This window comes from Arachis ipaensis, chromosome B1 (genome assembly GCF_059453495.1).
Source record: "Arachis ipaensis isolate K30076 ecotype BB chromosome B1, ASM5945349v1, whole genome shotgun sequence".
Classification (NCBI taxonomy): Eukaryota; Viridiplantae; Streptophyta; class Magnoliopsida; order Fabales; family Fabaceae; genus Arachis; species Arachis ipaensis.
In genome coordinates, this window is record NC_142436.1 from 64,027,242 (window position 1) to 64,099,330 (window position 72,089).

Sequence of the window (72,089 nt, forward strand, 5' to 3'; positions counted from 1 at the left end):
ACACTAGGGTTGAGAATCTTACCACACCCAAGGTCCAAGGAGACAAGATTAACCTTCTCCTCCAAGAGAGTTGGGTCCTATAACATCAAAGAACCCAAAATCTCAACATTTTTGCTCATGAAACTCGAAATCAAGGGCTGGAATTTCGAACAGTAAAACGTGGCTTACCTCAAGATTAATTGTATGGGTTTTGTAGAGCTCTCCGCGGTGAACGCGTGGCCACAAATGGAGCGGCAATCGGAGCTCTAGATCAAAGGTTATGGTGGTTTGAAGATCAAGTGAGAGAAAGAACTTGAGAGAGTGTTCTTCCCTCCATAGCCTCCATTTTCAGCGTGTTTAGTGTGTTGTGAGGAGAGAGAGTGCTGAAAACTAGGGTTTTGGTTTAGTTTAGTTGGGCCAAGGGCCCACTTTGGGTCCGGTTGGACCGGTTTGGCCCGTTTGGTCCAATCTTGGTCCGATTTCTATAAAATTGGTACCGAAATTCTCGTCTCAATCTCCTCTATCACATTTAGCCATAAAAATAACATTTTTGGCTTTCTAGAATAAATTCTCATTTATGGGTTAATTAGTCGTTAATTAACTGGGTCTTATATTCTACCCACCTAATTGGGAATTTTGCCCACAAAATTCAAATGCAATTACCTGAGAATAAGCGCGGATAATCCATTCGCATCTCCGACTCAAGTTCCCAAGTGTGTTCCTCAACACCGCCTCGACTCCAAGCCACTTTGACTAATGAAACCTCTTTTCCACGCAGTCGTTTGATACTAGTATCATCAATTCTGACTGGAGCCACTGGAAGTGTCAAATCTTCCCTTAACTGAACCGATTCGGGTTCTAACACATGGCTAGCATCAGGGGTGTACTTCCGAAGCTGCGACACGTGAAACACGTCGTGCAGGTTCGAAAGATGAGGTGGTAGAGCCACGCAATACGCCACCGGCCCAATCCTCTCCAGGATCTGAAATGGACCAATGTATCGAGGATTCAACTTCTTTGCTTTAATCGCTCTACCTATTCCTGTGGTCGGAGTAACCTTAAGGAAAACATGATCTCCTTCCTCAAATTCCAAGGGCTTCCGCCTCTGATCGGCGTAACTCCTTTGGCGACTCTGCGCCGTAAGCATCCTATCTCGGATTTTCTTAACTTGTTCAGTAGTCTCAGCTATCATTTCCGGCCCCAACAAGCCTTTCTCTCCAGTTTCATACCAACATAGTGGAGATTGATATTTCCTCCCATACAATGCCTCATACGGAGCCATTCCGATGCTCATATGGTAACTATTATTGTATGCAAACTCCACTAACGGCATATACCAATTCCAACTTGCCGGTTGATCCAAAACACAAGCTCTCAACATATCCTCTAGTGTTTGGATCGTCCTCTCAGATTGACCATCTGTTTGAGGATGGTAAGCTGTACTCAAGCTTAATCGGGTTCTAAAAGCTTTCTGAAATGCACCCCAGAATCTCGAAGTGAAACGAGGATCTCTATCAGAGATTATAGTAGCAGGTACACCATGGAGTCTCACAATCTCCTTTATGTATAACCGAGCTAGCTCCTCAAGGGTGTAAGTCATCCGAATGGGCAAAAAGTGAGCTGACTTTGTCAGTCGGTCCACAATCACCCAGATAGCATCAAAACCAGTCCTAGTCCTTGGCAATCCCGACACAAAGTCCATTGCAATACTTTCCCACTTCCATTGCGGAATCTCTAAAGGTTGCAACATCCCGGAAGGTCTTTGATGTTCAATCTTTACCTTTTGACAAGTTAAGCACTTTGAAACATATTCCGCCACATCATTCTTCATACCCGGCCACCAAAACATCGCCTTTAAATCATGGTACATCTTAGTACTTCCCGGGTGAATGGAGAATCCGCTTTTGTGTGCCTCCTTTAAGATATCTTGCCTCAAAGTACCAACATCCGGCACAATGATCCTACCCTTGAATCTCCATAACCCATCTTTTTCTTCCGACACTCTCCACTGTTTTCCTTGCTCGATAGCCGGTAACACCTTCCATAACACTTCATCATTTTCATGAGCCTTTAGGAGTTCGGACTTAAAGTCACTTGAGATTTCTAATCGGCTCAAACACAAGGTTCCAGATACTTCTCGAGCACCAATTTTTAGACTCTCGAATCCCTTGAGCAACTTCTCCTCTTGAAGCATCATCCAAGACGAATATAACGACTTCCGACTTAACGCATCCGCCACTACATTTGCCTTTCCCGGATGGTAATTCAACTCAAAGTCGTAGTCTTTCAATAATTCCATTCACCTCCTTTGCCTCATATTAAGCTCTTTCTGATCAAAGAGATATTTCAAGCTCTTATGATCAGAGAAGACTTGGAACTTAACCCCATAGAGATAATGCCTCCACACCTTCAAGGCAAACACAACCACAGCGAGTTCCAAATCGTGCGTAGGGTAACTAACTTCATGAGGTCTTAACTGTCGTGAGGCATACGCCACCACATTATGATGCTGCATCAGCACGCATCCTAGACCCTTTAGTGAGGCATCACAGTACACCTCAAAAGGTTCGTTCGGCTTAGGTAACACTAACACAGGTGCAGTGGTCAACTTTTTCTTCAATACCTGAAAGCTCTCCTCGCACTCAGGAGTCCAAACAAACAGAGTGTCTTTGCGGGTTAACTTTGTCAATGGCAAGGCTAATTGCGAAAAGCCTTTGATGAACCTTCGGTAATAGCCAGCTAAACCCAGAAAACTCCTTATCTCAGTTACTGTGGTTGGTTTTCTCCAATCCATCACAGCTTCCACCTTAGTTGGATCTACGGCTATTCCCTGCTTACTCACCACGTGACCCAAAAACTTTACCTCACTCTTCCAAAACTCACACTTAGACAGTTTCGCATAGAGTTTCTTCTCCTTTAAAATCTGCAACACGGTCCGCAAGTGTTCCGCATGCTCTTCTTCAGTCTTGGAGTAAATCAGTATGTCGTCAATGAAGACAACAACGAATTTATCCAGAAACGGACGGAATACTCTATTCATGTAATCCATAAACACTGCAGGAGCATTCGTCAACCCAAAAGACATCATAGTATACTCGTAATGACCATAACGAGTCCTGAAAGCGGTCTTAGGGATATCCTCACCCCTCACCCTTATTTGGTGATAACCGGATCGCAAATCGATCTTAGAGAAAACCCCAGCTCCTTGTAACTGATCCATGAGATCATCAATCCTTGGCAATGGGTACTTATTCTTTATGGTGACCTTGTTCAGCTGCCTGTAATCCACACAGAGCCGCATACTTCCATCTTTCTTCTTTACCAGTAACACTGGAGCACCCCACGGGGAAACACTTGGTCGGATAAAGTTCTTACCCAACAATTCCTCTAACTTAGACTTTAGCTCGGCCATCTCTAACGGTGACATCCTATAAGGAGCACTTAAGATTGGTCCCGCCCCAGGCACCAACTCAATAGCAAACTCGACCTCTCGGTTAGGTGGAAATTCCTCAATATCATCGGGAAACACTTCCGAAAACTCACACACTACCGGAATCTGATCCAACTTTTGATCATCACCCGAAACACCAGCGGTTAACAACAGGATACCCTGACATTCGATTCTAGAACAGTTCACCATCATCGAATTCAAGTAATAATTATTCACCACGACCGGCCCTTCTGTATCTTCTGGCATAAAGTACACCGACTTTGTAGAACAATCAAGCAGGACATGGTTCTCAGATAACCAGTCCAATCCCAAGATAAGATCAAGACCGATCATCGGTAAGCAGATTAAATTATGGACAAAATCACGCTACTTGAACCTAAACGAAACTTTCGGGCATCCTAGCCTAGTTACCATGGCCTCATGGGTAGCATTATACACTTTTAAGTCATAACCTAAGGTTACGATCTTCAATCCTAACTCATGGGCTTTCTCAAATGCAATAAATGAATGTGATGCTCCCGAATCAAATAAAGCATTTAAAGTTTGACCAGCCATTTCACAGTTACCTCGAATGAGTGTCTCAGATCCCTCTGCACCCACAGCTGAGGTGGTGAACACCCGACTAGTCTGTTGTGCTTTCCCAGCACCTTGCTTTTGCTTCTCCGGACAACTTGTGGCTTTATGCCCCGCTTTTCCACAATTGTAGCACAAACCCCATCCGGCCTTGCATGGTACTCCCGGATGGTGACTCCCACACCTAGTACAAGCTTGATCATTCTGAGGCTGCTTCCCAAACCTTTTCCCTTGGGAGTAGTTGTTGTTGGGCCTCCTAAAAGAACCTCCCCTCTTGAAAGACGGACCTCTAGGTGCAAAGCTCTTCCCTCGGTTCTGTGGAAATGATCCTTTGTGACTTCCTTTCTCAGCGGCTGCCCTCTTCACACACTCTTCAGCAACCCTACACTTGTTCACCAATTCAGAGAAAGTCCTAATCTCCATTGGCCCCACCGAACCGAAAATATCACTCCAGAGTCCTCTTTCGTACTTAACACACTTCCACTCCTCATATTCCACTGGAGTCCCTTGACACATACGAGAGAATCTGAACAGCTCCTCAAACTTGTCAGTATACTCAGATACGGACATAGTACCCTGCTTCAGCTGCAACAATTCAAGCTCCTTGGCCGTCCTAGCAGAAGTCGGAAAGTACTTCTTATAGAACTCCTCTTGGAAGACATCCTAGGTGATATAATCATCACCCTGCTGCAGAAGGCGTCGGATTCCTTGCCACCAATGCGACGCTTCCCCAGTGAGCAAATAGGTAGCGAACTCTACACGCTGCCTTTCAGGCACCACCTGCGCTTGCAGTGCTCGTTCCATGGCCTGAAACCATGTATCGGCTTCAGTCGGGCTAGTAGTTCCCTTGAACTTCGGTGGATTAACCTTCAAAAAGTTTGCCAGTGTCATCGGGCCCTGAACTCTACCTCCATCATTACCATGGTTGTTCATCTGTTGGCCAAGAGCCTCAGCAGTGGCTTGCATAGCAGCAGCCATGTTCTCCAACACATTCATAAAGTTCACCGGGTCATTAGGGTTAGTCTCCGGTGCACGAGCATTCGTATGTCCTCTCCCACGGCCTCTACCGCGTCCACGAGGCGCCATCTAGTTCCTATACACACCAAACAATCGATATTAAGTTGATCAGTCTCAATATCGGAAGTTTAGTGCTTCAAAGTCCCAAATGCATGCTCATGAACGTTTATGCCAATTATATCAAGCAGATATACTAACAGCACATAACACACATACAGAGAATGCACAGAAGCATAGTCAGTCCATTCCTCAGGCTCTACAGGAACGAACTGCTCTGATACCATAATGTAACACCCTACCATACAGAGTCTTATGCTTAAGTCATAATTCAGAGATGGCAAGGTATTACGACCTCTAAAACAAAAATTTAGTACGTATAGTAGTATGAATAATTAATTATAGCTAGGAGCCTTTATAGAAATAGGGGTAAACAAAAACTGTAACTCGAACGCGCAACACTCCGATCGATAACGTAACGAGCAAAGGATAAGCTAACACAAGATCATATATATAAGGAGTGTCAAAAACGGGAATATCAAGACTCAAAATCTGGCTGCGAAGATAACCGGTCCGACCATAATAATATATACATATAATAAAATAAGGAAACCCCAAAGGAAACCCAAAGGGACACAAATACATACTACCTATTCTCCAAAATCCCCTCTAGAAGGAGTCATCACAGTTTGTATTATTTAATGGAGATAAAAGTATCTAAACAAGATATATAAACCAAACAGAGTCCCAAGAACAAAGGATCTTCGCTAATCCAGAAGTCTCCAGCATGCCTCAACGAGAAGCCTCGCGTCCTGCATCTGAAAACCACAAAATTCGCATGGGTGAGAACCAAAGGTCCCCAGTACGGTAACAGCTTCCACATATATAATACATAATAATAGAGGAAAGCCGAAGGCAATCCTAGAACTTCCTCCAGGTAATATCAAAGCTTATAAACAAGCTAAACCGTAAGTGGCAACTGACTAAAGATCCTTCATTCTAACTAATACTTCCCTTTCCAATTCCTTCAGACCTCCCAACCACCAGCAGGAGTATAATATAGCAAACACAGTTATATCAGACAAGAGATTTACAAATAGGAACAGATAAGGCATTTAGGTAATTAGCAAGTAATATGCAGTCAATAGGCAATCTCAAACAATTCATGTAGTATGCTTATGATGTATGCCTGTCCCTAGTGGCTGATGATATCATCTGTCGGTTATAGAGCCAACCCGACAAGTCCTGGTAGCTAACCATTGGACTGTCCCTCTGTCGTGCATCCCCGACTCAAGTTATACTCATCATAAACTTGATCATAATCATGATCCATATCCATCACCCTCACTGGTGAATATTTATCCATCACCATCACTGGTGAATATTTATGGGGGCGAGCTCATCCGGGCCTTTCACAGTGCCCGGCTACACTTACGACATTGGGTTAACAGAGCTTCGAGTCTCAACCTGGAGCACATGGTGGCTAGCCATTGCTACTACCCAGGGAAACCCTCATCTCCAATGGTGGAAGTGCAAACATACACAATTCAATCAACAACATATATGCATTTATACTTGGCCATAAACATGGCTCCGCCGTAACACGGCAATAATCTAGCCATCCGGCTCACGGTTAAATCCATAACCAGCCAATTCATTAACAATTATGGCCCTTCGGCCCATGGCATAACAAGCACTTCCACCGCCATTCTCCGCATCTCACATAATCATCTTTGATCCTCAATGATCATTCATTTTTCCCCTTGCTTCACTCGCAAGTTACCACAGTCACTAGCCCTTTTTCTCATGCTAGGCATATCATAATGATTTAAGACATAAGTGGTGAGATCGGAGGCTTAGAAGTATGAAATTTGGCTTTTAAAACTCAAAAATCAACTTTGGGATGAAAACAGGGCCACGCATACGCGCACTCCACGCGCACGCGCGGATGGCCTTATAACTCATCTACGCGTAAGCGTCATACGCGCGGGTTGAAAATTAGCCAAACAACGCGCACGCGTCAGCCACGCGTACGCGTGGGTACTCTTGTGCCCCAGGCACAAAACTGGCACAACTCTCTGGAAAATGGCTGGGCATTGGGTGCAGCACATTCGGCGCGCCCGCGCACATCACGCGCACGCGTGGATGGCGCTTCCTGGAAGAACGGCGCGTACGCGCCAAGTGCGCCTACGCGCGGGGGGTCATTCTGCTAAAAATTTTCTAAGTTAAAAACTGCAGAATTCACAAATTCAACCCCCAATCTTCCGACGGTCATAACTCTCTCATTTTAAATCATTTTTCACCCGTTCTTCAAACGGCATGGACATCCCGGATCCAATTTCATTTCTAAACAGATTTGGCACAAATCAGAGATCCGTAGTCCAAGTTATGTCCCGTCAAAGTATGCCCAAAAACCATGTTTTCATTCAAAACCACAAAGTGCCATTTTCAAAACAAGCCACTTTCAACTCTTTTCAAAATCAATCAAAACATGCCAATTTCAACCCTTCTCTTTGAAATCATTCAAAATGTACCAAAATCAACAACAAGCCATCCTCAACTCACACATTGACATTTTACCAAAATTTCCAAAACTACCTCCAACCATTTTAACACTTCTTAATCAATGGCTAAAGGACAAACACAATCTCATGTCATACATCCTTCTCATCCCAATTTCTAATAATATTAATTTCCAAATCAACCATCATTATACATGATCAACATCATACTCACCATCAACATGGTACCACCCATCAATTCAACCTCAATCACCCATCAAGCATATATCACAACATGCATTTCTCATACATCACACAATCAAGGCATCAATATTCATAATCACATATATGAACACATCATATATCTCAACTATTCAACAACACCAACAATTCAATGCCTATTTTAGGGCCTCTAGCCTAAGTATTTCCTACCACATTACATATTAGATACGGGAAACCGAAACCATACCTTAGCCGATTTCCCAAGCTCAACCGGAGCACTTCCAAACCACTTGTCCTCAAGCTTTCAAGGTCTCAACACCTCCAAGAACAGATTTTGTCACACAAAACCCTCTTCCAAGCTTTCCAAAATCACCAATCAAGCTCCAATATTCACATATACACAACCTAAGCCACAATCATCATACCCATACACAACATCTCAATGCCCAAACCTCATAGAACAACAAATTACACTAGGGTTGAGAATCTTACCACACCCAAGGTCCAAGGAGACAAGATTAACCTTCTCCTCCAAGAGAGTTGGGTCCTATAACATCAAAGAACCCAAAATCTCAACATTTTTGCTCATGAAACTCGAAATCAAGGGCTGGAATTTCGAACAGTAAAACGTGGCTTATCTCAAGATTAATTTTATGGGTTTTGTAGAGCTCTCCGCGGTGAACGCGTGGCCACAAACGGAGCGGCAATCGGAGCTCTAGATCAAAAGTTATGGTGGTTTGAAGATCAAGTGAGAGAAAGAACTTGAGAGAGTGTTCTTCCCTCCATAGCCTCCATTTTCAGCGTGTTTAGTGTGTTGTGAGGAGAGAGAGTTCTGAAAACTAGGGTTTTGGTTTAGTTTAGTTGGGCCAAGGGCCCACTTTGGGTCCGGTTGGACCGGTTTGGCCCGTTTGGTCCAATCTTGGTCCTATTTCTATAAAATTGGTACCGAAATTCTCGTCTCAATCTCCTCTATCACATTTAGCCATAAAAATAACATTTTTGGCTTTCTAGAATAAATTCTCATTTATGGGTTAATTAGCCGTTAATTAACTGGGTCTTACAGTACCGGCTTAAATCTGTCCAGTACTATGTAAGAGCAGTAAAAACAGTAGAAAAACTTAGGAAAATAATTAAAGTTGAAAACTGGACACTAATTTTAAAGGTTTGGCCCGACGGGCCAAAAATACTAATGGGTTGGACCGGGTCCGAGTTGGGCCCAAGCCCGACTTATATATAAGCCTAAATAAAGGCCATTCAGCCTCATTCTTCATTAAACAGCACACACACTAGCAGCTGAAGTGAGGAGAAGAAGAGAAAAAAGTCACTACTCACATCCACATTCAATCGATCATATCTCGAGCTACGGTGCTCCGATTCGCGTGCCGTCAGTGGTTACGCGAAGCTCACGCCGAGCCTGTGCTTCCTACCTAAGCATTGTGGTAAGTTTCTCGAGTTTCCCTGCCCAGTTTTCGTGCCTTTGAGAAATTCGAGTTTTAGGGTTTGGTTTTGAGTGAAATCTTGTGTTTTGGGTGTTTAGGTACACTCTAGCACTTGATTGCTTGTGATTTTGGCTTCCAAAACTATTGGATAAGGTGAGTTACTCTTGAATCCTTGTGAAATTTCAGTTTTTATGAGCCCTAGGTTGATTTGTGATGGTTTATGCATATATAGCTTGATTATTGTGAGTTTGGGAGCTATTGGAACTTGTTGGTGCTTTTTGGAGTGGAATTGAAAGCTTGGATTATGGTTGAGAGCTTGATTATACTAAATTGGAGTTTTGGTTCATATAGGGAATTGATGAGCGGATATTTAATATGCTTTTTGGGGGTAATTTCATGTAGTTTTTAGCATGTTTTAGTTAGTTTTTAGTATATTTTTATTAGTTTCTAGGCAAAATTCATATTTCTAGACTTTACTATGAGTTTGTATATTTTTCTATGATTTCAGGTATTTTCTGACTGAAATTGAGGGAGCTGAGCAAAAATCTGATTCAGGCTGAAAAAGGACTGCAGATGCTGTTGGATTCTGACCTCCCTGCACTCGAAATGAATTTTCTGGAGCTACAGGAGTCCAAATGGTGTGCTCTTAATTGCGTTAGAAAGTAGACATTCAGGGCTTTCCATCAATATATAACAGTCCATACTTTTCTCAAGGATAAATGATGTAAACTGGGGTTCAACACCAGTTCCAAGTTGCATTCTGGCGTTAAACGCCAGAAACAGGTTACAAGTTTGAGTTAAATGCTAGAAACAGGTTACAACCTGGCGTTTAACTCTGGAAACAGCCTAGGCACGTGTAAAGCTCAAGTCTCAGCCCCAGCACACACCAAGTAGGCCTCAGAAGTGGATTTCTGCACTATCTATCTTAGTTTACTCATTTTCTGTAAACCTAGGTTACTAGTTTAGTATTTAAACAACTTTTAGAGAATTATTTTGGACCTCATGACATTTTCAGATATGAACTTTGTACTCTTTGACGGCATGAGTCTCTAAACTCCATTGTTGGGGGTGAGGAGCTCTGCTGTGTCTCGATGAATTAATGCAATTATTTCTGTTTTCTATTCAAACACGCTTGTTTCTATATAAGATGTTCATTCACACTTCAATATGATGAATGTGATGATCCGTGACACTCATCACCATTTTCAATCTATGAACACGTGCCTGACAACCACTCCTGTTCTACTTTCGATTGAATGAGTATCTCTTGGATTCCTTAATCAGAATCTTCGTGGTATAAGCTAGAATCCATTGGCAGCATTCTTGAGAATCCGGAAAGTCTAAACCTTGTCTGTGATATTCCGAGTAGGATTCAGGGATTGAATGACTGTGACGAGCTTCAAACTCACAAGGGTTGGGCGTAGTGACAGACGCAAAAGGATCAATAGATCCTATTCTAGCATGAGTGAGAACCGACAGATGATTAGCCGTGTGGTGACAGCGCACCTGGACCATTTTCACTGAGAGGACGAATGATAGCCGTTGACAACGGTGATCCACCAACACACAGCTTGCCATAGGAGGAACCTTGCGTGCGTGAAGAAGAAGACAGGGGGAAAGCAGAGATTCAGAAGACAAAGCATCTCCAAAACTCCAACATATTCTCCATTACTGCATAACAAGTATTTAATTCATGCTCTTTTATTTTTCGCAATCCAAACTGATAATTATAATTGATATCCTGACTAAAAATTACAAGATAACCATAGATTGCTTCAAGCCAACAATCTCCGTGGGATTCGACCCTTACTCACGTAAGGTATTACTTGGACGACCCAGTGCACTTGCTGGTTAGTGGTACGAGTTGTGAAAAGTGTGATTTATAATACGTGCACCAAGTTTTTGGCGCCGTTGCCGGGGATTGTTCGAGTATTGGACAACTGACGGTTTATTTTGTTGCTTAGATTAGGAAAAATTTTTCTTTTTGGTTTAGAGTCTTCTATTATTGTTTTTGGTTGAATTCTTTTTAAATCCTTATTTTCTCTTTTTAATTGTTTTCGAAAATTTTTATAAGCTAAAAATTGAGTTTTTCTGTTTGAGTTTAGTTTCATATTTTAAGTTTGGTGTCAATTGCATGTTTTTATTTTCTTTTAAATTTTCGAATTTGTGTTGATTGTTCTTTCTTAATCTTCAAGTTATTCTTGTTTATTTTCCTTGTTTGATCTTTAGTTTTTCTTGTTCTGTGTCTTTTCTTGTTTTTCTTGTGCTTTTTCAAAATATCAGTTTTCAAAAAAATCTTTATTTATTAAATACCTTATTAAAACACGTTAAATTTATAGCTCAATTGGCTAGAGCGTTGTGCTTATGTTCTTGGTAATTGGCTATCTTCTTTTTAAAATTTTTCAAAAATAATTTTGCTTTGAATAAATCTTGTGCCAAACTTTAAGTTTGGTGTTTTCTTGTTGATTTTTCTTTAGTTTTCGAAACTTTTATTTTGGTTTTCAAAAAATTTTAAGTTTGGTGTTCTATCTTCATGTTCTTGTTGTTCTTGTTGTTCTTGTGAGTCTTCAAGGTGTTCTTGAGTCTTCCTTGTGTTTTGATCTTAAAATTTTTAAGTTTGGTGTTCCTTGGTGTTTTCCCTCCAAAATTTTCGAAAATAAGGTGCATTAGATCTAAAAATTTTAAGTTGTGTGTCTTTTGTGTGTTTTTCTCTTTCATCATAAAATTGAAAAATAAAAAAAATATATTTTCTAACTATTTTTAAGCAAATATTTTGAAATTTTTCATAAAAATTCAGATTTCAATTTCAAAATTTTATCTTATCATATCTTAGTTGTCAAGTTTTTAAAAAAAGTCATATCTTTTTCAGATCATATCCTTTTTAATTTTTTTTAAAAATCATATCTTTTTCAAAACCTCCTAACCATTTTTTCTCTCTCTTCATTTTTCTAAAATCCTCACCCATTTTTCATTTCATTTTATTTTATTTTTTTCTAATTTCTGTTTTCTAAAAAAATAAAAATAAAAATATATTCTACTTGCAATTCACATCATCTCCCTTTCTCCGTTATGGATATAAGCGGAAATGAACAGTCCAGAAGGACTCTGGGGTCATATGCTAATCTCACTACTGCTGCATATGGGAGTAGTATCTGTATACCCTCCATCAAAGCAGGCAGTTTTGAGCTAAATCCTCAGCTCATTGTCATGGTGCAGCAAAACTGCCAGTATTTCAGTCTTCCACAGGAAGAACCTACTGAGTTTCTGGCACAATTCTTGCAAGTTGCTGACACAGTACGTGACAAGGAGGTAGATCAGGATGTATACAGGCTGTTACTGTTTTCGTTTGCCGTAAAAGATCAAGCCAAAAGGTGGTTAAATAACCAACCCACAGCAAGCATAAGGACATGGAAACAGTTATCAGACAAATTCCCGAATCAATATTTCCCTCCAAAAAGGATGACATAGCTAAGGCTGGATATCCAAGGCTTTAAACAAGAGGATGATGAATCCCTTTATAATGCCTGGAAAAGGTACAGAGGGATGCTAAGGAAATGTCCCTTTGAAATGTTTTCAGAGTGGGTGCAGTTAGACATCTTCTACTATGGGCTTACAGAAGGAGCTCAGATGTCCCTAGACCACTCAGCTGGTGGATCTATACACATGAGGAAAACTATTGAAGAGGCTCAAGAGCTTATTCATATAGTTGCCAGAAACCAGCATCTGTACATAAGTAATGGGTCCTCCATAAAAGAAGAAGCCAAAGCAGTGTCTACTGAACTTGGTCCTCCAGAACAAGTTGCTAAACTCAATCAACAATTGTGCTTTCTAACAAAACAGCTAGCAGAATTCAAGGAGATGCTACAAGACACTAAAAATGATAATAAAAATATAGAGGCACAATTGAATCAGACAAAACAGCAATTATCAAAGCAGATAACAGAAGAGTGCCAGGCAGTTCAATTAAGAAGTGGGAAAACATTAAATACCTCGCTTCAGAACAGCAGAAAGCCAAGGAAAGAACAACTGATAGAGGATGAGCAAAATATCATCCAAAATCCCTCTGAGGACAGTAAGAGCCCAGAGAGGAATGATTCTGGCGCTCAAACGCTAGAAAAGGATGGAGAGCTGGCATTAAACGCCCAACCCATGCTCAGTTCTGGCGTTCAAACGCCACAAACAAGCAAGGAGTTGGCGTTAAACGCCCAAAGAAAGCTCAGTTCTGGCGTTCAAATGCCAAGAACAGGTAAGGAGTTGGCATCCAACGCCAATCCAGCTTCCACCCCTGGCATTCAAACGCCGGTGAGGGATCAGACACACACAAGTGCTGATAACAATCCCTCTAAAAAGGCTTCCCCAACCACCTCTGTAGGGAATAAACCTGCAGCAACCAAGGTTGAGGAATACAAAGCCAAGATGCCTTATCCTCAAAAACTCTGCCAAGAGGAGCAGGATAAGCAATTTGCTCGCTTTGCAGACTATCTCAGGACTCTTGAGATAAAGATTCCGTTTACAGAGGCACTTGAGCAAATACCTTCTTATGCCAAGTTCATGAAAGAGATCTTGAGTCATAAGAAGGATTGGAGAGAAACTGAAAGAGTTCTCCTCACTGAAGAATGCAGTGCAGTCATTCTGAAAAGCCTCCCAGAAAAGCTTAAAGATCCCGGGAGCTTCATGATACCATGCACATTAGAGGGTAATTGCACCAAGACAGCTTTATGTGATCTTGGGGCAAGTATCAACCTAATACCAGAATCTACTATCAGAAAGCTTGGTTTGACTGAAGAAGTCAAACCAACCCGAATATGTCTCCAACTTGCTGATGGCTCCATTAAATACCCATCAGGCGTGATTGAAGACATGATTGTCAGGGTTGGGCCATTCGCCTTCCCCACTGACTTTGTAGTGCTGGAAATGGAGGAGCACAAGAGTGCTACTCTCATTCTAGGAAGACCTTTCCTAGCAACTGGACGAACTCTCATTGATGTCCAAAAGGGGGAAGTAACCCTGAGAGTCAATGAGGATGAGTTTAAGTTGAATGTTGTCAAAGCCATGCAGCATCCAGACACACCAAAAGACTGCATAAAAGTTGATCTTATTGACTCTTTAGTAGAGGAGATCAACATGGCTGCGAGTCTCGAATCAGAGCTGGAAGACATCTTTAAAGATGTTCAGCCTGATCTGGAGGATTCAGAGGAATTGAAAGAGCCTCTGGAAATTCCTCAAACCATCCCTGAAATATGCATTTCTGGGAGAAGGTGACACTTTTCCAGTGATCATAAGCTCTGCTTTGAATTCACAGGAAGAGGAATCACTACTTCAAGTGCTAAGGACACACAAGACAGCCCTTGGGTGGTCCATAAGTGACCTTAAGGGCATAAGCCTAGCTAGATGCATGCACAAGATCCTATTGGAGGATGATGCTAAGCCAGTGGTTCAACCACAGAGGCGGTTAAATCCAGCCATGAAGGAAGTGGTGCAGAAAGAGGTCACCAAGCTACTGGAGGCTGGGATTATTTATCCTATTCTGATAGCCCCTGGGTGAGCCCTGTTCAAGTTGTCCCCAAAAAGGGAGGCATGACAGTGGTTCATAATGAAAAAAATGAACTGGTTCCTACAAGAACAGTTACAGGGTGGCGCATGTGTATTGACTACAGAAGGCTCAATACAGCCACCAAAAAGGATCATTTTCCTTTACCATTCATAGACCAAATGCTAGAGAGACTAGCAGGTCATGAGTTTTACTGCTTTTTGGATGGCTATTCAGGTTACAACCAAATTGCAGTAGATCCCCAAGATCAAGAGAAAACTGCATTTACATGTCCATCTGGAGTATTTTCCTACAGAAGGATGCCATTTGGGCTGTGTAATGCACCTGCAACCTTTCAGAGATGCATGCTCTCTTTTTCTTTGATATGGTGGAAAAATTTCTAGAAGTCTTCATGGATGACTTCTCAGTATATGGAGACTCATTCAGCTCCTGTCTTGATCACCTAACACTAGTTCTGAAAAGATGCCAAGAGACTAACCTGGTTTTAAACTGGGAAAAATGTCACTTTATGGTGACTGAAGGGATTGTCCTTGGGCATAAAATTTCAAACAAGGGAATAGAGGTGGATCGAGCTAAAGTAGAAGTAATTGAAAAATTACCACCACCTGCCAATGTTAAGGCAATCAGAAGCTTTCTGGGGCATGCAGGATTCTATAGGAGGTTTATAAAAGATTTTTCAAAAATTGCAAAACCTCTGAGCAATCTGCTAGCTGCTGACACGCCATTTGTGTTTGACACAGAGTGTCTGCAGGCGTTTGAAACTCTGAAAGCTAAGCTGGTCACAGCACCAGTTATTTCTGCACGAGACTGGACATTACCATTCGAATTCATGTGTGATGCCAGTGATCATGCCATTGGTGCAGTATTGGGGGCAGAGGCATGACAAGCTTATGCATGTCATTTATTATGCTAGCCGTGCTTTAAATGACGCCCAGAAAAATTACACAACCACAGAAAAATAATTGCTTGCAGTGGTTTATGCCATTGACAAGTTTAGATCATACTTAGTAGGATCAAAAGTGATTGTGTACACTGACCATGATGCTCTTAAATATCTACTTACAAAGTAGGATTCAAAACCCAGGCTCATAAGATGGGTGTTACTTCTACAAGAGTTTGATATAGAAATAAGAGACAGAAAAGGGACAGAAAACCAAGTGGCTGATCACCTGTTCCGAATAGAACCAGTAGAAGGGGCGTTCTTCCCCTTTATTGAGGTCTCTGAAACCTTTCCGGATGAGCACTTGTTCGCCATCCAGGAAACACCATGGTTTGCAGACATAGCAAATTATAAAGCTGCAAGGTTCATACCCAAGGAGTACAGCAGGCAACAAAAGAAAAAATTAATTACTGATGCAAAGTACTACTTGTGGGATGAACCCTATCTCTTTGAGAGATGTGCAGACGGAATAATCCGTAGGTCTGTGCCCAGAGAAGAAGCACAGAAGATCTTATGGCATTGCCATGGGTCACAGTATGGAGGTCATTTTGGAGGTGAGCGAACAGCCACCAAGGTCCTCCAATGTGGTTTCTACTGGCCCACCCTTTATAAAGATTCTCGAGAGTTTGTACGTAACTGTGACAGTTGCCAGAGAGCTAGTAATCTGCCTCATGGTTACGCCATGCCTCAACAAGGGATCTTGGAGATTGAGTTGTTTGATGTATGGGGTATTGACTTCATGGGGCCTTTCCCACCATCATACTCAAACACTTATATTCTGGTGGCAGTTGACTATGTATCCAAATGGGTAGAGGCTGTTGCCACACCCACTAATGATACTAAGACAGTGCTGAAGTTCCTCCAGAAACATATCTTCAGCAGATTTGGTGTCCCTAGAGTGCTAATCAGTAATGGGGGCACCCACTTCTGCAACAAACAGCTTTACTCTGCCATGGTCCGGTATGGAATTAGCCACAAAGTGGCAACTCCATATCATTCACAGACAAATAGGCAAGCTGAAGTCTCTAACAGAGAACTAAAAAGAATCCTGGAACGGACTGTAAGTACCTGTAGAAAGGATTGGGCAAGAAGCTTGGATGATGCTCTGTGGGCCTACAGAACAGCATTCAAGACTCCTATAGGGACCTCTCCATACCAGCTTATGTATGGTAAGGCCTGTCATCTGCCCGTGGAACTGGAATACAAAGCCTACTGGGCAAACAGATTCCTAAACTTTGATGCCAAATTAGCTGGAGAAAAAAGATTGCTCCAGCTGAATGAGCTAGAGGAATTCAGACTCATTGCTTTCGAAAATGCCAAGCTTTACAAAGAGAAAGCAAAAAGGTGGCATGACAGAAAGCTGTCATCTAGAGTCTTTGAACCAGGACAGCAGGTTCTGCTGTTTAACTCTAGGCTCAGGCTATTCCCCGGAAAACTGAAATCCCGATGGAGGGGACCATATGTGATTACAAGTGTGTCACCATATGGCTATGTGGAGCTTCAAGACATTGATTCTAATAAGAAGTTCATTGTTAATAGACAGAGAATCAAACATTATCTTGAAGGCAATGTTGAGCAGGAATGCTCAAGGCTGAGGCTAGATTAAAAAGCTTAGCAAGGTCCAGCTAAAGACAATAAAGAAGCGCTTGCTGGGAGGCAACCCAGCCATTAGCAAAACTCTTTCTGTTATTTTATTTTATTCTATTCTTCATTTTATTTATTTTTTTTAAATCATATAAGTTCAATATTAACAAGGTAAAGAATTAATTGCATAAGTTCACAGGACTACAGAAGGATTCAGAGCACAAAACAGAAAAAAGGAGGTCACTGGCAAGAAAACGCCAGTAAGAGGCACCATTGGGCGTTAAACACCCAAAAGGAGCATCTACTGGGTGTTTAACGCCATTAGAGATAGCCATCTGGGTGTTAAACGCCAGAAAGAAGCAGCTTCTGGGCGTTTAACGCCAGATTTACAGCATCCTGGGCGTTCAGAAAAACGCCCAGTGACAAAGGAGTTTCTGGCGTTTAACGCCAGCTGGAAGCAACAGCTGGGCGTTAAATGCCCAGACCAAGCACCAAGTGGGCGTTAAATGCCCAAAACATGCAGCAGTTGGGCGTTTAACGCCAGGGTTGTGGGGAGTAGGCAATTTCGTTTTCAATCCAAAATTTTTTTCCATTTTTTATGTTTCAATTCATGATTTCTTGCACAAACATGTTACAAATCCTAATTTTTCAAATCCTTTTTCAAAAGATATCAAATGTATCTTAATTCATAAACCCTTTTTTTATCCTCTTCAAATTATTTTCAAATCCTTTTCAAAACAATTCTATCTCTTTTCCTTCTAAAATCTTTTCAACTCATCAATATCTTTTTCAAATCTTCACAACATCTTTTTCAAAATTCAGATTTATCTTTTTCAAATATCTTTCATATCTTTTCAATTTTAAATTACATCTTTTCCTATCATACTTATCTTTTCCAAATCACTTTTTCTATCATATCTTTTTCAAACAATTTTTGAAACCCACCTCCCTTTCCTTTAAATGTTGGTTCGGCCTCTCCCTCTCTCCTCCACAAGTCGAACTTGGCTCTCCCTCTTTCCCTCTCCTTTCTTTTCTTTTGCTTGAGGACAAGCAAACCTCTAAGTTTGGTGTGGTTATCCGTGATCACTAGGCCAATACCCACTAAGATCATGGCTCCTAAGGGAAAATAAACCAACTCAAGAGGTAAGAAAGAGAATATTCTAAAACCACTTTGGAATCAAGGGAAGTTCTTAACTAAAGAACATTCAGACCATTACTACAAAATAATGGGTCTAAGGTCAGTGATCCCGGAAGTTAAATTCGATCTGAAAGAAGACGAATACCCGGAGATCCAAGAGCAAATTCGAAACAGGAGCTGGAAAGTCCTAGCTAATCCTGAAACAAAGGTGGGAAGAAACATGGTTCAGGAATTCTATGCAAATCTGTGGTAGATGGATAGGCAGAGAATAGCAGGAACCACATTCTATGACTATAGAACTCTGGTCAGAGGGAAGATTGTTCACACCCACCCTGACAAAATAAGGGAGATCTTCAACCTGCCTCAACTGCAAGATGACCCAGACTCCCTTAATAGGAGAATGATGAGATCAAACCTGAACTTGGACAAAATCCTAGAGGACATATGTCTCCCTGGAGCTAAATGGACAACCAACACAAAGGGTGCCCCGAACCAACTCAAAAGAGGAGATCTCAAACCAGTCGCCAGAGGCTGGCTGGACTTCATTGGGCGCTCTATATTGCCCACTAGCAACCGCTCTGAGGTCACCATCAGAAGAGCAGTGATGATTCATTGCATTATGCTGAAAAAAAAAGTGGAAGTTCATCAGCTGATTGCTTGTGAGCTTTACAAGATTGCAAACAAGAACTCCAAAGATGCCAGATTGGCTTATCCAAGCTTGGTCTCTCTGTTATGTAAAGATGCTGGTATAAAAATGGGAGTAGATGAGTACATCCCAGTTGAGCTACCAATCACCAAAAAGTCTATGGAAGGACAATAAGTGCAGGACGAACCCATCAAGAGGAGAGCACAGGAGTTCCTCCTGGAAATCCCTCAAATTGAATACTGGGAGCGCCTAGAAGCATCTGTCACCGAGTTGCAAGAAGCTGTGGATCAACTGAAGGAAGAACAGCAAAATCAAAACAGCATGCTCTGCAAACTGCTTAGAGAACAAGAAGAGCAAGGGTGTAAACTGAAGGAAATGAAGCGCCAGAAGCTATCTCTTGAAGGGCCAAGCACTCCAAAGATTAAAGAGGCATCCACCTCCCAAATTCAAGGTTGTTGAGTTCTAATCTTAGCCTTAACTATGTGATAATTGTTCTTATTAGAAATTTACCTTAGAAGTTATATATGAGTAGTAGTAATTAGTATCTCTATTTTGATTTTATCTCCAATTAAGCTATAATTTATTTTTCTCATCATTATCAAACATGAATAAAATAGCAGATTTTTAGAATAAGGAGGCAATATTTTTTCGAGTTCTTAATAAGGAAAATTCTAATTATCTATATGTGGTGGCAATGCTTTTTGTCTTCTGAATGAATGCCTGAACAGTGCATATTTTTTATATTGAATTTTATGAATGTTAAAATTGTTGGCTCCTGAAAGAATGATGAACAAGAGAAATGTTATTGATGATCTGAAAAATCATGAAATTGATTCTTGAAGCAAGAACAAGCAGCAAAAAAAAAAAAGAAAAGAAGAAGGAGCAGTAGAAAAAGCCAGTAGCCCTTAAAACCAAAAGGCAAGGGTAAAAAGGATCCAAGGCTTTGAGCATTAATGGATAGGAGGGTCTAAAAGGAATAAAATCCTGGCCTAAGCGGCTAAACTAAGCTGTCCCTAACCATGTGCTTGTGGTGTGAAGGTGTCAAGTGAAAACTTGAGACTGAGCAGTTAAAGTCGAGGTCCAAAGCAAAAACAGAGTGTGCTTAAGAACTCTGGACACCTCTAATTGGGGACTTTAGCAAAGCTAAGTCACAATCTAAAAAGGTTCACCCAGTTATGTGTCTGTGGCATTTATGTATACGGTGGTAATATTGGAAAACAAAGTGCTTAGGGCCACGACCAAGACTCATAAAGTAGCTGTGTTCAAGAATCAACATACTAAACTAGGAGAATCAATAATACTATCAGAATTCTGAGTTCCTATGGACGCCAATCATTCTGAATTTCAAAGGATAAAGTGAGATGCCAAAACTTTTCGGAAACAAAAAGCTACTAGTCCTGCTCATCTAATTAGAATCTGAGCTTCACTTAAAACTCTGAGATATTATTGCTTCTCAATTTCTTTTTATCCTATTTTATTTGTCTAGCTGCTTGGGGGCAAGCAACAGTTTATGTTTGGTGTTGTGATGAGCGGATATTTTATACGCTTTTTGGGGGTAATTTCATGTAGTTGTTAGCATGTTTTAGTTAGTTTTTAGTATATTTTTGTTAGTTTCTAGGAAAAATTCATATTTCTAGACTTTACTATGAGTTTGTGTATTTTTCTATGATTTCAGGTATTTTCTGACTAAAATTGAGGGAGCTGAGCAAAAATCTGATCCAGGCTGAAAAAGGACTGCAGATGCTGTTGGATTCTGACCTCCCTGCACTCAAAATGGATTTTCTGGAGCTACAGGAGTCCAAATGGCGTGATCTCAATTGCGTTGGAAAGTAGACATTCAGGGCTTTCCAGCAATATATAATAGTCCATACTTTGCTCAAGGATAAATGACGTAAACTGGCGTTCAACGCCAGTTCCATGTTGCATTCTGGCGTTAAACGCCAGAAACAGGTTACAAGTTGGAGTTTAACTCTGGAAACAGCCTAGGCACGTGTAAAACTCAAGTCTCAGCCCCTGCACACACGAAGTGGGGTCCAGAAGTGGATTTCTGCACTATCTATCTTAGTTTACTCATTTTCTGTAAACCTAGGTTACTAGTTTAGTATTTAAACAAATTTTAGAGATTTATTTTGGACCTCATGACATTTTCAGATATGAACTTTGTACTCTTTGAAGGCATGAGTCTCTAAACTCCATTGTTGGGGGTGAGGAGCTCTGCTGTGTCTCGATGAATTAATGCAATTATTTCTGTTTTCTATTCAAACACGCTTGTTTCTATCTAAGATGTTCATTCGCACTTCAATATGATGAATGTGATGATCCGTGATATTCATCACCATTTTCAATCTATGAACGCATGCCTAACAACCACTCCTGTTCTACCTTCGATTGAATGAGTATCTCTTAGATTCCTTAATCAGAATCTTCGTGGTATAAGCTAGAATCCATTGGCAGCATTCTTGAGAATCCGGAAAGTCTAAACCTTGTCTATGATATTCCGAGTAGGATTCATGGATTGAATGACTGTGACGAGCTTCAAGCTCACAAGGGTTGGGCGTAGTGACAGACGCAAAAGGATCAATGGATCCTATTCTAGCATGAGTGAGAACCGACAGATGATTAGCCGTGTGGTGACAGCGCACCTGGACCATTTTCACTGAGAGGACGAATGATAGCCATTGACAACGGTGATCCACCAACACACAGCTTGCCATAGGAGGAACCTTGCGTGCGTGAAGAAGAAGACAGGGGGAAAGCAAAGATTCAGAAGACAAAGCATCTCCAAAACTCCAACATATTCTCCATTACTGCATAACAAGTATTTAATTCATGCTCTTTTATTTTTTGCAATCCAAACTGATAATTATAATTGATATCCTGACTAAAAATTACAAGATAACCATAGATTGCTTCAAGCCAACAATCTTCGTGGGATTCGACCCTTACTCAAGTAAGGTATTACTTGGACGACCCAGTGCACTTGCTGGTTAGTGGTACGAGTTGTAAAAAGTGTGATTTACAATTCGTGCACCAGGAATCAGCCAAGATATGGTTTCAGTTTCCTCTATGTAGTATATAGTATTCATGGACACTTAGGCTAGTGACCCATAAGATAGGATTGAATTTTAATGGTTGTTGAGTTTTAAATGATGATATGTGATGATTTATGATGAATTGATGATTGTTGAGTTTGATTATGATGATTGATAGTGATATGATGAGGATGAATGATTTGTGAAGTTGAGAAGTGAATTGTGTTGGTATATGTGATATTGATGTTGATAAATTAGTAATGTAGTTGAAAAAATGTTAATGAGGTTTGATATATGTGATATATTGATGTTGAGATTGAGGATGAGTAAAGGTGAAGGAAAATGTGGTAAGTTTGGTGTAATATGACATAGAGGGTTGATTTTGAGGATAGATAGAGTTTGGAATGGTTTGGTATGGTTTTGGTTGTGTTTTACAAGAAATTATGGAAATTGTGAAATTGGATAAAAGTTAGTTTTTGGTGAACTTTGTCTGATCATAACTTTTGCCCCTGCTTTCAAAATTGGCTGAAATTTGTTTAGAATTAAAGTCCATTGAAAACCCTTTAAATCTATATAAAGTTTGTAAAATTTGGAATTTTGTAGAGGGAGTTATGATCATTCAAAATTGGTGTTAAAAATATGAAAATCTGCAAACTTGCAGAATTTTGTGATTTCTGGTATGTGCGTATGCACAGCCTTGTGCGCACGCACACCTCTGCAAAAATTTTGACCTGTGTGCATGCACAGACCTGTGCGTACGCACACGCAGAGGTAGGTAGTTTGTTCACAGCGTTAGCACAGCTTGTGCGCGCACATACCCAATGAGAAATTACAACCTGTGCGTACGTACAGCCCTGTGTGCACGCACACGTTGGGAAGGCCAGTTGATGCGTGAGCATCTTTCGTATCTTTTCCTAGTGAATTTGTATTTAATTTGTTGAGTTTAATCAAGAATTAATTATCTTTTAGCCACTATGGATGCTACTTTGAGTCTTGTGCAATTTTGTTTATTTCAGGTAACATTTGGTTGGATTTGATGGAGCTTCCACAGAAAAAGAGAAGAAGGCTATACAGGGCAGGAATGGCTTAGAGGATAGAGAGGAAGCTTGCACAAATGGAATCAGCACAAGAATTAAAGGAGATGACAGCGAGGAGCGACGTGTGAGCGTGTCTGACGCGTACGCGTGATTTGGAGATTTGCTCAGCGACGCGTGCGCATGACTGACGCGTATGCATGACACGCGAAGAAGACCATCAATGCGTACGCGTGACTGACGCGTACGCGTGACATGTGCCACGTGCAGAAAACACAGAAAACGCTGATTATTTAATTAATTCTGATTTAAACTTTATTTTATTTAAAAATAGAAAAAGATATTATTTAGTTTTAGAAGATAGATTTTAAATTAATTAGGATTAGATATAAAAGGGGGATCCCAACATTAGTTCACTTTTCATTCCACCTCAGCCCAATTTACAATCCTAGTTTTTCTCTCTGCACCATGAGCAACTAAACCTCCATTGTTAAGGTTAAGAGCTCTGTCTATTGTACGGATTGATACTATTATTTTTCTATTTTAACTCATGTACTGATTTATATTTCAAGAATTATTTTCGTTCTTTATCTTATGAATTTGGGTGGAACGGAAGTATGACCCTTTTTCTAATTGAGTTCTTGTATAACTTGGAAAAGCTCTTTACTTGAACTACAGCTTGAAAACATATTCTCCTAAATTTCTAATTATCTAGACTTAACGGGATACATGACATATAATCCTCTTATATTTGGGTAATTAGGATTTTTGTGGCATATAACTAGAATTGAACTTCACCCTCTAATTGGAATTAAGTGACCAAGGAATTGGCAGTTGATGAATTTTAGAGGAGACTAGAAAGGTCTAAGGAATTAGGGTCTAGTCACATATAGTTTGCCATGAATTAAATCTTGCATGATTAAAATAGTTAGTAAGAAAAGTCAATCCGGAAAATAGATATCTCTGAAGCCTTAACTATTTTCTCCATATATTATTCACAACTTGTTTACTGCTTGCTTTATAAATTTTCTAAATTTACTGTTTGATGCAATTGAGACCCAAACGCTCTTTTCTGTTTGTCTAACTAAGTAAATCACTTAACCACTGTTGCTTAGTCCATCAATCCTCGTGGGATCGACCCTCACTCACCTTAGGTATTACTTAGTACAATACGGTGCACTTGCCAGTTAGTTTGTGGACTCTAAATTCTGCACCAGGTTTTTGGCACCGTTTCCGGGGATTGATAGTGATTAACAACTATTAGTTGTTTGATTTCTTAGATTAGGCATTTCAGTTTTAATTTTATTTAATTTTTACTTTAGTATTTTCAAAAAAAAAGTATAATAATAATAAATAAATAAATAAATAGCACTAATATTTTTTTTTAATTTCTGAAATTAAGTTTGGTGTTTCCTAGTTAGTCTTATTTTAATTTTTCTTATTTAATTTGCCTAATAATTTCAAAATATTTTGTTCTATTTTAATAAGTAATTTTCGAATTTTAGAGTTAATTTTTTTAGTATCTTTTCTTTTATTTATTTTACACAGGTTACCTCACTGGGAATTCTCTACACTCTGACGTAGAGATTCCCATCTTCTCTTGTTTTCTATTTGTTTATGCACAGGAACAGAGACAAGGAACCCCTCTTAGACTTTGATCCTGAACCTGAAAGAACTTTCAGGCGGCATTTGCAACAAGCAAGACTTTACAAGACTGCAGAATCCACTATGGATCCTAATAATGCTGTTAATGCCAATGTGGCAAATCCGAATGAGAATGAGCAACAAAGGAGAGTGCTTGGCTCTTACTCTACTCCTACTGTAAATCTTTATGGAAAAAGCATTGTGGTGCCTCCTATAGCTGCGAACAACTTTGAGTTGAAGCCACAATTGGTCACCCTGGTGCAACAAAATTGCCAGTATCATGGTCTTCTCCACGAAGACCCAAATCAATTTATTTCTAATTTTCTGCAGATCTGTGATACTGTGAAGACAAATGGAGTGAACCCAGAGGTGTACAAACTCATGCTCTTTCTGTTTGCTCTGAGGGATGGAGCAAAGCTATGGTTAGATTCCCAACCCAAGGAAAGTTTGGATACTTGGGACAAGGTTGTTACTGAGTTTCTTACTAAATTTTTCCCACCAAAGAAGTTGACTAAGCTTAGGGTGGAGGTTCAGACCTTCAGACAGAAGGATGGTGAAACTCTTTATGAAGCTTGGGAGAGGTACAAGCTACTGACTAGGCAATGCCCTCCGGACATGTTTTCCAAATGGACCCAACTAGATATCTTTTATGAAGTCTTGGGTGAAATGTTCAAAATGTTCTTAGATAATTCCGCAGGTGGTTCACTGCACAAGAAGAAGACACCGGAGGAGACTATTGAGCTTATTGAATTGGTTGCTAGCAACCAATATTTATACTCATCTTACAGGAATCCTGTGAACTCAGAGACTTCTCAGAAGAGAGGTGTGTTGGAAATGAATGCCGTTAATGCTATTCTTGTCCAGAACAAGCTTATGTCTCAGCAAATAAATTTACTTACTCAGCAGATGGGTGGCATGCAAGTCTCAGCTATCAACACCAAAAAATCCACATCAAGAGGTCTCTTATGAAATGATAGGTAATTTTGTACAAAATAAGAATTATGATTATGCTCAATCTTTTTCTGAACAGGTAAATTATATGGGGAGTGGTCTAGAAACCCCAATAATGATCCACACTCTAAGACATACAATCTTGGGTGAATGGACCAACCTCAGAGATCTCAGAATTTCAAGAATAATTCTCAGGGTGGTTTCTAACATAATAATCATAATAACCGCCAATTTCAGTCTTATCAACAACAACCACCTCAGTAGACAAACTCTCAATCCCAATAAGATTCTAATTGGGAGATGATGAGGAGTTTTATGCAGGAAACCAGAGCCTCCATTAGAAACTTGGAGGTGCAAATGGGCCAACTGAGCAAGCAAATACCTGAGAGGTCTGCAAATACAATTCAAAACTTGGAGATTCAGATGGGTCAATTAGCCACAAAAGTTAATGAAATTGATAAGAGGACCATTAATAGCCTTCCTGGTAACACAACTCCATATCCAAGAGTGGAATGCAAGGCAATCACCTTGATAAGTGGACAAGTGGCAAGTATGGAAGCACAAGTTAATGAGGAGCCAGTTGAAAAAGAAGCTACAGAGGAGAAGAAGGAAGAAGTAGAGCACGTCCCTCCAAAGCATGCGGACAACCCATTCCCAGACTCTCTTGACACTTATCCTACGTTGCCAAAGGCTCCTGAGTACAAGCCTAAAATACCATATCCTCAGAGACTTCAAAAGGAGACCAAGGACAAACAGTTTTCAAAGTTCTTGGAAGTCTTCAGAAAGTTGCAAATCAATATTCCTTTTGCTGAGGTTTTGGAGTAAATGCCTCTCTATGTCAAATTCATGAAGGAGTTGTTGTCAAAGAAGAAGCCTTTAAAGGGAGATGAGACAGTGGTCCTGACTAAGGAATGTAGTGCCATCATTCAGAATAACTTGCCAAGGAAGATGCCGGATCCAAGGAGCTTTCAAATTTCATGCACCATTGGGAGCACAACCTTTGAGAAAGCGTTATGTGATCTAGGAGCAAGCATCAATTTAATGCCCTTATCTATGATGAAGAAGTTGCAAATCCAAGAAGCAAAACCCACAAGGATAGCATTACAGATGGAAGACAAATCTATAAAGCCTACATATGGATTAGTGGAGAATATCTTGGTCAAAATGGGTAAGTTCTTCCTCCCAGCAGATTTTGTGATTCTTGACATGGGAGAGGATGAGAATGCCTCTATAATTCTAGGAAGGCCATTCTTAGCCACTGGGAGAGCTCTAATTGATGTAGAAGTGGGTGAATTAGTGCTCAGAGTGCATAATGAGCAACTGGTTTTTCATGTCTTCAAAGATATACATTCAACAGGTGAAGAAGAGAGGTGCATGCAGACTGAGCTTATAGATCTAACCCTTCAAAAACCCCCTGATGACGGACAGCAGAATCTGCAGCTCAAACCTTCTTTAGTGACAACCAATAAAATTCCTCCTGATATCAAACCTAAGTTCGGTGTCGGGAATACATCATCCATCAAGGAGGAGGTTCCCAAAAAGAAGAAAATACCCAGGGGATGGAGGAACAAAAAGATCCCCACTGAAGGTTTCTCCCCAGGAATGAAGGTGGTGTTGAGTAGGAATCCAGTTTGGATTTATACAGTAAACAGAATCCTCTCTCTGGAGCATATTGAGCTAATTTATGGAGACACAGGAAAGAATTTCAAAGTAAGGGGTAAAGAGCTGAGCCCCTATGATCCTCCTCCTTAGAGGAGCTGACCGTCAAGCTAGTAACGGGAAAGAAGAGCTTGTCGAGAGCCAACCCGATAAATTCGTATCCTTAGTTATTTTTCGTAGTAGTGATTTTCTTATTTATTTGATATTTATAAAGTTTTTACTGTTTTTCTTTCGTTTTAAGTGTGTTCTGATCATGCAGCTATTTTAGAACAGGAACCGAACTCTAGCAAAAAAAAAAAAAAGACACGCGACACGTACGCGTCATATGTGTGTGCGTGAAAAATAAAATTTAACAGAGAGTTTGGCAGGAGTAATGCTGGTGGTGAGCTTGACACACAAGCATGTCCACGCGTACGCATCCCTCACGCGTACGCGTCGCTTGTGTCTTCACCAGTCCAGTGTACGCGTCCCCCACGCGTACGCGTGACCCTACAAATCGGCGTAAATTGGTGTATGGCCAGAGAGTTATGATGGTGTGGGATAGAACTGTGCTGGGAGCACAAGCCCCACCACGCGTACACGTCATATGAGAATTTTGGTTCCCAGGCCACGCGAACAGAGAGTTGTGCGTGCGCGGGGATGCCCTCGCGCCATTCGCACAACCAACATCACGCGTACGCATCCCAGACGCGTACGCGTCGCTTGAAATTCACGTGATCCACGCGTACGCGTGCTTTACGTGTACATGTCGCATGCGACGCCCAATTAAACCACCTCAGCGCCTGATTTCAAATCATCCACCCTCTAATCCTAATTCTGTCTTGTTCTTTTATCCTTTTATTCTTCTTTCATCATACTATTTTTTTTATATCTTTCTATGTCCCTCTCTGTTTTCAGTTCTTCTTTGCTTGAGGACAAGCAAACCTTCAAGTTTGGTGTTGTGTTGCTTCGCTTATAGCTTTTTTGTTTATGGCACCAAAGGGAGGCAAATCATCTTCACGGAGGAACACAGCGTGAAGAATGAGACGACCACTAGGATAACTGAGGTGGTTGAGTTCCTTTCATTCTATATTTCCTCCCGTTCTTATTATGTTATATTCCTATTTTCCGTTATTTTACTTGATTTCTGCATGATCCTTTGTTATTTCAATTCCTAGGTTCTAGTAAATTAGTTATTTTTATTCTATTAATCATTTTTAATTCTGAAAAGTGTCTCATGTATTGCCCACTGAGCTTGAAATCAAAAAGAAAGAAGAAAAGATGTAGTGCATGAGAAATTGAGTTTAATTTTTAGAGTAGTCTCATTTATTCAAATGTGGTGGTATTTTCTGTGACTCTGAATGCATGACATGAACAATGCATATTTAAATTTGAATCAAAGAATGTTGATGTACAAGGAACAGGGATTTAGAGAATTATTATGACTTCTCTGAAATAAACAAAAATTTAATTCTTGAAGCAAAAGAAACAGCAAAAGAAAAAAAAAAGCAAGGTCCAAGGCTCTGAGCATCAGTGACTAGGGAGGTCAGACATGATTAAAAGCTCAAAGAGTTGTTTTCCTAGTCATATGCTTGTGGTGTTCTTGTGTCAAGTAATCCTTGAGACAAAACATTTAGAGTCGAGATCAATTGCAATTAGCAGAGTATGCCAAAGGCTTTGAGCACCACTGTCTGGGAGTAGCTAAAAGAAAAATCAGAACTTCAAAAGAGTTCCCCAGTTAAGTGCTTGCGGTGTTTCTGTGTCAAGTAAAGCTTGAGAAACATTTAAAGTCACGGCTAGGCTCAAGGTGCAAAGCACCAAAGAAAAGAGAATTAAAGTAAATTTTGCTGTGTTCAAGGATTAAACTGGCGTATAAAGATCAGAGAATTCATAATATGATCCGGATTCCAATTTCGAATGACACTGACATCCCTCTGATTCAAAGGAGAGTGAGATGCCAAAACTGTTTAGAGTTACAATGAATAAACCCCATTTTAAGAAGAGACATGAGCATAACTGAACTCTCACCTCTCATGCAAATTCACATCTTAATCATGTACTAATTTTGGTTGGTTGAGGACAAGCAATAATTCAAGTTTCGTGTTGTGATGTGTGAGCATCTTTCCTATCTTTTTCTAGTGAATTTGCATTTAATTTGTTGAGTTTAATCAAGAATTAATTATCTTTTAGCCACTATGGATGCTACTTTGAGTCTTGTGCAATTCTGTTTATTTTAGGTAGCATTTGATTGGATTTGATGGAGCTTCTACAGAAAAAGAGAAGAAGGCTATATAGGCAGGAATGGCTTAGAGGATGGAGAGGAAGCTTGCACAAATGGAATTAGCACAAGAATTAAAAGAGATGACAGCGAGGAGTGACGCGTGCGCGTGCCTGACGCGTATGCGTGATTTGGAGATTTGCTCAGTGACGCGTGCGTGTGACTAACGCGTACCCATGACACGCGAAGAAGACCATCGACGCGTACGCGTGACTGATGCGTACGTGTGACATGCGCCACGTGTAGAAAATGCAAAAAACGCTGATTATTTAATTAATTCTGATTTAAACTTTATTTTATTTAAAAATAGGAAAAGATATTATTTAGTTTTGGAAGATAGATTTTAAATTAATTAGGATTAGATATAAAAGGGGGTGATGAGCGGATAATTTATACGCTTTTTGGCATTATTTTTAGGTAGTTTTTAGTATGTTTTAGTTACTTTTTATTATATTTTTATTAGTTTTTATGAAAAAATCATATTTCTGGACTTTACTATGAGTTTGTGTGTTTTTCTATAATTTCAGGTATTTTCTGGCTGAAATTGAGGGACCTGAGCAAAAATCTGATTCAGAGGCTGAGAAAGGACTGCAGATGCTGTTGGATTCTGACCCTCCTATATTCGAAGTAGATTTTCTGGAGCTACAGAAGCCCAATTGGCGTGCTCTTAATTTCGTTGGAAATTAGACATCTTGGCTTTCTAGCAATATATTGTAACGACCCAATTTTCAATATGTCTAGATCATACCAGAAACTGAGCGCTACCAATTTGTCTTCCTAATTATTATCTATTATTTATCATATGTGCCTGATTCGTTGTTAAAAATGAAGTTAATTTGTGAGGTGTATTTTTTTAAATGAAAATGTTTGGGTTAGTAGACGAAATCATTCATAATCAATTCACAAGTAATAACAGATAAAACAGTTATAAACAACCACACATTCAGTTATCCAGCCTTTATTAGAGTATAAACCTTTAGTTAGAACACCCCTAGATATAGCTAGATAATAACTATATACATATACATACATACAACATCCCAGGTCTTGACCTGTTCAAGAGGTCTCTAAGCTGGCACCTAGGCTAGCCTAGATTCTATACTCACCTAGTCCCTCTAAACTACTAAAGCGAGGGAAAGTACGTTCTAAGTCTTCACAACTCAAGTCAGGTGGAACGTCATCAAAAGATAGAACATCATCTACTACTCCTCTGCACGATCAGACTTTTCCACAGGACGTCTCTCTAGTACTTCATGAAGTAGCCACACAACAGGAATCTTGTACACAGGATTTAGGTTAAAGTGCGCATACGAACGGGGTGCAGACGTTGGCTGGTCTCACAGTATATACATATAAACAGAGAACGATATTCACCCTAGACTCAGAAGACTATCTAGAGCAGAATCCTCTTCTTGCGAATGATCATCAGCGAACTATAGTAAGGTACTCTTACTTCCATCTGAAGGGGGAAGGGAGAGAGAAGGGGTAAGAACTGGGGAGTTCTTAGTAGGGCCGGGGTTATTAGTTACGTTCATTTATTTGGGGTCGATTAGTAGACGAATAACATAATATAGCGAAGCAGTAAACAGAAGATAAAGACAGAAAGAGAAAGTAGAGAAACAGAAAGCAGAACACAAACAAAAGAATACAAGAAAATAAAACACATAAATAGCATACAAGCAGACAAACATAAAGAAGTAGATCACACACAGAAAGGAGTGCAACAGAGAATGATGCGCAGACAAGAATGATGCATGTCTAGCCCTAGCGCAGGCCATGAGCTCATGTGTCGGTTGGCTGCCCGCAATCCCGACATTTATCCGGTCACGAGTAATCCCGATTTTCCTGATACAATTTTCCGTTCCTAAATAAATGCGCATATAATAATAGCCGCTCATTTGAGACAGCCTCTGCTTACTGCAGAAAAATATATATATACTCTACTCTGCTCTGGGGAAGCGGAAAATGGCTGTAGGTAACTTAGTTTCCCTACAGAGGCTCTGGGTTGCATTAAGCAACTAATATATATTGAATATAGCTCTGGGTTGCATCAAGCAACTAATATATATATATATATATAGCTCTGGGTTGCATCAAGAAACTAATATATATAAATATAGCTCTAGGTTGCATCAAGCAACTAATATATATAAATATCTCTTTATTATATTACTCTTCTCTTTATATCTCTTTACTCTGTTCTAGTTTCTCTTTTCTCTGTATCTCTTTACTCTGTTTTAATTACTCTGTTCTCTGTATCTCTTTTTTGTTCTCTGATTACTCTTTTCATCTGTATCTATATTACTCTTTTTCTCTTTATCTCTTTACTTTACTCTGGTTACTCTATTTTCTGTGTTTTTCTACTCTGCTCTGGTTTCTCTGCTTAACGTATGTATTTAAAGCTTATGTAAATTTCGGTATGAATAGTTAGCTTATCCCAAGTATAGGTTCATTAAGTCTATACTGAAACCATTTAACTTTTCATATAATACCTAACCCTAGTCGCAACTCAAGTACTAACTAAGTTGCCCTAGTTCGTTCACTAGTCTCTATTTGTTTTTCTGTCATTAAAACTTTACAGACTTTTTCTTTGATTTTTATCTTTTCTTTATCTTTTTATCTTTCTTTTATCTTTACCTCACTAATATGTTCTTACCACTCCCTAAGTGTTTTATGAAGGTAATTATGAGATTCTGCACTTAAAGTTGTCTTTCTAAAGCTTTTACAGAAAATTGCCTTTTTCGCATTATTTTATTATTTCTATTAAAATATTATTTTTAATTAAATATTATTATTTAATATTTTATTATTATTTATTATTTTATTAATATATTTTCGAAAATTACCTTCCTTTAACCTTTTACTTTATAAATTCACTTTTTACCACCTGTAACTTTTAATATTTCTACTTTAACCACCCTAACTTTCAGGAATTACAAAATAACCCCTCAAACACTAAAATATTTACTTCCTTACCCTTTCTAAGATCTAAAAGGTGTTCTTCAATGTTCTTCATCACACTCAAAGTATTCTTCATGTTCTTCGTATATTCTTTAAATTCTTTCTCTGTTTTTACCCGTTTTTCAGTCTTTTCAGCAACTGATTTTTACCAAAATTCAAAATAAATTCCCAGCCACTAAAACCCCATCTTTTCTACATGATTTTAACACAAATTGAACCCCAATTTAGGGCCTAGGGTTTCGTTTTCCAGAAGCCACAAGAACACACATTCATAGCTTGAATTTCATCAAATTTCATCAAAATTTCACCAAATTTTCACCAAGAATCAATCATATATGCAACCAATTTTTAGCACAGCCAAATCATACAACATTCACACAACTCAAACACAAATATTCAAGAATAATTTCGTGACACCCTACCTTGATTTGCTGCTCCAAATCCGGTTACTCTTTGAAGTGTTCTTAAAGCACTTTTTCCTCCTAAAACACATCAAGAACAACTTTAAAACTCTAAACCATCAACTAAACGAACTTCAGCAGTATCTTAGGAAGGTTATCCCCACCTTAAACGTGCAGGAAATCAAAGATCTTTGGCCCACAAGTCAAGCTAAGCAAGAGATCTAAGGAAGAACATCAAGAAAATACTTGTTTAAGCATGTTTCCTTGAAAACCGAATTGAAGAGGGAGGGAGACAGCCATCTCACCTTATTTCCAGCCTTGATATGTTATATGGTTATGTAGAGGAAGAAGAGAGGATCATTTTGGTGAAATCGGAATTTTGATTTGAGTTTTAGTTCAGAAGAAATCAAGCTTTGAAGATTAAGTGTTCATGAAAGTTTCTCTCTTTTCTCTCTTGTTATTTTCGGCCAAAATGATGAAATGAGACAGCCTTGGAGGTCTTGGGGGTGTAAGGTGAGTTGTGATTGGTTGGCTTGGAGGTGGATTAAAATAATATTAAAATATCTCTGGTGTACAACTACTAAAACTAGGTGTATCGGAACACTCGTAAAAACATCTCTAAAAATTATTTTCTGAGCTACTAGTATAAATGACACTAGTAACATATTTATTATGAGAATAAAACATGAATAATGAGGCCTTAGCATTTGCTAAAGTCATCAGAGAGTGCTGGTGCTAAGCTGCACCAGTAAACCGTAAACCCGGTTAAACCGATTTTCTATTTTTAACAAAAATAGACCAGGTAACCTTATAATATCATTCAAGCATTTTCTAATACTAATATAATGATAATATTATACTATTATCTCTCCCCTCTCATGAATCGAGTCCGGTTCATCAAACAAAGACTATTTACGAAAATCAGAATCAAAACTACCAACCGATACGGTTCAAAAACTAGGTTCTTCGCGATTGCATTATCGAGCTTGCCTCAGAGGAGGTTATAGCTTAAGGATGACATAATGATAATGAGGATTGATATGCTTGATGATATAACAGAGGTGTTCCCTTTACTGATCTTCCGGAGAAATCCGTACTTTCAAAAAAGACCTCATGTACTCGAAAATTAGGGTTGTTACATATATAATAGTCCAAACTTTGCCCAAGATTTGATGGCCCAAACTGGCATTCAACGCCAGCCAAAGACCCTTTTTCTGGCGTTAAACGCCCAAACTGGCACCAGAACTGGAGTTAAACACCCAAGCTGGCATCCAAGCTGGCGTTTAACTCCAGAAAAGGCCTATGCACGTGTAAAGCTCAATGCTCAGCGCAAGCACACACCAAGTGGGCCCCGAAAATGGATTTATGCACTCTTTGCACTTAGTTACTCAATTTCTGTAATCCTTAGTAACTAGTTTAGTATAAATACTAGTCTTACCTATTGTATTCATATATCTTTGGACTTTTAGGCTTATGCCATTTTTCACATTTGGAAGGCTGGCCATTCTGCCATGCCTAGACCTTTTTCTCTTATGTATTTTCCAACGGTGGAGTTTCTACACCTCATAGATTAAGGTGAGGAGCTCTGCTATTCTTCATGAATTAATGCAAGTACTATTGTTTCTCTTTTAGTTCACACTTACTTCTTCTCCAAGATATACTCTCGTACTTAATTCAGTTAAGTCAGAATGATGGGGTGACTCGTGACAATCACCCACTATCTTCGTTACTCGCTTAGCCAAGATCCGCATGGCTGACAACCACAAGCGGTCTACATGATGTTCAACATAGTCATTGGACGACAGCCGGAGTATAGTCTCTTGGGTCTCTGATCCACGGATTTGACTTGCCTCTCCTGACAACAGAGCATTTGAATCCGTGAGATTAGAAATTTCGTGGTAGAGGCTAGAACCAATTGCCAGCATTCCTGAGATCCGGAAAGTCTAAACCTTGTCTGTGGTATTCCGAGTAGGATCTAAGACGGGATGACTGTGACGAGCTTGAAACTCACGAATGTTGGGCGCAGTTACTGTGTGCAAAATGATAGAGAGATCCTTTTCTGACACAAGTGAGAACTGACAGATGATTAGCCCTGTGGTAGCTGTGCTTGGTATTTTTCATCCGAAACGAGAGATCTAACAGTTGATTAGCCATACAGAAACCGTACCTGGACCATTTTCACTGAGAGGATGGATGGTAGCCATTGACAACAGTGATCCACCAACATACAGCTTGCCATGGAAGGGAGCACGCATGATTGGATGAAGACAATAGGAAAGCAGAGGTTCAGAAGCAACAAAGCATCTCCAAACGCTTATCTGAAATTTTCACCAATGAATTACATAAGTATCTTTATTTTAATTTACATTTTATTTATCTTTCAATTATCAAAACTCATAACCAATTGAATCCGCCTGACTAAGATTTACAGGATGACCATAGCTTGCTTCAAGCCGGCAATCTCCGTGGGATCGACCCTTACTCGCGTAAGGTTTTATTACTTGGACGACCTAGTGCACTTGCTGGTTAGTTGTACCGGAGTTTTGAAAAGTGTGATCACAATTCCGTGCACCAAGTTTTTTGGCGCCGTTGCCGGGGATTGTTCGAGTTTGAACAACTGACAGTTTATCTTGTTGCTTAGATTGGGTACTTTTATTTTATGTTTAAGCTTTTTATTTTTATTTTCGAAAAAAAATACAAAAAAAAAATTAATAAAATAATAAAAAAAATTTTGTGTTTCTTGTTTGAGTCTTGTCTAATTTTAAGTTTGGTGTCAATTACATTTTTTTAATTTTCTTATAATTTTTGAAAATTCATGCATTATGTTCTTTATGATCTTCAAATTGTTCTTGATGATTTTCTTTGTTTGATCTTTACATTTTCTTTTTTTGTATCTTTTCTTGTTTTTCATATGCATCTTCGAATTATTAGTATCTAAAGTTTAAAAATTTTAAAGTTTGGTATCTTGAATGTCTTTCTTTTGTTAAAAATTTTCAAAAATATGTTCTTAATGTTCATCATGATTTTCAAAGTGTTCTTGGTGTTCATCTTGACATTCAAAGTGTTCTTGCATGCATTATTTGTTTTGATCTTAAATTTTTATGTTTTGTTTCATTTTGTTATTTTTCTCTCTCCTCATTAAAAATTCAAAAGTAAAAAAATATCTTTTACTTATTCTTCTCATATTTTTTGAAAATTTGAGTTGACTTGGTAAAAAAATTTTAAAATTTAGTTGTTTCTTGTTAGTCAAGTCAAAATTTCAATTTAAAAACTTTATCTTTTCAAATCTTTTTCAAAATCAATTCTTTTTCATTTTTTATGATTTTTGAATTTCATTCTTAAAATTTTTCGAAAATATTTTTCATTTTTCTTTTAACGTTTTCAAAAATTTTAAAACTAATTTTTCAAAATCTTTTTCTTAATTTTATTTCATATTTTCGAAAATCCTTGCTAACAATTAATGTTTTGATTCAAAAATTTTAAGTTTGTTACTTTCTTGTTAAGAAAGGTTCAATCTTTAAATTCTAGAATCATATCTTTTAGTTTCTTGTTAGTCAAGTCATCAACTTTAATTTTCAAAATCAAATCTTTTTAATTTCTTTTTCAATTCTTTTTCAAAATAAATTTCAATAATATCTTTTTAAAATTTTAATTTCAAAATCTTTTTCTAACTTCTTATCTTTTCAAAATTTATTTTCAAATCTTTTTCAACTAACTACTTGATTTGTTTGTTTTAATTTAAAAAAAAATTTACTATTTCTTATCTTTTTCAAAACCACCTAACTACTTTTCCACTTCTAATTTTCGAAAATCACTAACCACTTTTTAAAAATTCTTTTTAATTAACTAATTGTTTTAAATTCTAATTTTATTTTATTTCTTTTAATATTTTCGAACACTAACTAAATAATTAAAATAAAAATAAAAATATTTTTCTTTTCCCTATTCTTAAAATTCGAATACTCTCTCTCATCTCCTTCTATTTATTTCTTTAGTTACTAACACTTCTCTTCTACCCATAATTCGAATCCCTCTCTTTTCTCTCTGTTCGAATTACTCATCTCCTCTCTCTTCTCATTATTCCATTCTTCAATTCTTATACTCACATAAAAGAATCTCTATACTGTGACATAGAGGATTCCCATTCTCTCTTTGTTCTTGATGAGCGGATAATTTATACGCTTTTTGGCATTATTTTTACATAGTTTTCAGTATGATTTAGTTAGCTTTTAGTATATTTTTATTAGTTTTTAATTAAAATTCACATTTCTGGACTTTACTATGAGTTTGTGTGTTTTTTTGTGATTTCAGGTATTTTCTGGCTGAAATTGAGGGACTTGAGCAAAAATCAGATTCAGAGGTTGAAGAAGGACTGCAGATGTTGTTGGATTCTGACCTCCCTGCACTCAAAGTGGATTTTCTGGAGCTACAGAACTCCAAATGGCGTGCTCGTAATTGTGTTGGAAAGTAGACATCAAGGGCTTTCCAGGAATATATAGTAGTCCATACTTTGATTAAGGATAGATGACGTAAACTAGCGTTGAACGCCAGTTCCATGATGCATTCTGGAGTCAAACGCCAAAAACAGGTTGCAAAGTGGAGTTAAACGCTAGAAACAGGTTACAAACTGGCGCTCAACTCCAAGAAAGGCCCCTACACATGTAAAGCTCAATGCTCAGCCCAAGCACACACCAAATGGGCCCCAGAAGTGGATTTCTGCATCATTTACTCAATTCTGCAAACCCTAGTAACTAGTTTAGTATAAATAGGACTTTTTACTATTATGTTTATATCTTTGGATCATCTTTGATTAGTTTTATGCTATCTTAGACTTTTGTGAGGGCTGGCCATTCGGCCATGCCTGAACATTTATCACTTGTGTATTTTCAATGGTAGAGTTTCTACACACCATAGATTAAGGTGTGGAGCTCTGCTGTTCCTCAAAGATTAATGCAAAGTACTACTGTTTTTCTATTCAATTCAACTTATTCCGCTTCTAAGATATTCATTCGCACTTCAATATGATGGATGTGATGATCGTGATAGTCATCATCATTCTCAACTTATGAACGCGTGCCTGACAACCACTTTCGTTCTACCTTAGATTGAATGGATATCTCTTGGATATCTAATACAGGGGACCGAGTCTGAGTTATTTGGGTCTTCGTGGTATAAGTTAGAACCCATGGACGGCCATTCTTGAGAATCTGAAAAGTCTAAACCTTGTCTGTGGTATTCCGAGTAGGATTCAGGGATTGAATGACTGTGACGAGCTTCAAACTCGCGAGTGCTGGGCGTAGTGACAGACGTAAAAGGATTAATGGATCCTATTCCAGTATGATCGAGAACTGACAGATGATTAGCCATGCAGTGACAGCGCATTGGACCATTTTCACTGAGAGGACAGGTGGCCATTGACAACGGTGATGCCTAACATACAGCTTGCCATGGAAAGGAGTAGGAAGGATTGGATGAAGACAGCAGGAAAGCAGCGGTTCAGAGGGACGAAAGCATCTCTATATGCTTATCTAAAATTCTCACCAATGAATTACATAAGTACCACTATCCTATTTTATATTTTATTTATCTTTTACTTATCAATTCATAAAATTAGTTGAATCCGCCTGACTGAGATTTACAAGATGACCATAGCTTGCTTCAAGCCGACAATCTCCGTGGGATCGACCCTTACTCACGTAAGGTTTATTACTTGGACGACCCAGTGCACTTTCTGGTTAGTTGTACAAAGTTGTGAAACAGAATTAAGAACATGAACGTGCGTATTGAGTTTTTAGCGCCGTTACCAAGGAAGGAATGATCATGATTTCGAACACCAGTTCTCTTCTTTTTAATATGAGCAGGAACAAGGATAAGGACATTCTTGTTGAAGCTGATCCTGAACCTGAAAGGACTATGAAGAGGAAGCTAAGAGAAGCTAAAGCACAACACTCCGGAGAGGACCTTACAGAAAATTTCGAAAAAGAAGCAGACAAGGCAGCCAAACCCAACAATAATGGTGGAAATGCAAGGAAGATGCTTGGTGACTTTACTGCGCCAACTTCCAACTTCTATGGAAGAAGCATCTCAATTCCTGCAATTGGAGCAAACAACTTTGAGCTTAAGCCTCAATTAGTTTCTCTAATGCAGCAGAATTGCAAGTTTCATAGACTTCCATTGGAAGATCCTCATCAGTTCTTAGCTGAATTCTTGCAAATCTGTGACACTGTTAAGACCAATGGGGTTAATCTTGAGGTCTATAGACTTTGGCTTTTTCCCTTTGCTGTAAGAGACAGAGCTAGGATATGGTTGGACTCACAACCTAAAGAAAGCCTGAACTCTTGGGGAAAGTTGGTCAATGCTTTCTTGGCTAAATTCTTTCCACCTCAAAAGATGAGTAAGCTTAGAGTGGAAGTCCAAACCTTCAGACAGAAGGAAGGTGAGTCCCTCTATGAAGCTTGGGAAAGATACAAGCAATTGATCAGAAGGTGTCCTTCTGACATGTTTTCAGAATGGAGCATCTTAGGTATATTCTATGATGGTCTGTCTGAATTATCCAAGATGTCATTGGACCACTCTGTTGGTGGATCTCTTCATCTGAAGAAAACACCTGCAGAAGCCCAGGAACTCATTGAAATAGTTACAAATAACCAGTTCATGTATACTTCTGAAAGAAATCCTGTGAATAATGGGATGACTCAGAAGAAAGGAGTTCTTAAGATTGATACTCTGAATGCCATATTGGCTCAGAATAAAATATTGACTCAGCAAGTCTATAATTTCTCAGAATCTGACTGGAAAGCAAGCTGCATCTAGCAGTACTAAAGAAGCCTCCTCTGAAGTAGAAGCTTATGACCCTGAGAATCCTGTAATGGAAGAGGTGAATTACATGGGAGAATCCCATGGAAACACTTATAATCCTTCATGGAGAAATCATCCAAATTTCTCATAGAAGGATCAACAGAAGCCTCAACAATGCTTCAATAATAATAATGGTGGGAGAAATAGGTTTAGCAATAGTAAGCCTTTTCCATCATCTTCTCAGCAATAGACAGAGAATTCTAAGCAGAGCCTCTCTGACTTAGTAACCATAGTCTCTGATCTATCTAAGACCACTCTCAGTTTCATGACTGAAACAAGGTCCTCCATCAGAAATTTGGAGGCACAAGTGGGTCAGCTGAGTAAAAGAGTTACTGAAATCCCTCACAGCACTCTCCTAAGCAATACAGAAGAGAATCCAAAGAGAGAGTGCAAGGCCATCAATATATCCAAAGTGGCCGAACCTATAGAGGAGGAAGAGGCAGTGATATCCAGTGAGGAAGACCTCAATGGATGTCCAATGACCATTAAGGAGTTCCCTAATGAGGAACCAAAGGAATCTGAGTCTCATACAAAGACCATAGAGATTCCACTGAGCTTACTGTTGCCATTCATGAGCTTTGATGAGTATTCTTCCTCTGAAAAGGATGAAGATATTGTTGAAGAGCAAGTTGCTCGGTATCTAGGAGCAATCATGAAGCTGAATGCCAAGTTATTTGGTAATGAGACTTGGGAGGATGAACCTCCATTGCTCATCAATGAACTGAATGCCTTGGTTCAGCAGAAATTACCTCAGCAGAAACTGGATCCCGGAAGGTTCTTAATACCTTGTACCATAGGCACCATGATATTGAGAAGGCTCTGTGTGACCTGGGGTCAGGTATAAACCTCATGCCACTCTCTGTAATAGAGAAACTAGGGATCTTTGAGGTACAAGCTGTAAGAATCTCACTAGAGATGGCAGACAAATCAATGAAACAGGCTTATGGACTTGTAGAGGATGTCTTAGTGAAGGTTGAAGGCCTTTACATCCCTGCTGACTTCATAATCCTAGACATTGGAAAGGATGAGGATGACTCCATCATCCTTGGAAGACCCTTCCTAGCCATAGCAAGGGCTGTGATTGATGTGGACAGAGGAGAGTTAGTCCTTCAATTGAATGAGGACTACCTTGTGTTTAAGGCTCAAGGATCTTCTTCTGTAAACATGGAGAAGAAGCATGAAAAACTTCATCCAATTCTCTCCATACAGAGTCAAGCAGAGCCCCCACATTCAAACTCTAAGTTTGGTGTTGGGAGGCCACAATCATGCTCTGAGTATCTGTGAAGCTCTGTAAGAGCTCACTGTCAAGCTATTGATATTAAAGAAGCGCTTATTGGGAGGTAAACCAATCTTATTTATCTATGTTAATTATTTTTTCATTTCATTTTCCATTGTTAGTTTATGTTTTCTTTAGGTTGATGATCATGTGGAGTCACAAAAATAGCTGCAGAATTAAAGTGGAATCAAAAACAGTATAAAAAATAGCACACCCTGGAGGACAGGCTTACTGGCATTTAAACGCCAGTAAGGATAGCAGAATGGGCGTTTAACGCCCAGTCTGGCAGCATTCTGGGTGTTAAACGCCAAAAGGGGCATCAGCCTGGCGTTTAACGCCAGGAAAGGCAGCAGACTGGCGTTTAAACGCCAGAAAGGTGCAGGGAGCAGAATTCCTTGACACCTCAGGATCTGTAGACCCCACAGGATCCCTACCTACTCTAACCCTTTTTCTCTCCTTTTTACACATTTTTATAACACTCTTCTCCAAAATAACCTCCACCAATCACCTCCATTTCTCCTCCAAAATCATCATACAAACCACTTACCCCCACCCATTCAAATTTAAACCATCTCCCTCCCAAACCCAACCCCTATTACAAGAGTTCCCTCTCCACTCCACTTTTATATAAGTCCCTCATTACTCCTTCATTTTCACACATCATAACCACCTAAAACCCCCCTTGGCCGAACCAGTCACACACCTCCATCTCCTTCATATCTTCTTCCTCTAATCCTTTCTTTCTTCTTTTGCTCGAGGACGAGCAAACCTTTTAAGTTTGTTGTGGAAAAAAGCTCTGCTTTTTGTTTTTTCCATAACCATTAATGGCACCTAAGGCCGGAGAAACCTCAAGGAAGAGGAAAGGGAAGGCAGTTACTTTCAACTCCGAGTCATGGTGGATGGAGCAAACAAGAGAGCCCACTCATGGACCTCAACAAGAGCATGGGGAAGTCCCTCATCAAGAAATCCCTGAGATGCCTCAAGGGATGCATTTCCCTCCACACAACTATTGGGAGCAACTCAACACCTCTTTAGGAGAATTGAGTTCCAACATGGAGCAACTAAGAGTGGAGCACCAAGAGCACTCCATCATCCTCCATGAAATCAGAAAGGACCAAAATGCCATGAGAGAGGAGCAACAAAGGCAAGGAAGAGACATAGAGGAGCTCAAGAACTCTATTGGTTCTTCAAGAAGAAGAAGAAGCTACCGTCACTAAGGTGGACCCGTTCTTTAATCTCTTTGTTTATTTTCTTTTCTGTTTTTGGTTTTTATGCTTTATGTTTTGTCTATGTTTGTGTCTTTATTACATGATCATTAGTGTTTAGTGTCTATGTCTTAAAGTTATGAATGTTCCATGAATCTTTCACCTTTCTTAAATGAAAAATGTTTTTTGAAAAGGAAAAAGAAGTACATGAATTTCGAATTCTATCTTGAAAATAGTTTAATTATTTTGATGTGGTGGCAATACTTTTTGTTTTCTGAATGAATGCTTGAACAATGCATATTTGTGATAGTGAAGTTTATGAATGTTAGAATTGTTGGCTCTTGAAAGAATAATGAAAAAAGAGAAATCTTATTGATAATCTGAAAAATCATAAAATTGATTCTTGAAGCAAGAAAAAGTAGTGAAAAGTAAAAGCTTGCGAAAAAAAATGCGAAAAATAAAAAAAAAAAGAAAGAAAAAGAAAAAGCAAGTAGAAAAATCCAGTAATCATTTAAACTAAAAGGCAAGGGTAAAAAGGATCCAAGGCTTTGAGCATTAATGGATAGGAGGGCCCAAAGGAATAAAATCCTGGCCTAAGCGGCTAAATCAAGCTGTCCCTAACCATGTGCTTGTGTCATGAAGGTCCAAGTGAAAAGCTTGGGACTGAGTGGTTAAAGTCGTGATCCAAAGCAAAAGAGTATGCTTAAGAACTCTGGGCACCTCTAACTGGGGACTCTAGCAAAGCTGAGTCACAATCTGAAAAGGTTCACCCAGTTATGTGTCCGTGGCATTTATGTATCCGGTGGTAATACGGGAAAACAAAATGCTTAGGCTCACGGCCAAGACTCATAAAGAAGCTGTGTTCAAGAATCAACATACTAAACTAGGAGAATCAATAACACTATCTGAATTCTGAGTTCCTATGGATGCCAATCACTCTGAACTTCAAAGGATAAAGTGAGATGCCAAAACTGTTCAAAAGCAAAAAGCTACTAGTCCTGCTCATCTAATTAAAACTAATCTTTATTGATATTTTTGAAATTTATTGTATTTTCTCTTCTTTTTATTTTATTTTGTTTTTGGTTGCTTGGGGACAAGCAACAACTTAAGTTTGGTGTTGTGATGAGCGAATAATTTATACGCTTTTTGTCATTGTTTTTAGGTAGTTTTTAGTATGTTTTAGTTACTTTTTATTATATTTTTATTAGTTTTTATGCAAAAATCACATTTCTGGACTTTAATATGAGTTTGTATATTTTTCTGTAATTTCAGGTATTTTCTGGTTGAAATTGAGGGCTTGATTCAGAGGCTGAGAAAAGACTGCACATGTTGTTGGATTCTGACCCTCCTGTACTCTAAGTGGATTTTCTGGAGCTAAAAAAGCCCAATTGGTGCACTCTCAATTGCGTTAGAAAGTAGACATCTTGTGCTTTCCAGAAATATATAATAGTCCATACTTTTCCCGAGATTTGATTGCCCAGACTTGCGTTCAACGCCAGCCAAAGACCCTTTTCTGGTGTTAAATGCCCAAACTGGCATCCAAGCTGGCGTTTAACTCCAGAAAAGGCCTATGCACGTGTAAAGCTCAATGCTTAGCCCAAGCACACACTAAGTGGACCCCAAAAATAGATTTATGTACTCTCTGCACTTAGTTACTCAATTTTTGTAATCCTTAGTAACTAGTTTAGTATAAATACTAGTGTTTCCTATTATATTCATATATCTTTGGACTTTTAGGCTTATGCCATTTTTCACATTTGGAAGGCTGGCCATTCGGCCATGCCTAGACCTTTTTCTCTTATGTATTTTCCAACGGTGGAGTTTCTATACCTCATAGATTAAGGTGCGGAGCTCTGCTGTTCTTCATGAATTAATGCAAGTACTATTGTTTCTCTTTCAATTCACGCTTACTTCTTCTCCAAGATATACTCTCGTACTTAATTCAGTTAAGTCAGAATGAAAGGGTGACCCGTGACAATCACCCACTATATTCGTTACTCGCTTAGCCAAGATCTACGTGCCTGATAACCACAAGCGGTCTACATGATGTTCGACGTAGTCATTAGACGAAAGCCGGAGTATAGTCTCTTGGGTCTCTGATCCACGGATTTGACTTGCCTCTCCTGACAACAGAGCATTTGAATCCGTGAGATTAGAACCTTCGTGGTAGAGACTAGAACCAATTGGCAGCATTCCTGAGATCCGGAAAGTCTAAACCTTGTCTATAGTATTCTGAGTAGGATCTCGGACGGGATGACTGTGACGAGCTTCAAACTCATGAATGTTGGGCGCAATGATAGTGTGCAAAAGGATAGAAAGATCCTATTCCAAGACAAGTGAGAACCGACAGATGATTAGCCGTGCGGTAGCTGTGCCTGGTATTTTTCATCCGAGACGAGAGATTTGACAGTTGATTAGCCGTACAGGAACCGTACCTGGACCATTTTTACTGAGAGGATAGATGGTAGCCATTGACAACGGTGATCTACCGACATATAGCTTGCCATGGAAGGGAGCACGCATGATTGGATGAAGACAATAGGAAAGCAGAGGTTCAGAAGCAACAAAGCATCTCCAAAGTCTTATCTAAAATTCCCACCAATGAATTACATAAGTATATTTATTTTAATTTACATTTTATTTATCTTTCAATTATCAAAACTCATAACCAATTGAATCCGCCAGACTAAGATTTACAGGATGAGCATAGCTTGCTTCAAGCCGGCAATCTCCGTGGGATCGACCTTTACTCGCGTAAGGTTTTATTACTTGGACGACCCAGTGCACTTGCTGGTTAGTTGTACCGGAGTTGTGAAAAGTGTGATCACAATTCCGTGCACCAGGGGGATCCCAACATTAGTTCACTTTTCATTCCACTTCAGCCCAATTTACAATCCTAGTTTTTCTCTCTGCACCATGAGCAACTAAACCTCCACTGTTAAGGTTAGGAGCTCTGTCTATTGTACGGATTGATACTGTTATTTTTCTATTTTAATTCATGTACTGATTTATATTTCAAGAATTGTTTTCGTTCTTTATCTTATGAATTTGGGTGGAACGGAAGTATGACCCTTTTTATAATTGAGTTCTTGTATAACTTGGAAAAGCTCTTTACTTGAACAACAGCTTGAAAACATATTCTTCTAAATTTCTAATTATCTGGACTTAATGGGATACGTGACATATAATCCTCTTATATTTGGGTAATTAGGATTTTTGTCGCATATAACTAGAATTGAACTTCACCCTCTAATTGGAATTAAGTGACCAAGGAATTGGCGGTTGATGAATTTTAGAGGAGACTAGAAAGGTCTAAGGAATTAGGGTCTAGTCACATATAGTTTGCCATGAATTAAATCTTGCATGATTAAAATAGTTAGTAAGAAAAGTGAATCCAGAAAATAGATATCTCTGAAGCCTTAACTGTTTTCTCCATATATTATTCACAACTTGTTTATTGCTTGTTTTATAAATTTTCTAAATTTACTGTTTGATGCAATTGAGACCCAAACGCTCTTTTCTGTTTGTCCAACTAAGTAAATCACTTAACCACTGTTGCTTAGTCCATCAATCCTCGTGGGATCGACCGTCACTCACCTTAGGTATTACTTGGTACAACCCGGTGCATTTGCCGGTTAGTTTGTGGACTCTAAATTCCACACCACAAGTCTGTTGAGGGCACCAGCATAGGTTGTGCGAGCGAATAGACATTATGAATTTTGGTACCTGTGCATACGCACACCTCTATGCGTACGCACACATTTTAAAACTTCTTCTGGGCGTGCGCACGCACAGCCCTGTGCGTACGCACACGCCTTGTTTCTCAAATTTTACTTTGCTTTCAACTATTCTACCTTTCCAACAAGGTTGTAAGCTTCTATAACACCATTTTAGGACTCTTGGACTTAGTTTTGGGCATTTAAAAACATGGGAAAGAACTTAATGGCTTTAGATCATATCATTTGGAAAACTTAGAAAATGGAGGCCTAGGTTTCTGGTGTACTGAGGATGGCTCGATGGTATATGATGAATGGTTGATGTATGAGATGGGAATTGAGGAACGATTCAGTTTGGAATGGAAAAGTGATTTTACAGTGGTTGAGATGAGTCGAGAACTCGAATGTGTGATGAGGAATCACTGATGTATTGATACTGTTTTTTTAAAACCACTAAACTATTGTTTTATACTGAGACTATGAGACGCTATGCGTCCAGTAGGGACGGCGGCTGGATCCCGCCTGTCGAGGTAGCGGCGGCGGCGTAAGGGCGGTGGTTCGTCCCGCTTGCGTTGAGATGTGAGGTCCGTGGCAAGAGTATCCCGCTCGCATCTCTTCGGATCAATAGAGCATGCAGGCACAAAATCCTGGACAGTGATCTGAGCACTATATCTCGGGGGTTCCTATATGATGATTGCGAAGGGCGACATCTCCCTGGAGATATGTCGGGTTGGCAGTTGAACCGACAATGTGATATCACAGCCAATAGGGCAGGCATTCATCATGTGCATTTTCTATCTATTTGTTTGCTTTGCCGACTTGTAATTGCTTGCCTAATTGTATAACATGCCTAATTGCTATTTGAATTACTTGCCTTAAATGCTTCTACTTGTGATTTACTTGCATTGTGTATAATTGTGATTTCTATTGGGATTGAGGAGGTTCGGAAGGTGGTGGCGATGGGATCGCATGGAGGATAGGTTGGTGAAGGCTGTGGGACAGCGGAGACTGTTAGACTAGAAAATCCTTTAAGTTAGATTACCCATTTTATATGTTAAGGTTTTATATAATTATGCTTATTTGTTTTAGAATGCTTTAAGTTGAATCATGTGATGGATATGAAGTCTAGGATTGCCTTTGGCATCCCGAGGTCTTATATCCTACATCACTAGGCACTGTTACCATACTGAGAACCTCCGGTTCTCATATCATATTTCTGTTGTGTTTTTCAGATGCAGGTCACAACCCACCTCGGTGAGTTGCTTGGATGGTGACAGAAGCGGAGGATTCGGATATCTTTTGAGTCTTTTTAATTTATTTTGCATCTGTCTCTCACTTTTGTATTTTGTTTGCCTAGAGGCATGTATTGAGAGAACAAAACTTGTATAAGTTATTTTAACTGTCTGGTTCTATATATCTGTATATGGCTAGCCGGCTTAAACTCCGTGAGCCGTGGCTAGATTCTTATGATATTTTACTATTATATTTTGATATATCTTATCTGTTTCTTGTGCTTTAAGTTAGAAGTTTCGTTAGTATGTTTTGCGCATTTCAAATCCTCTTTTTGAGCTATATCCTTCATCGGGCTTCTAGATTATATTATTTCTTCTATATATTTAATGTATGAGCTTTAGAACTGTCGTAACCTCTGATTAACCTTTGTTTTATGGCGCGAGGTAAGACTTAGGGTAATTAGGGTGTTACATTTAGTGGTATCAGAGCAGTTCGTCCTTGTGAGCCTGAGGGATGGACCGATTGTGCTTCATTGCATACTCTGGGTCATTTTTCATTCATGCTATTTAGGTTATCTACTTGATATTTCATAGCATGCTTGTTTGTGAGTGCCTTTTTGGGATAATTGAAGCACTAGACTTTTGATATTGAGACTGATCACCTTGATATCGACTGTTTGGTGTAGCCAGGAACCTTAATGGCTATTCGCGGACAAGGTCGATCATATATACGGAGAGATTATGAGGTTAACCTGTCGATGGATAATCATGCTGAACTCGTGGCGGCGATGACTAACTTGTCTAACACGATTCAAGCGGGAACTGCTATGGCTACTCATGCTTTGCGATGGATAAGGCCATCAGTCAAAAACAAAAATGTAAAGGGTGTGGAGGACAGCTTAGGTGGTGTTCTGAGAACTCTAGTTGCTTTTCTGAAAGTTGACCTGTCGGCTTTCAATGGATCAACAAATCCTACTGAAGCAGACAACTGGTTCAAAGTTGTGGAGGGTGCATTACAGACTCAGCAAGTCCCGAATAATCAGTTCGTGGAATATGCAGCTTATCAATTAGTGGGAGAAGCTCAGCATTGGTGGCAAAGAGAGTGTCGATTTTTGCAACTACAAAATATGAATATTCTGTGCGAGCTATTTCGGACTGCTTTCTACAAGAAGTATTTTCATGAATCGGTAAGGGAGGCCAGAGAGTTAGAGCTTATGCAGCTGAAGCAAGGTTCAATGTCTGTGGCTGAGTATACGAGTAAGTTCGAGGAGCTCTGTAGGTTCTCAAGGGTATGTCGAGGAGCCCCTGAGTCCTATGAGGGTTGGAAGTGTAAAAGATACAAAGGAGGTCTGAGTGAAAATATTATGAATGCTGTGACTCCATTAGAGATTAGAATATTTTCTGAATTAGTGGACAAGGCAACAATTGTTGAAGATTATGCCAAGGAGGCGGCTTTGATGAGAGATGAGCATGGCGGTACTAGTAGCAGGGGTCGTGGAAAGTATGTTCTATCAAGAGGCCAGAACTTCAAGAACGGTAGACATGCCCCTCAGCAATCCCAAGTTTAAGGACATATCGGAGGTATTAACCACGACCAGTATCATCGGGCGAGAGGAGGAGGTAAGCAGGCATGGGATCAACAAAAGGACTTAAGGTTCCCGAGATGCGGAAGATACCATCTGGAAAAGTCGTGCATGGCTGGGTTCAGTGGATGTTACCGCTGCGGAATGTCAGGACATATCTCTAGGCGTTGTCCTAACAAAAAGGACCAAGGTGCAGACCGGTCCCAGTGACGGGGTTAAGGATCTCCAACTTGAGGTAACGATAATCTGGATAACCGAATTTTAATCATGTTATAGTGGGTTGTAATTTGAATTTTCTTAATAACTTATGATGGAGACAATGCTTTGGAACTAGGAAGATTAGATTAAACGTCAGGCTTAGGACCAAAGTTTAGCTTAGTTTTATATTATGGGACGTTGCCGTTAAGGCTGGTCAAACTTAGCATCAGAAGAACTAATGGGAAAGGATAAGTCTGGTGAGCGCAACCAAGTGATTTGAGTTATTAGTGACAAACAAATAAGAGCGACACTGCGAAAGGCGTGAGGAAGCATTGACACGGTAGAATTACGAAAGGTGAAATGCTGTAACGACTTGAGTTAGGATTGGCGATACTAAGTAGCAGAACACTTCATGGAAAGAGGGACAGTGTAGCTAAGGGTTATATACGCTTGGTGGTGAATGCAACTCTGTGGGGATGACAGACGGTTGAACAAAGTGATTGTGAAGAGCCAGTATCCGTTGCCGAGGATAGATAACTTAATGGATCAGTTGCGAGGAGCTGGAGTGAAGGAGGATAGTAATGGAAGACCAAATGCGAGAGAGATTACCAACAAATGCTTGTGATTCGATCTATCTTTCTTTTGTAATCCGTGTTGAAGAACCTTATTCTATAACCTTTCTTGAAAATTAAATTGGACGTTTCCAAAATCAAACCCTGCTTGCATGTATCCTTTCACGAAACTCGTACTCCTTGACCTGAGACTAAATCTATTTTGACCCAATCAAGTGTGAGGGAGATTACTGTTGAGATAAATCATCAGCAGAGACATATTCTTCAATGTGTCTTATTATTTCTTTCAAAGATTTTTTAATTTGGAATTCATTTTCTTGAGGTGCACTCTAGTTCTCTTATTGGTGCATTTTCTCATTTCTACAACCCTATCTGATCACAGTACAATGCATCTTTTCAATTCCTTACGAATACCCTTTAAAGTTATTTGTTCTCTTTTAAGCTGGTATTCTTTCAAATAATTTGAATTCATTTCGACATCGCATGTAATCCTTAGACACAACCATCGATATGTTAGTTTCATAGGGCACGAATTATAAATTCGAAGGACGAAAACTTGCGAGCGTGCAAGATCGCGAGGAGTGGTGAAGCTTTACTTTTACAAATGATGTTAACTATAATTAAATTAACACACAAGGGTGCCCCGTTGGTACGGACGTCAAACTGTGGAGAAATTTCTTGAGAACTTAAGAAAGATCGACTACAGAGCCAATGTTGATATTGTTGGAACCCCATGTACCAGTCGGGATCTACGATGACACTTCATTGAAAATCTTAGAGTACGTTCTGATGTAATATTAGGAGGTAGTGATTTATGCGTCATGACGATTAATCTAACATTTAGTACCTGGTGAGTTGTTTAAGTGCGAAAACAAGTAGAAAAGGAGAAAAATAAGAGGGCATAAATTTATGATTGAATTTTGATTAGGTTTGATATTGAGTGGCAATTGATATTAGTTATGATAAGTAGAAGTTTATTGGTTGTTAGTATGTCTAATGAAGGTTGAATTATATACATTGGTAAAATTGTAAACGAATTAGATAATTATATGCAAAATAAAAGATGTGGTGGTATTGTGGACCTTGAGATTTTGGCAAAGGAGTAAAGAAAATGGAAAATAAAATATTTTAGGTGTTGGAATGATTGAGTGTGATTGAGTGGATGGTATGGAGATTGTGGTTAGTATAAGAACTGTTGTTAGGCTTTGAAAGTGTTGGAGGGTTTGAAATTGATGGGTATTGTAATTGGAACTATGATTGTTTATAGTTGAGAATATGATGAGACTTTGAATTAGGCATAGAGACTCGATAAGTCCCTAAGTATGATTTAGTCTTATGATGAGTATAAATCTTAATTGGGTCAAGTGAGGAAGTTCAGAAGTAAGCATAGGTTTTGTAATCTGATGAAAGATGTATGACTTGATTGAATAATTGGATTAGTTAGTTAATTAGTGACTAAAAAATTATAGTGTCACAGCGAAAGCTTGCGGAATGCAATAGCACATGATAGTTGTGAGTAGAGGTCGTAGGATGAAGACTAAGCGTGTCTTAGGCTTGAATACTTGAAGAGTTTAGTCGGTTAATGTAAATAAAGGTTTCTAAGAAACTAAGTTTGATTGCAGTTGTAAGATTAGAATGATTTAGGATAGGTTGTGAACATGAGGGTAGTGATAAATCCCATATTTAGGGTTTATCTTGTGCTTGATCTAAGGGGTTTTATGACCTTTTACCTACATTTATTCAATGAAATAGCATGGTTTCATGATTGCCTCCTAATTTGTACTTAAGAGTGAAAACATCTTTTCTAGGCCCTTAATTAGCTAAATATAATTCACCTTTGATTCCACTAGATGCCTTGATTTGTTTGTTAAGTGATTTCAGGTTGAAAAAGGCTAGGAATGGATCAAAGGAATGGAGAGGAAAGCATGCAAAGTGGAGAAATCATGGAAAAGTAAGGATTTAGGATGCTGAGACCCACGCGCATGCACAGCAGACGCGCACGCGTGGATTGTGACGTCGCATGGCGACGCGTACGTGCACATGACAGGTACGCGTGGATGGAAAATTGTCAAGTGACGCGTACGCATGACCTGCGCGTACGCGTCGGTGTCCGCACGTGACTCACTTAAAGGCAATCTGCTGGGGGCAATTTCTAGGCTTCCCAGGCCCAGATCCAAGTCATTTCTGATGATATTTAACCCAAGGAATGAAGAGGAATTAACACACTTAGACACTAGTGTAGTTTTAGATTAGTTTTGGAGGGAAAGTTAGATTTAGAGAGAGAAGCTCTCACTTCTCTCTAGGATTAGGATTAGGTTAGATCTAGATTAGGAATTCTTAGATCTAGTTTAATTTCATGCTTTGATTTACTTTTCTCTTTGTAATTCTTCTTCTTGTACCTCTCTTCTCTCTAGTTTTGCTTTTAATTCATGTAATTCTCTACTTTTATAGTGATGCATTTTTGTTTCTTCCATTTTCATTTTAATACAATTTATGATTCATGTTCCTTTATTGTTGAATTGCTTTACTTTCCTTTTATGCATTCCAAGTGTTTGATAAAATGTTTGGTTGGATTTTAAAGTAGAATTTTATGCTCTTGGCTTAGGAAGGTAACTTAGGAACTCTTGAGTTACTAATGTCCAAGTGATTGATGATTGAGAGCTATTAACTCTAGATCTCACTAATTGAATTGGTGAAGAACTAGGACTTATGGACTTGGATTGATATAGCTCATTTGACTTTCCTTTACTACTAATTAGAGGATGACTTAATGGGATTGATCCTTGCCAATTCTCATGTTGTGGTTAGTGATAGGGATAGAAATCCTTCACCACCAACCTTTGCCAAGACCTTTTTAGTTGTTAGTTTATTTTCATTGCCATTTACATTTCATGTCTCTTATCCCAAAAACCCCAAAACATGCCTTCAAACAATAGCAAGACACTTTGTTGCAATTCCTAGGGAGAACGATCACAGGTTTCAATACTTCGGTTTATAATTTTAGGGTTTTGTACTTGTGACAAACAAATTTTTGTATGAAAGGATTATTGTTGGTTTAGAAACTATACTTTACAACGAGAATTCATTTGTGAATTCTAAACCATCAAAAATCCATTCATCAGGTAGATGACTAATCTGGATTTGGATGGCACGTGAGTGCAATTGTCGAGTTGGAAAGGTAAGGATTGCGATAATTGAGTATGGTGACTTTGGGTTTAGGTTGAGATGGTAAATGATTTATTTGAGAAATGGACTTGGAGTGTATTGAATTGAAAGGCCGATGTAGTATTGAAGTTGAGTTGAGGGAATTTAAGAGTAAAAAGGATGAGTATAGCGTAGGCTTGAATTCGATTAAGATATGGCATTATAAATACAAATGAAGGATGTAAGTAGGAATCTGAGTTACTATGGAGGGATGAAAAGAAGCATAGTAGGAGGTAATTATGAATTGAGGGAACCTTTAATGATGGAGATGGGTAAACCAAATTTTGAGGACAAAATTTCTTATTTGGTGGAGAGAGTATAAGAATCGTGAATTAATTAACTGATTAATTAACGTAAAATAATAATAATTTAATTGTCCGGAATAGGTCCAAAATTTTAGAATATTAATTAGAAAATATAAATATGATATTTGGACTCAATAGATTTTTTTGAGTTGGAAAATGTAATTTTCTTCAAAAAAATTGCGTAAAAACCCGTACCGGTAAATTAACCGACAATACCGGCTTAAATCTGTCCAGTACTGTGTAAGAGTAGTAAAAACAGTAGAAAAACTTAGGAAAATAATTAAAAAGTTGAAAATCGGATACTAATTTTAAAGGTTTGGCTAGAAATTAGGCTAAACGGGCCAAAAACACTAACGGGTTGGACCGGGCCCGAGTTGGGCCCAAGCCCAACTTATATATAAGCCTAAATAAAGGCCATTCAGCCTCATTCTTCATTAAACAGCACACACACCAGCAGCTGAAGTGAGGTGAAGAAGAGAGAAAAGTCACTATTCACATCCACATTCAATCGATCATATCTCGAGCTACGGCTTAGTTTTGGACATTTAAAAACATGGAAAAGAACTTAATGGCTTTAGATCATATCATTTGGAAAACTTAGAAAACGGAGGCCTAGGTTTCTGGTGTACTGAGGATGGCTCGATGGTATATGATGAATAGTTGTTGTATGAGATGGGAATTGAGGAACGATTGAGTTCGGAATGGAAAAGTGATTTGACAGTGGTTGAGATGAGTCGAGAACTCGAATGTGTGATGAAGAATCACTAATGTATTGAAACTATTTTTTTTAAACCACTGAACTACTGTTTTATATTGAGACTATGAGACGCTATGTGATGTGGGCGGAAATTAGCCGATTAAGAATTTAATATAGAAACAGCGTTGCAAGTACAGTTTCTAACCGACAAAAATCCGCTTATCAATTTAGAATGATTGTCACAAATTTAGAATAAAAATACCGGGAGTAGAAATCCCAGGTCGTCTCCCAACGAGTTGACAAAGGAGTGCTACTTTATTAGTCAGTGATTTTCTGAGAAATTTTAAGAGTTTGAGGATAGAAAAATAAATGATTGTAAATTAAAGCAATAAAAATTATCAAGAGAAATTATATAATCAAATAAAAAGCCTTGACCAGGGGAAGATCAATTGGAAGTTCTATCCTTGTTGGATTTTCCCAAGTGTAATAACAAGAGGTTGTTGTTTTCACTTAGTTAACCCTTACTAAATAAAGGAAAGTCAAGTGATTGAGCTAACCCTTATTTACAAGTCCTAACCCTCTCCTTATGGAAGGATTAACGTTAGTAAATAGAGAGTTAGCCAACAACTTCTAATTACAATTAATACTTGAGTATTCTAACTCAAGGATCTCCTTTTAATCAACCCCCAAGTCAAGTTGGGAGTCTACTCCATTGACATGAATACTACGTTCACAGGCATGTAAAGAGAATAAGAAAAAGACATGATAAATTAAATAAATTAATAACTGAAAATTAATTAAAGGTAAAAATAGTTCTTTGCATTAAATAATCCCAAAATCATAACCATACACATCTGAATAGGGTTAAAAGCAAACTAGAATAATAGCAACTTCAACGGAGGTAGTGACTCTTCTCAATATCCAAATCAAAAGTATAAACTCTAAAAACTATGAATGTGAAGAAAATCTAGAGGAAGAGTGATTTCTCTCAAAGAGTCTAATCTAAAACTAAAAAACTGTGCGAATGAGAATGTGTGTTGAGTCTCTGCTTATCCCCTGGCTCTAGTCTGTGTTTCTGGGTCGAAAACTGGGTCCAAACTCAGCCCAAAATTGCCCCTAGCATTTTCTGCGATTTCTGCAGGTAGCGCATGTCACGCGTACGCGTCAGTCACGCGTATGCGTCGCTGGTCATCTTCGCATGTCACGCGTACGCGTCAGGTACACTCACGCGTCGCCATGCAGACTCCGATTCACGTGCATATGTGAGCCATGCGTGCGCGTCGCTCTTCGCTGGTTGTCTCCTTTATTTCTTGTGATCCTTCCATTTTTGCAAGCTTCCTCTTCATCCTCTAAGTCATTCCTGCCCTATAAAGCCTGAAAACACTTAACACACAGATCACGGCATCAAATAGTATAAAGGGGAGTTAAAAATATACAATTTAAAGGCTTAGGAAGCAAGATTTCAATTATAGAACAAAACTCGGAAGGAATTGTAAAATCATGCAAATTGTATGAATAAGTGTGCAAAGACTTGATAAAACCACTCAATTGAGCACAAGATAAACCATAAAATAGTAGTTTATCAATCTTCCCACACTTAAACACTAGCATGTCCTCATGCTAAGCTCAAGGAGATAGAAAGAATGAATGGGAGAAAGTAAGACTCATGAGATGTAACCTATAAATGTGAATACAACTATATGCTAAGATAATTCTGTCTACTTGGTTAAAAGTAAATAAGTTCTCCAAGACAAACATAAATCAGATTCCACCAATTCAAATCACACAATAAAAGACAAGTAAACTTGTAAGAAGATAGCTCATGAAAGCAGGGAACATAGAATCAAACATTAAACCCTCACTGGTAGTGTATATGCACTCTAATCGCTCAAGTGTCTAGGGTTAATCACTCTACTCTTCTCTAGTCATGCTTTCTAGAACTTTGTTCTTCATCTAACTAATCAACAAAAATTTAGTACACCAATGCAAACATCATGAGGTCTTTTCAAGGTTGTAATGGGACTAAGGTAAGGGTGAGGATATATGTATGGCCAAGTGAGCTGTAATATGAATATTTGACTAACCTAAGCTCTCACCTAACACACACACACTCTCTATGTAACTCTAAAATCATGCCTAACTACCCATGATTCCCACTTTTGTATCACATACTCATGTACCAAATTTTTCTTTAATTTCACCACCTATGCATTGATCTTTTATTAAACTTAGTATTGGGTAATTTTGTCCCCTTATTTATTTATTTACTTATATTGTAATAATTATAAATTTTTTTAAATTCTTTTTTTGAGCATGAAAGCAAACATAACATATCAATGCACATAGGTTTTTAATTTTTTCTGGTTTCACATGAGTAGGTACCCAAATTCCCAATATTCAGATAAAGTAGAGACATAACACATTCCCATTAACCCAGGTTCCCACAGTTCCCCACACTTAATTGATACACAATCTCTATCTTAAGCTAACCAAAGATTCAATTGGGGTAATTAATTATTTTTCTGCTTAAGGCTAGTGATGTGGTATAATATATAACAAATGGGGATAAAAGGCTCAAAGTGGCAAACAAAGGTAATTGGAATGGTAGGCTATTTGGGATAAGTGAGCTAATAACAAATGATGACTTCAATCATATGTATGCATGCAAATACACTAAACAATGGACATATAGAATGGAACAAAATATAGATTACAATCGTAGAGAAGAAAACACACAAGAATAGAATATTATGGTTAAATAATATAACCATATAATTAAGCTCAAAATCTCACAGGTTGTGTGTTCTTAGCTATAATCTATGTTCCAAATTACAATCTTCAAACAAGTTTAATTAGTGAAATACTATAGAGAGGGTCTTGAAAAGAAACTCATTACTTTAACCAAGCAAAACATACATGCAAATAATTATTATTATGCAGTCTATCCTATCTAATAAGAAAAAGTCAAATGCTGGTGTTAAGAGAGAGAAAAGTTACCTCCGGAAGTCAAGGACTGACCTCTCCATACTTAAGGCTTGGCACGGTCCTCCGTGCCATCAGTAAGGAGCAAGGTAGGGCTGGAAGCATCGCCTCCGCTGTCTGGTTTGCCATGGCTTCCTGTGATACTGGATGAAGGGGAGTCTGGGGTGTCCTTTGGTTCTGGAGGTGGGTGTGTACCAACTATGAGGTCCTTCAGGTAGTTGTATTGGCGCTTGTTATGGCGCTCCATTTGCTCCATTCGCCGGTCTTGCCGGTTGAACCTCTCAAGGATCTGAAGGAACATCTAATGGATAGATGGTGCTTGTGGTGTGGATGATGGTGGAGTAGAAGATGTAGGGGTATCCAAGGATGGACCTGCAGGCCGGCTCGCAGAGGAAACTGGCTGCCTGATGTACTTCCCGTTCGGGACATATTGGTCGGCTCTAGGGATGATGACGTTCGTGTCTCCTGCTCAATGGGACACACCTGCTGCTGAAACTAAATCTGAAACCAAGGCGGGAAAAGGCAGGTTACCCGCAATCTGTACATGTCCCATTGCCTGCCGGATGTGTCGGGGCAGGTTTAGGGGTTGTGCTGTGAAGGTCGACTTGTGAGTACTCGAAAAGACATAGTGGGACATAATCTGTGCCCACACGCGAGCCTCCAGGGTGAGTGACTGGGCTGAGATGCTGTTGGATTTTGAACAATGCTGCCCATAGATCCAGGTGCTGCCAGGTTGGGCTATAACTCCAAGGACGCTATCCCAGTCGAACTGATACATCTGGCGCTTACGAGATGCTTCTTGATATGCATCCCATCCATCTGGACTAAGTGGAAGGTCCAGTGCTCTCTGTACGGCACTCTTAGAGACAGGGACTTGCTACTGACGAACATAGACAGTCGGCAAAGTAGGTGATGAGCGCATAATTTATACCCTTTTGGCATTGTTTTTACATAGTTTTTAGTATATTTTAATTAATTTTTATTATATTTTTATTATTTTTTATTCAAAAATCATATTTCTAGACTTTACTATGAGTTTGTGTATTTTTTTGTGATTTCAGGTATTTTCTGGCTGAAATTGAGGGACCTAAACAAAAACCTGATTCAGAGGCTGAAAAAGGACTGTAGATGCTGTTGGATTCTGACCTCCCTGCACTCGAAGTGGATTTTTTGGAGCTACAAAAACCCAATTGGCACGCTCTCAATTGCGTTAGAAAGTAGAGATTTTGGACTTTCCAGCAATATATAATAGTCCATACTTTGCCTGAGATTTAATGGCCCAAATTGGCGTTCAAAGTCAGCCTACAACATCTTGGCATAAAACGCCCAAACTGACACCAGAATTGGAGTTAAACGCCCAAAATGGTACCAAAGCTGGCGTTTAACTCTAGGAACAGTCTATGCACGTGAAAGCTTCAATACTCAGCCCAAGCACACACCAAGTGGGCCTCAGAAGTGAATTTCTGCACTATCTGCACTTAGTTACTCATTTTCTGTAACCCTAGGTTACTAGTTTAGTATAAAAACTACTTTTAGAGATCTTTTATCATCTTTGGAATATCTTTTGATCATTGTACACGTTTGGAGGCTGGCCTCACGGCCATGCCTAGACCTTTTTCACTTATGTATTTTCTACGGTGGAGTTTCTACACCCCATAGATTAAGGTGTGGAGCTCTGCTGTTCTTCATGAATTAATACAAGTACTATTGTTTTTCTATTTAACTCACGCCTACTTCTTCTCTAAGATATTCACTCGCACTTCAACCTGATGAATGTGATGACCCGTGACACTCATCATTATTCTCACTTATGAACGCATGCCTGACAACCACTTCCGTTCTATCTGCAATAGCTTGAGTGTGTATCTCTTGGCCTCCTGGTTCACGACGCATGATTGTCTCTCCTGACAACAGAGCATTCCATTCCGTGAGATAAGAGTCTTCGCGGTATAGGCTAGAACCATTGGCAGCATTCCTGAGATCCGAAAAGTCTAAACCTTGTCTGTGGTATTCTGAGTAGGATCTGGGAAGGGATGACTGTGACGAGCTTGAAACTTGCGAATGTTGGGCGCAGTGATAGTGTGCAAAAGGACAATGGTCCTATTCCGATGCTAGCGGGAACCTACAGATGATTAGCCATGCGGTGACAGTGCATATGGATTTGTTTTCATCCGAAAGGATCATACAGCTTGCCATGGAAGGAGGTAACGCATGTTTGGAAGAAGGCAGTTGGAAAGTAGAAGTTCAGAAGCAACAAAGCATCTCCAGATGCTTATCTGAAATTCCCACCAATGAATTACATAAGTATTTCTATCTTATTTTCTATTTTATTTATATTTTAATTATCAAAACCTCATAACCATTTAAATCCACCTGACTGAGATTTACAAGGATGACCATAGCTTCCTTCAAGCCGACAATCTCCGTGGGATCGACCCTTACTCACGTAAGGTTTATTACTTGGACGACCTAGTGCACTTGCTGGTCAGTTACACAGAATTGTGAAGAAGTCTTGAAATCACGTTCTCCCACACCAATTTTTTGGCACTATAGCCAGGGAACGAATAATCATGATTCCGGGTTACTAGTAGGCGAGTGGAAGTTCGAGTAGAATTCAACTACCCATGATAGGTTGGCCTCTCGTAGCTGCCTCCTAAAAAATCTCCACTGTCTCCTCTCTATACGGGGCTCCACAAAATCAACAAAGTGTGTTGGGACAATGAGTAGATGCTCATTGTTGTAGTTCCTCTCAGCTAGGATGGGAAACATCTGTTCACAATAGCGGTTAGTGAACCGCGTGGAGTCTCGTGCGAGAAAGGCTTTCTCTGATTCGTCCACTTTAATGATCCTCTTCACCCGCTTTGTTGGTGGCTTGACACTAGTAGATGGTAGTGCTTTAGCTGATGTTCTCTTGGTTCCTCTCCTTGCCGGTGGCTTTTCAGGGGCCTTCTGTTTTCCTTTCTTAGTACCCATGCCTAAGGAAGACGGAAAGAGGAAAAATGTGAAATAGAGATAACTAAAACCGGAAGGAAGAAAACACCAAGTGATAATGAATGCCAAAGAAAAGATCATAGCTTAAATACATGGTAGCTACAACATGTAGGTAAGACATCAATTAAGAGTAAGAAGGCAATTCATAATTAAATAGATGCAAGAGGTAAAAGCATGCAAGGAATAGGCAGGTGAAGCATAACTCAAGCATCAATAATTAAATATGCCAAATTAAAGAGCACGTAGATAATGACAATTGTGAATGATAATCCCAAATACATGTGGAGTACAAGTATGGTGAAAAAGGGGCATTCAAGTAAAAGAGTAAAACAAAATAGAGTTCAAGATGCCATAGGTGCTTTTTCACAAATACTAGGTGTGCAAGGTAGAGTAGGAATGAAAATAATGTAGTCCAAATGTATATGAGAGCCAATATAAAATATCAATTGTCAAATCACTCCTCATAATATCCACAAGCTTCATAGTAAGAAGGTAATACCCAAATAAAATTCCAATACCAACATAAGAATGCATGAAAAAGAAAAAAAAAAGAAACCATAGATAATTGAGCTAAAAGAAAAATAGAGAAGACGGAAACATAAATAAATGCAATAATGAAAAAGTAGATGGGAGGAAGAAAAGAAACCTGATGAAGAAGATGAAGAAGGGAAGAAGAAAGTAATAGATATGAATAAAGAATAAGAAAGAAAGGAGGAAGAAGGAGGAAGAAATAAGTAGGATTGAAAAGAATTAGGATTGGGGGAGAGATAATTTGAAATCAGGCGCTGAGGTGGTTTAATTGTGCGTCGCATGCGACGCGTACGCATGCATCACGCGTAGGCGTGGGTTGCACAAATTTCAGGCGACGCGTACGCATGATAGTGGTTGTGCGAATGGCTAGAAGGCAGCCCCGCGCACGCACAACTCTCTGTTCAATACGCACGAGAGCCAAAAATGCATATGACGCGTGCACATCAGGGACGCGCATGCATGGATGGCCAGTGTGGGAAAACGACGCGCACGCGTCAGGGACGTGTACGCGTGATGGGGCTTGTGCTCCCAACACAGTTCCAGCCCCACACCATCATAACTCTCTGGCCATACACCCATTTATGCCGATTTGCAGGGTCACGCGTACGCGTGAGGGATGCGTACGCGTGGACTGGTGAAATCGCAAGCGACGCGCACGCGTGAGGGACGCGTACGCGTGGTATTGCTTGTGCACAAGGCACGCCACCAGCACCACTCCTGCCCAACTCTCTGTCCAATTCTTATTTTTCTCGCACTCTCATATGATGCGTACGCGTCAGCGATCCTCGTGCGTCGTGTGCTTTCTTTTTTTTTATATATGTAGAATGCAAAGTGCAGAATGCAGATAAATATGCAGAAAATTTGAATGAACACTAATAAAAATAAAATAAAATAAGACTAAGAATAAAAAGGAACGATTATACCATGGTGGGTTGTCTCCCACCTAGCACTTTGCTTTTACGTCCTTAAGTTGGACGGTCCACAAGCTCAATCTGCTTCTGTTGGTGGGTCCTCTAAGAGGAAGACCTCTAGCTTTTTATTGTCCTTCATCTTCTCACCTCTGAATACTCTTTCATCTATATCTATATTACTCTTTTTCTCCTTATCTCTTTACTCTTTTGTAATTGTAAATATGCAAGCGGGACAAAACCCATGTCCTTGCTAGCAACTTTATAAACCAAATATATTTTCTCAAAAGTATCAGTAAAGTTATTATCGTTAAACAAGTCTCAAGTATTCATTTTGATTAAGTCCTTTTACTTTTATAAAAATTTGGACATAATCTCCTTTAAAAATAGGACTTAGCCACCCTTACGGGTTCCTTCTTTCTCAACATTTCATCAGCCTCTTTCAGCAGTTGCCACAACAATATATATTCTCGAAAACATTTGATAATAGTATAGAAAATCTATTTCTTAAATTCCATATCCAAAATAATTGTCAAGACAACCTGGCAGCCTGATTTCCATTTTGTTTTTAAAATATCAAATGAATTCGGAATCACGCAAACTTTATATCCATGCGACCGTCTCAAATTAAGCTTTCTATTAAACCAAAAATCATAATTTTTCGCTGAATTTAGCTTCAGGAATATAAGCAAAACCGTGACTGTTCTGCAGTGTTTTAAAACCAGAAGACAGCAGCACCATACAACATTTGAAATTTCATATAAAATCCAAATTAAATCTAACTACCTTAAAAATTAATGTGGTTAAATATAACGCATCCAAATTTCTTTCTCAATTGGTTCCAGGGTCATACCATTTTTAATGAACGAGTTACGTAGCTTGGAAGTTAGGTAATTTTCTGCAGAATTCTGTTTTACAAATCATTGAACACAACCTCTTCCAAGTCCCATAACTCACTTATTAAAACATGGAAAACCCTGAAATTTGAATCATATATACTAAACATACTCAAATTTCACCTCCAATTGGTTGCATCTCAATATCATTCCAGAATTAAAAATTATAAAGCCTCAAAGTTACTGACTTAGAAAACAAAGCCTGACTTTTACTGCATAATACATCTTTCTTTGAAAACCCAAATCTTTAAAGCCACAACTCTATAACAATTCTAAATTTTTATGAAATTAAATTATTAGGACCAAAGTTTCATTTTAAATTGGTTCCATTCCAAAATTCAAATTGGAGAAAATCCAATAGAGGAAACAAGTTGCTGCTGTGTTAAACGTTCTGCAGAAAACTAGATTTGACATCCCCAATTCAAAAATTTACCATAAATCATAAACTTAATGAAAAAGTCTCAAATTCACCAGTCCAACTCCGTATATTCCCAAGCTTAATCCAGACTTAGTCCCTCACAAATCCGATCATCATAGAATTAGTTATAGATTTTTAAAGTTTCTAATTTCATTTAAAGTAGTGCAGAAAATCAGATTCACGACTTAACTTTGAAAAATCATAACTAATGTTCCAGTTAATATGAAACCTTCAAAATTAAATCTCAACAATCACACTTAATATAATTTACTTAACATTTAAATTCTCATCATTTCAGTCACTATAAAGCCACTGATTCACTTTCAAAGTTGCCGTTTAATTTCAAGAGAACCTGATTTTCAGCAAACCATTTTGTATTCAAAATCCAACCCTTCAATACCCCTCAAAACCAACTCCAAATCAACCACCAACCAAGTTCATTAACATTACAATATACCAAATAACAGCTCAGTGACAACAAATCCAACATTACCCATTAAAATTCAGAAATTCTCAACAATTAGTCATCAAACAATTCCCAATCCACATAATCAATCAATATCACTAATCAACAATTCTAAATCACAATCTCAACCACAATTCAATATTCACATAATCAATCAATTACTCACAGCTACTAAATCTATTTGCAGTTATTCAATAAACTTTGTAGGCATTCTTAAATTGAAATCGTTTTAAACCCCCTACCTCGATGTCGCAATTGCATAATTTAACGTAACAATTCCCTTTCCTTTTAGTTTCAGGCAGCAACGGTGACTGTCACACAACCGGAATGGCAAAGGCAGCAACCAGAACAGCAGCATTGTTAATCTTCACGGCAGTGACCGGGGTTGTAACCAAACAAAGGATTCAAATTGGATGGAAATTAAGAGCAATCACAGCCCTGGAGGTCTCAAGACAAGGCATATACCGGGATCAACTCAGAACAAGTATAGCAGTGACAATAAAATGTGTAAATAGACAATGATCAAGGAAAAGATCAATCCAGAATTAAAGTAGCATCGGACTCACCAATAGCAACTCTAACAGATTCATAATAGCATCAACGCCGGTACTCCAAATAATAGCAGTAGAGAAACAGGTGCAGCGTAGGGGCATGAACGACAGGAACGACTAGGATCCAGATTGACGATGGCAACAACAATACAAAACAGGAACATACACTATTGTATTCAGAATGAAAATATAGTAGAGAAATAAAATCGGGAAGCAGAGCACGAGCAAGAGTGTTACAGTTTCAAGAATGGAATTGGGAATGCAGGGGAAGCTGCTGTCGGGTATTTCAGTGGCGCCTCCCTCTCTTCCTCTCAGCTCTCGGTTCTCCCTTTCCATTTCTGCGTTTCTTTCTTTTGTTTTTTGTGTTAGTGTTTTAGGAAGAAAGGGGGTGGGCTGCGTTCTTCAGGGCTGGGGAAAGGGGAAATTAGGTTTCTGATTAGGGATTTAGAACTAGGGCTCCAATTTGGGGAATTAGGGTAAAATTAGGATTTTACCTACAGCTTTAAGCGATGTCCATTGACCTTGAGGAATTTGGAACATGAAGGATGGCTAAGGTGAAAGACTCCGTATGGCTCTGCCTTTTCTACCCTGTAGAGGCCTTCCCATCTTGAACGCAGCTTGCCTGGCATGAGTCTCAAACTTGAGTTGTAAAGGAGAACTAGCTCCCTAGGTTTGAAATGTCTTCTCTTTATATGCTTGTCATGCACAGCCTTCACATTCTCTTTATATAGTCTGGAGTTGTCATATGCTTTGAGTCGAAGGTTCTCCAGCTCTGCTAGTTGCAGCTTCCTTTCAGCACCTGCCTTCTCAAATCCCATGTTGCATTCCCGAACCACCCCGAAAGCCTTGTGTTCCACCTCCACTGGGAGGTGACAAGCTTTTCCATAGACTAAGTGGAAGGGACTCATCTCGATTGGTGTCTTGTATGTTGTCCGATAAGCACAAAGCGCATCTACCAGTCTGGTGCTCCAGTCCTTCCTATGAGGCTTGACTATCTTCTCCAGTATGCACTTTATCTCTCTATTAGACACCTCGACCTACCCATTGGTCTGAAGATGGTAGGCTGTTGCTACTTTATGAACTATCTCATGCTTCTTCAGTAGTCCTGCTAATCTCCTGTTACAAAAGTGAGTGCCTTGATCACTCACGATTGCTCGTGGTGATCCAAAGCGACAAATAATATGATTTCTAACAAAGGAGACAACGACGTTAGCATCATCAGTACGGGTAGGAATTGCTTCCACCCATTTAGAAACATAATCTATAGCTAACAATATATATAAGAAATCGCTAGAGTTTGGGAATGGACCCATGAAGTCAATGCCCCAAACATCGAAGATTTCACGGAATAACATAAGCTGTTGGGGCATCTCATCCCTCTTGGATATATTTCCAAACCTTTGGCATGGGGAATAAGATTTACAGAAGGCAGTAGCATCTTTAAAAAGAGTGAGCTACCAGAATCCACAGTCTAAAATTTTTCTAGCTGTTCTTTGAGGGCCAAAATGTCCACCACTCTCAGAAGAGTGACAGGCCTTTAAAATGGACTAGAATTCTGATTGAGGCACACATCTTCTAATTATCTAGTCAGCACTATACCTCCATAAATATGGGTCATCCCATATATAATATTTGGACTCGCTTTTCAGCTTGTCCATTTGATGCTTAGTAAAATTAGGAGGAAAGGTATGACTGACTAGATAATTAGCTATAGGTGCATACCAAGGAACTACTTCAGATATTGTGTGTAAGCTATCAAATGGAAAAGCATCATTGATAGGAGTGGAGTTACTCTTAATGTCCTCTAGGTGACTCAAGTGGTCTGCCACTAAATTCTGGGAGTCACTCCTATCCTTAATTTCTAAATCAAATTCTTGTAGCAACAATATTCAACGTATTAACCTTGGTTTGGACTCTTTTTTATCCAATAAATATTTTAGAGCTGCATGGTCTGAGTACACTACCACCTTAGTACCAAGTAAATAGGCTCAGAATTTATCCAGAGCAAAAACAATAGCCAGAAGCTCTTTTTCGGTGGTTGTATAATTAGATTGAGCAGCGTCTAAGGTCTTAGAAGCATAAGCAATTACGAAAGGATCCTTACCTTCGCACTGAGCCAGCACTGCTCCTATTGCATGATTGGAGGCATCACACATAATCTCAAAAGGCTGGCTCCAGTCTGGACCCCTCACTATCAAATGCTTCCATACAGTCCTCACTCAGCTCGAACTCAACATCCTTCTACAGTAGTCTGGATAAAGGCAATGCTACCTTACTGAAGTCCTTGATAAATATCCGGTAGAAACCTGTATGACCAAGGAAGGAATGGACTTCCCTCATGGAGGAGGGGTAAGGTAAAATAGAAATGACATCTACCTTTGCTGGATCTACAGAAATACCAGTATTAGATACAATATGTCCTAGAACAATACCTTGTTTTACCATGAAGTGACATTTCTCAAAATTTAATACAAGGTTTGAACTAACACACCTGTCTAATACTCTAGCTAAACTATCCAAGCAAAGGCTAAATGAATCACCATACACACTAAAGTCATCCATGAAAATTTCCATACAGTTCTCAATAAGATCTGAGAAGATACTCATCATGCATCTTTGGAAAGTAGCCGGTGCATTACATAAGCCAAAAGGCATCCGCTTGTATGCATACGTTCCAAAGGGACATGTAAAAGTAGTCTTCTCCTTATCTTCAGGAGCTATATAAATTTAAAAATATCCTGTGTACCCATCTAAAAAGTAGTAGTGTGATTTACCTGACAAATGATCAAGCATCTGATCAATAAATGGCAGGGGATAGTGATCCTTGCGAGTAGCCTAGTTGAGGCACCTGTAATCAATGCACACCCTCCAGGAATTCTGCACTCTAGTTGTCAGGAGCTCTTCATGCTCATTCTTCACTGTTGTGACTCTAGACTTATTGGGCACCACTTGTACTGGACTAACCCATTCACTGATTGAGATGGTATAGATGATATCAGCTTCAAGCAGTCTGGTCACTTCCTTCTTGACAACTTCTAAGATGGTGGAGTTCAGTCGCCTCTGAGGTTGACGGACAGGCCTTGCTCCCTCTTCTAAAAATATTCTGTGCTCACAAACTTGAGGGCTGATACCTACTATATCCGCCAAGCTCCACCCAATTGCTTTCTTGTGTCTTCTCAGCACACTAAGCAGCTGCTCCTCCTGTTGGAAAGTGAGTTCCCTTGTAATGATTACTGGGAGCTTCTGATGATCCTCAAGGTAAGCATACTTGAGGTTGGGTGGAAGGGGCTTTAACTCTATTTTCTGCTCATGGCTAGACACTTGATCATCTAGAGCTAGTGAAGGTGGCAATGTGTCTTCATCTTGTTCAGGGGGCTTCCCCACACTTGCACCTTGCTCCATGTGCGTCTCTTCTACTTCTTCTTGGTGAACTGCTGCTACAGTCTCATCAATGATGTCACACTGGAAGATGGAATGATCTTCCGGAGGGTGCTTCATAGCTTCATCCAAGTTAAAGCTCACTGTTCTGCCATCTATCTCGAAGGAATAAGTTCCTGAGTATGCATCCAACTTAAACTTTAAAGTCTTCAAAAATGGCTTTCCAAGGAGGATGGACGATGGTCTTCCTGAGTCATTAGAGGGCATCTCCAAAATATAGAAGTCAATAGGAAATGTGAGCCCCTTAATGCTCACTAGCATGTCCTCAGCAATTCCAACTACAGAGATAATACTTTTATCTGCCAAAACAAAACACGCTGCCGACCTTTTTAAGGGAAGGAGTCTCAATGTATCATATACAGATAATGGCATTATACTAACACACGCGCCTAAATCACACATGCAGTCAGAAAATTTCACACCATCTATAGTAATAGTAACCATGCATGGACTTGGATCACTACATTTTTCAGGTATATCGCCCATTAAAGTAGAAATAGAGCTACCTAGAGGAATAGTTTCTAAATTCTGCATTTTATCCTTATTCATGCATAAATCTTTTAGAAACTTCGCATATATAGGTACCTGGCGAATGGCATCAAAAAGGGGAATGGTTACCTCAACCTTTTTGAAGATCTCCACCATCTTGGGGTCTAGCTCCATCTGCTTCCTGGATTTTCTAGCAAGGTGTGGAAATGGAATGGGAATGGCTTCTCTTGTAACTTCAGCTTCCTTTGGTGCTCCATTCCCTAGTTGAGATGCTTCTTCTTCAACCATGTCTTGTACTTCCTCCTCTTCTTCAACATCCTCCACCTCAACAATGTCTTCAGCTTGGATATCTTCCTTTGAGCTTGGCTCCTCCTGACTCCTCTCTGGCAGTGTGGTCTCAGACCTCAAGTCTCTGGCAATGTCTTTGGGGTTGGCACCACCTTTTCTGTAATTTCAGGTATTTTCTGGCTGAAATTGAGGGACCTGAGCAAAAATCTTATTCAGAGGCTGAGAAAGGACTGCAGATGCTGTTGGATTCTGACTCTCTTTCACTCGAAGTGGATTTTCTGGAGCTACAGAAGCCCAATTGGTGCGCTCTCAATTGAGTTGGAAAGTAGACATCTTGAGCTTTCTAGCAATATATAATAGTCTATACTTTGTCCAAGATTTGATGGCTCAAACTGGCACCCAAACTGGAGTTAAACTGACCCTTTTCTAGCATATGCACATGAAAGATTCAAAGCTCAGTCCAAACACTCACCAAGTGGGTCCCGCAAGTGGAATTTTGCACTATCTACACCTAGTTACTCATTTTCTGTAAACCTAAGTTACTAGTTTAGTATAAAAACTACTTTTAGAGATTCATTTTGGCAACTCATGATATTTTACATTTCATATTGTATCTTCTACGGCATGAGTCTCTAAACCCCATCGGTGGAAGTGAGGAGCTCTTCTGTGTCTCAATGAATTAATGCAATTACTATTGTTTTCTATTCAATCACGCTTGATTCTGTTCTAAGATACTCACTCGTACTTCAATATAGAGAATATGATGATCCGTGACACTCATCATCATTCTCAAATTTATGAACGCGTGCTTGACAACCACTCCCGTTCTACCTGAGCTCAACGTAGTCATTGGACGACAGCTTGAGTGCGTATCTTTTGGGTCTCTAATCCACGGACCGAGTCCAGAAAGTCTAAACTTTATCTATGGTATTCCGAGTAGGATCTAGAACGGGGTGACTGCTACGAACTTCAAACTCACGAATGTTGGGCACAGTGACAGTGTGCAAAAGGATAGAGAGATCCTATTCTGACACAAGTGAGAACCGATAGATGATTAGCCGTGCGGTAGTTGTACCTAGTATTTTTCATCCGAGACGAGAGATCTGACAGTTGATTAGTTGTACAGAAATCGTGCCTGGTATTTTTCATCTGAGAGGACGGATGGTAGCCATTGACAACGGTGATCCACCAACATACAGCTTGCCATTGAAGGAAGCCATGCGTGTTTGGAGAAGAAGACAGTAAGAAAGCAGAGATTCAGACGACAGAGCATCTCCGGAACCTCAACCTGTTCCTCATTACTGAATCACAAATACCATTCATTTAATGTTATTTACTTTTCATAAGCAAAATCATTTTTATTACTAATCTCCTGACTAAGATTTACAAGATAACCATAGCTTGCTTCAAGCTGGCAATCTCCATGGGATCGACCCTTACTCACGTAAGGTATTACTTGGACGACCCATTGCACTTGCTGGTTAGTTGTGCGGAGTTGCAAAGGTGTGATTGCAATTCCGTGCACCAAGTTTTTGGCGCCGTTGCTGGGGATCGTTCAAGTTTGGACAATTGATGGTTTATCTTGTTGCTTAGATTAGGAAAAATTTATCTTTTTTGGTTTACAGTCACTAAATTTGAGTCTTTTATTATTGTTTTTGTTAAAATTTTAAAATCCTTGTTTTCTTTTTCTAGATTTTTTTTTCGAAAATTTTTAATAAATAGATCAAAACCAATAAACTTATAATTGAGTCTTCTGTTTGAGTTTAATTTCATGTTTTAAGTTTGGTGTCAATTGCATGTTTTTATTTTCCTTCAATTTTTCGAATTGTATGTTCTTTTTATTCTTCATATTTTCGAGCTTTATGTTCCTTCTTCTTTCTTGATCTTCAAGTTATTCTTGTTTATTTTCCTTGTTTGATCTTTAGTTTTCTTGTTTTGTGTCTTTTCTTGTTTTTCTTGTGCATTTTCGAATTATTAGTGTCCAAAATATAAAAATTTTAAAGTTTAGTGTCCTTTGTGTTTTTATTTTCCTAAAGATTTCCAAAATTTGTTCTTGGTGTTCATCTTGATCTTCAAAGTGTTCTTGGTGTTCATCTTGACATTCAAAGTTTTCTTGTTTGTTTTCTTTGTCTTGATTTAAAAATTTTAAGTTTGGTGTCATTTTATTGTTTTTCTCTTTCCTCATTAAATTTAAAAAAATAAAAAAAAATTCTTTTCTCTTTATTTTAATTGAATTTTCGAAATTTACATTAAAAAATTCAGATTTTTATTTTAAAATTTTTATCTTATCTTATCTTAGTTTTAAATTTCAAAATTCAATTTTTTTTCAAAAAATCATATCTTTTTCAAAATCTTATCTTATCTTATTTCAAATTCAAATTTCAAATTTCAATTAAATTCCAAAATTCAAAATTCAAATTTCAAAATTTAAATTAAAAATTTTAAAAATCAAACCTTTTCAAAATTTAAATCTTTTTCAAATCTTTATCTTATATTGTTGACTTATTCAAAATTCAAAATTCAAAATCCTGGTTTTAAACTGGGAGAAATGTCACTTTATAGTGACTGAAGGAATTGTCCTTGGAAACAAAATTTCGAACAAGGGAATAGAGGTAGATCAAGCTAAGGTAGAGGTAATTGAAAAATTACCACTGATGACAAGTCATCTTAGCCTATTTTAGCTAGTCTTTTTCTTTAGTTTTCATTAGAATTATGCACTTTCTTGAGCTACAAGCAAGCTAATTGAGTAGATTTTCATGTTTCCCTTGATTGAACCAACCATATATGAATTCATGCCATTTCATGAGGTTTTGTGCTATATTTGTTGCATATTATGAAAGATTGAATATCTCATGATTTTGAGCATAGCTTTGATTAGTTTGGTTGATTAATGATAGGTGAAGAAAGCTTGGAGAAAGGTTGAAGCAAAGAGGAATGGCTAGAAGTGAAGAATGGAAGTTGATCCTGGAGGCATGAAGTTAGCCCCAACGTTAGCCCCCTAACTTGGAGGCTAACGTTGGGCATGAAAATCACTCCCTGGGCTCCCCACGTTTGAGCCAACGTTAGCCCCCTAACTTGGAGGCTAACGTTGGCACATGAGTTATAAAGGGGGAGAAGGCCAACGTTTGCGCCAACGTTAGCCCCCTAACTTGGAGGCTAACGTTGGCACATGAGTTACAAAGGGAGGGGCACCAACGTTAGCCCCCTAACTTGGAGGCTAACGTTGGCGCCACTAGCACTAAGCAAGGCCAACGTTAGGGTCAAAGTTAGACCCCTAACGTTGGCACCAACGTCCAAACCAGGAAATCATGCTTGCTGCTATGAAAAGTTAGGGTCAAAGTTAGACCCCTAACTTTGGCCCTAACGTTGGGCCCAACTATGGCTAACTTCAAAACCGGTTCAATTGGTTCACTTCGGTTCTTCTTCAAACTTCAAGAGCAATCAACCAAGGCCTCTTTCAACCCAATTCCACCAAGAACAAAGGCCCAACTCAAGGCTTGAAGATCATTTTGGAAAGTGTATAAATAGGATAGAATTCAAGTTATTAAGGGAGCTTTCCTTTTAGAATTTTCATAATAGTTTTCGGAGAGCTTTTGAACTTGAATGAACTTTAATTTCTTGCTTTCATTGCTTTCAATTTCATTCTACATTTGTCTTGGATCTTGGATTGGAGAATTGAAGAAATTCTGTTTCAATCTCAATCTTGGATCTCTCTGCTTTCTTTACTGTTAATTGAATTTCATTTCCGGTTCATTGTTCTTCATCTCTTTCCTTTGCAATTTACAATTTCCTTGCTATTGTTCTTGTTGGATCTAGGAAGGCATTGAGATCTAGACTTAGTTTTCTAGTCTCTGGGTCCTGAGATCTTAATTTTACATTTCAATTCTCCGTTTACTGCTTCTTATGTTCAATTACTTTTCTGCTTTACATCCGGTTCAATCCCAATTCCCTTTTACTCTTCTGTTTAATGCAATTTAACTTTTCCTTGATTAAATTCTGCAAATCCACATCCCAATCCCCTTTACATTTCAAGCAATTTACATTCCTTGCACTTTAAGATTCCGCAATTTACATTTCTTGCACTCTAAGTTTCTGCCATTTAATTTCTTGTTCTTTAAGATTCAGCAATTTAATTCCCTGCTTTCTTTAATTTCATGCAATTTACATTCTGCAAGTCACAAATCACTCAACCAACACTTGATTCGCTTGACTAAATCAACCACTAAACTAAAATTGCTCAATCCTTCAATCCCTGTGGGATCGACCTCACTCCCGTGAGTTTTTATTACTTGATACGACCCGGTACAC

General features: G+C 39.0%; 1 non-coding gene across 1 annotated transcript; it reads right to left on the bottom strand.

Annotated features, from left to right (window-relative positions):
* Positions 1 to 25,261: 25,261 nt before the first annotated feature.
* Positions 25,262 to 25,370, bottom strand: LOC148576835 (small nucleolar RNA R71). The gene has a single exon (XR_015903730.1). It is a non-coding gene; the product is annotated as a small nucleolar RNA R71 (small nucleolar RNA).
* Between the last annotated feature and the right edge of the window lie 46,719 nt (positions 25,371 to 72,089).